At 37.7% G+C, this 52,478-nt stretch overlaps 2 protein-coding genes across 2 annotated transcripts; both read left to right on the forward strand.

Moving 5' to 3' along the window:
- The first annotated feature begins 283 nt into the window (after positions 1-283).
- On the forward strand, positions 284-3,067 carry LOC104542439 (protocadherin Fat 1-like). The gene is made up of 3 exons (XM_010186749.1): positions 284-1,703; positions 2,324-2,520; positions 3,017-3,067. Exons 1-3 carry the CDS (start codon positions 284-286, stop codon positions 3,065-3,067), a joined length of 1,668 nt encoding a protein of 555 aa, XP_010185051.1.
- Positions 3,068-3,953: 886 nt separating this feature from the next.
- LOC104535760 (protocadherin Fat 1-like) lies at positions 3,954-29,666 on the forward strand. The gene is made up of 16 exons (XM_010186750.1): positions 3,954-4,113; positions 5,530-5,763; positions 6,592-6,981; positions 9,145-9,359; positions 9,772-9,909; positions 10,241-10,384; positions 12,542-12,739; positions 17,018-17,819; positions 18,717-18,848; positions 18,955-19,118; positions 20,601-21,063; positions 21,549-21,702; positions 21,942-22,052; positions 22,267-22,898; positions 23,142-23,279; positions 28,881-29,666. The coding sequence occupies exons 1-16, from the start codon at positions 3,954-3,956 to the stop codon at positions 29,504-29,506; spliced, it is 4,701 nt and encodes a 1,566-aa protein (XP_010185052.1). The 3' UTR covers positions 29,507-29,666.
- The last annotated feature ends 22,812 nt before the right edge of the window (positions 29,667-52,478 follow it).

Here is a 52,478-nt window from a genome sequence, read left to right on the forward strand (position 1 = left end):
ATTGCTTTATGAAGCTAAAATTAGTGAACTGGCTCCCCGCGGGCATTTCGTCACATGTGTGCAAGCCTCAGATGCAGATAGTTCGGATGTTGACAAGCTGGAGTACTCCATTCTGACAGGCAATGACCAAAAGAATTTTGTAATTAACGGTAAAACTGGTATTATCACCATCTCAAACCTACGCAGGCAGACGTTGAAGTCGCATTACAATCTTAACGTGTCTGTTTGTGATGGGGTTTTCAGAAGCTCAGCCCAAGTCCATATTACTGTAACCAGTGCCAATATGCATAGTCCTGTTTTCAGCCAGAATGAATATGAGGTTGAACTAGCTGAAAATGCTCCATTGCATACTTTAGTGACCGAAGTCAAAGCAACAGATGAAGATTCCGGTGCTTACGGCCACATCACTTACCTCATTGTGAATGACTTTGCCAAAGACAGATTTTATACAAATGAGAGAGGGCAGATATTCACCTCTGAAAAGCTTGACCGTGAAACACAAGCAGAAAAAGTAATTGCCATCAGTTTCATGGCCAAAGATTCAGGAGGAAAAGTTGCTTTCTGTACTGTTAATGTAATACTTACAGATGACAATGACAATGCTCCCCAATTCCGAGCAACAGAGTATGAAGTAAATATTGGATCTGATGTTCCACGGGGTACTTCTGTCATTAAAGTCTGGGCATCTGATGCTGATGAGGGCACAAATGCAGACATTACATACGCTATTGAAGCGGAGTCTGAAAATGTTAAAGAGAATTTAGAAATTGATTCATTGTCTGGTATAATTACTACGAAAGAAAGCTTAATAGGTTTAGAAAATGAGTTTCTGACCTTCTTTGTTAGAGCAGTCGATGGTGGATCCCCCAAAAAAGAGTCAATTGTTCCCATCTATGCTAGAATACTCCCACCAGAAGTGCCTCTTCCAAAATTTTCAGAGCCGTTTTATTCTTATACTGTTTCTGAGGACATTCCAATTGGGACTGAGATAGATGTTATCAAAGCAGAGCATAATCAGACTTTAGTGTATAGTTTGATTAAAGGGAACACTCCAGAAAGCAATAGAGATGATTTTTTTGTGATTGATCGACAGACTGGAGAATTGAAACTTGAGAAGAACCTGGATCATGAAACAACTAAATGGTACCAGTTCTCAGTTCGAGCACAGTACACAAATAAAGATTATAATGTTGTTTCCTCAGTAGATGTAAGCATTCAGGTAAAAGACGCAAATGATAACACACCGGTTTTGGAGTCCAATCCATATGAAGCATTCATCGTAGAAAACATGCCAGCTGGAACAAGAGTCATCCAGGTTAAAGGAACTGACTTGGATTCAGGACTCAATGGGCAGGTTACTTACAGCTTGGATCCTTCTCAGGAACTAGACATTATAGAGTCTTTTGCCATAAACATGGAAACCGGCTGGATTACCACTCTCAGAGAACTCGATCATGAGAAACGAGACAAATACAAAATCACAGTGGTTGCATCTGATCGGGGTGAAAAAATTCAACTGTCTTCTATGGCTGTGGTTGAAGTTGCTGTTACGGATGTGAATGACAATCCTCCACGCTTCACTGCAGAGATATATAAAGGAACAGTGAGTGAAGATGACCCTCCTGGTGGGGTAATTGCCATTCTGAGTACAACTGATGCTGATACAGAAGAAGCCAATAGAGAAGTCACTTACTACATTACAGGTAAATCTTTTTGAGTCAGAATAATCATTTAAGTCGTCCTAGAATGATGTGAGATATAACTTAATCTTCCATGTTATTGAAAAGTATTAGAAACCACAGTTCTGCAAAGAAAGAATGTATGTGTCCTAATGTGAATATTTAAAACTTCGGGGGTAGGAGGGGGAATTTGGTTTAGAAAATAGGTCTTTTAGCTTTCTGTTTCACGTTTGCCTAGCTTAAAATGCTTTCTGTTTCCTATATATATATTTTATTTTAAAAATATGTATTTACACTGAAATTAGTGAAGTAGTTAAAGAATGAGTGAAAGAAATGTCACAAAATAATAGACTGTTAATTTCCAGTGGAATATTTTATTGTTTTCATTTTGTAGTATATGTCTTGATGCTGTCTATAATGCTACATTAATTTCTATAGGTTCTGTGGACTGCAGTTAAATCTGTTGTATGAGCATCTGCTGACTATTTCTACCTGGAAAATGAAGCCATTTCCCTATAAAGCCGCAGAGAGTGGCTGCTTATTTGCTTCTATATTTTTTCTCTTTAGCTATAACTTAATGTTGGTAAAGCAATAGTAGAAGTCTGTCTCTTGTCTTTAATTCAGTGTTTCTTTTTGTATTTCAGGAGGTGATCCCTTGGGACAGTTTGATACTGAAAATATACAGAATGAATGGAAAGTCTATGTCAAAAAGCCTCTGGACAGGGAAGAAAAGGATAATTACCTTCTAAATATTACAGCTACTGATGGGACCTTTGCAACTAAAGCTGTGGTGGAGGTTAAAGTCCTTGATGCTAATGATAACAGCCCTGTTTGTGAAAAGGTAGGCACAATCTTGTATCTTCCGTGTCCAGCTGTTTCCATATGTAAAATATAAACTTTCTCCAAAATTGCTTCTCAGAAGACTGACAAATAGGCGTTTCTTTTATGCTAGGAATAGAAATTCTGACTATTAAGATAGAATGCTGCCAAAGGAAAGCTATTTCATGGACAGGTTTCTTAAAGAGAAATCCATAAACAATTCATTGTTGGAATTTTAACACTCAGTGGGTATTTGAAGAGTATAAGGAGAATTGTAGTACGTTTCTCCTGTGTTAATGCATACTTCTCCAAAAGGAATTGTTATTACACTGCAGTCATGATAGTTTATATGCTGGTTTCTGAAGGAAGTAAAGTCTCAAAAAAAGGCTGTATACTATCACTTAGTTGATGTATTTGTGTTTTCCGTGATTAGAGTTGAAAAGACTGGAATATTATCCTGCAGTTGCACTCAGCAGCACCAAGAATCTTTAATTCGTTAATGTTTCCTTATTACAAAGCCATCTATGTTACCAGACTTGATGGTCTGCAAAAATGGACAAGAAAAATAAAGAAGGGGAAAAAAATCAGAATTGTAGACTCTGCAAGACATATAATTGTGTTATGATAAACTCCAGGGTTTTCATAGTCAGTTTTTGTTTGGTTGGTTGTTTTTGTTTCGTTGTTTGGGTTTTTTTTTTAACTTTTACCTATCTTGTTGAAAACAGATTTCATGTTACTGGGTAGAAAGGCAAAATCTTTTCTTGTTCTGGGAAGGATCAAGTATATACAGTGAGCATTTGATTCTTTTTCTTAGTCTATGTTTATGTTGGTTACTTTTATGTAAATGATTGCAATTATATGCAGATTGATAAGTCAATGTTTTTAGCTTTTTTCATTTGTTAATATTGGTTTTATATGGCTCAGTCCTTCTAATTTAATTCACATCCCTGACAAGGATGAGCAGTAAGAGTTCTTAGTGCCTTTAGATTCTGGATGTTTTTTTCTTAGTTTTTATTTAAACTGGAAACATTTATTTAATGCCATTAGAAAAAAGGCGAGTATCAATTTCTTCCAGATTGAGTCAGACCTAGAAAAGATGATTTAGCAAAAGAGGAAAAAATAAATTACCAAAAGCTTATAACTCCTGTTTTGGGAATGCATTTAATTATTAGTTAATCAGTTTAAAGAGTTAGAATTCATAGCTCTGCAGTGATACTCAAGAGTCACTGCGGTTGCAGTACTAATTACCTTTCTGAACAATCTAATAAATGTGTGGTAATTAATTAGAAAATTCTAAGTTCTTTTAATTTTCAGGTATTTCACCCTTTAATTCACTTCATGTGTTACTATTAGAAATTCAAACAAAATATTACCTCATATGTCATTCCTTCTTTCCCTTCCCTTGCCAAGTTTTACTTATTTCATATGTTTAGTCTTTCAATGTAATTTTTAATCATGCAGACTTTCTACACTGATTCTGTTCCTGAGGATGCCCTTCCTGGCAAGCTGATAATGCAGGTATCTGCTACAGATGCAGATGTTCGTTCCAATGCAGAAATTGCTTACACACTTCATGGTACAGGAGCAGAAAAATTCAGACTCACTCCAGACACAGGTAATAATGCTTTATACGCTATACGAAATTCCAATCATTACCTCATTTTATAAAATGTTTTACTATTGCATTAAGACATACATAAATGTCAGTACTTTAAGCTTTCCATTATGGATTAGTTTATTATATAACTGTTTAAAATGTGAGTTTCTACTACACAGATTCTAGTAATATGTTGAATAGAAGCCAGGGAAAATGCAAGTAGTTTAATATATGAGGAACTAAAGAGTAAATAGGGTAATTGCCCTGAAGCCAGAAACTTCCGTGCTTAAGTGACTGGGGTAAAAGTGTGCTATAAATTCTGTGCATTTTATATTCATTGTAGTAGTAGCAATAATGGTTTATAAACTGAAATATCTTCATTCAGATTCTCTTTACCATCATTTGGTTTAGCATATTAAATAGGATGAGGTTAGATGGAGCAACAAACTTCCTTTCCATAGTAAACACCAAAAGTTTCTCCAGTTTTATTGGCAGCATTATATAAATGAGATTAACTTTTTTTTGTCCATGGCGTTCGTGTCTTCTGGATTACAATAAAGGTCGAAGCTAATGCCAAAATTCTGTGCTCTGTAGGCTGAAGTAGGAAGGGAACAGTCAACAATATAGAAAAATATAAATAAGAAATACAGATACATAGTGGAAATACAGAGAAGGATATTCGAATACTTCAGGGGCAAAATAAATGAGAAGGATTTAACTTCATGGGGTTTTTTGACTTTAAATGTCACCTCTGTGCTGCGCTAGCGTGTTGTTACATAAATTCAGAATTGGTGGTACTAGAATACTCAAATAGTATCTCAGAATACTTTTTTGAATTGATTAGAGGAGACAGTGGCTACACATTGTGCCTGTCATAGTGTTTTCTTCCACATTGGAAAGAAAGTATGTGTTCGGCTTCTAGGGGTTTGTAGCAGCAATTCATATTTCTTAGTGTCAATAGCTCTGTTTATTCATTGACTGTTACAAAAGTCATCTCGGTAGCTGTGGAAGGAACACAACTAAATAGCCCAGGGAAACCATGTGTACCTTGCATTTTATTAAAGCCAAAGTTCTAACATTTCATTTTCCTTTACACAAAACCACACAGATTTGTGCATGTGTATGCATTCTTTCTGTACCATTAGGTGGTCTTACTTTACTTAATTCTTCTTTCAGAAGCATTTGAAAAAAAAGGCAGAGGATTTTAGTTTAATCTTTTAAAGCTGAAAAGGCAGGCCACTGACATGCTTTGCCCAAAATGGAGTTTGTTAGTGTAGTATAGTTGATGACTTAGCCACTGATTAAATGATCGTCAAAAAGAAAACTACATTTAGTTTTTCTGAATACAGAGACTTGAGTGAAAAACATGTCAGTATACCAGGAACGTTAGGTCTTGCAACTCACATCAACTTATGAATGTTATTCTGTTTATAGGTGAACTGAAAACATTAATGCCACTTGATCATGAGCAGCAAGCAGTTTATTATCTTCTAATGAAAGCCACAGATGGAGGAGGAAGATTCTGCCAAGCTAATATTGTTCTGACTCTGGAAGATGTGAATGATAATGCCCCAGAGTTTACAGCTGATCCTTACTCCATTACAGTATTTGAAAACACAGAGCCTAAAACGCTTCTGACAAGAGTGCAGGCAACAGATGCAGATGCAGGTATGCATCCTTTGACCAGTCATGGTCCTTTTTGTCGTGGTCTCGAAGTTACAGTACTGTTTATTTAGTCTTATCCTGAGAGGTGTTAAGTCTTTCAGTGGAACTGACAGATGTTCAATACCTCTCAGGATTAGACTCCTGAAAAATTATATTTAGGGCTACTAAATGATGTAGCACCTGACTTTCATGTGTGAGTAGCTTGTAAAACACCCCTTTTGTGTCTCTGCAAAAAAGAGAGAGTGCTGTGATAAAACTAGGTTGCTGAATGGAAGATAACAGACAGATGTTTTCACACTTCACTAGTCGTGGAGGAGCAAAATGTTTGGCCCAAAAACCTATGAATTTTTTGTTTGTTTTTATACAAAAATGTTGCCAGAAATTACGTTCCTGCTAATTTTGGGATGTGGTTCTTAAATAAACTTACTGCAATTGAATCTAGTTATTTTATGCAGCCTAATTCTCCCATATTCTCCAGTGTTATTTATAAGTCTACTAAGCAGATACTGTTGTACTAAAGTCATAATTAGATTTATATTACTAATCGTCTCATATTAACTAGTACTGTAACTGAAGCAGAACCATGCTTCATGTTTTTTGTGTGGCATAAAATTGGTGCAATGAAGTGTTAGCTTAATTTTTAAAATCAGATTACATCTTTTTGGAAATCATTCTGCCCTTCACAAGAGTCTTTAACTCTTGCTGAAATTTACATTAACATGAATGATAGTATTTAGCATGCATGTTGAATTTCTGTAGCTATCAGATCAGTTAGTGTGTTGGTGTATTTTAATCTCTGCTGCATTCTCTGCAAATGTTTTCAAAATGCAGGGATGAACCATAAAATCCATTATTCGCTGGTGAGCTCTGCAGAGGGCCAGTTCTCTATTGATGAATTCTCTGGAATCATTCGGTTGGAGAAGCCTTTGGATCGGGAATTACAACCTGTGTACACTCTGACTTTGAAGGCTACAGATGAAGGCTTACCTAGAAGATTGTCTTCAATAAGTACCCTTATAGTTTCTGTTTTGGATATAAATGATAATCCACCAGTATTTGAGCATAGGGAGTATAGTGCAAGCATATCAGAGGACATTTTAGTTGGAACTGAAGTTCTCCAGATCTACGCTGCAAGCAGAGACATTGAAGCCAATGCTGAAATCACATATTCAATAGTCAGTGGGAATGAACATGGAAAATTCAGCATCAATTCAACATCAGGTAACAGATTACAACTATGTATGTACTTCAAGCTAACGAAGCACAGTGCCATACCGTGTTCTACAGTAATTCAACCAAGTAGGTCATCTAGAAGCTACATGCATCATCCTGGTTGTAAAAGCAGTGCTACTGTCTGTTCACCCATTTTGCCAGTGGCTTGCTAGAGGAGTGCAGTAGAATGTAGAATAGGAATTTTATTTGTTGCTGCTATTTATTGTTATTTGGGTTAGATTCATTTAGCTGGCAAAAGTGAGAGTTTCCTAGCTAGAATATTCACCACTGTGGGGGCAGACCGGGTGGAAAGACATAATTCTGTAATGATAGAAGGATAAGAGTCTTTTCACAGCGGCTATATAATCAGACTGAGTGGCCAGACTTGGTAAAAGAAAGATCGGAAATCAAATTGATTGGGAAAACTAGTCCTCAGTCCACTAAGACAGTAATTCTAGAGGATTCTGATACGGCGTTAAAGAGATGTTGGAATATTCTGTTCAGTCATATATCCAGCGTGACAGTGGAGATTTTGGGCTTGCATGTGTGTCAGATTTAGTCTCGGGAAGCATTTAGGTTCTGTCAAGAATTTTTCCCTAATAATGACAATTCTTTGTTAAAAACCAGTACACACCTCAATTCTAGTTTTGTTTTTTTATATATAGTTCTTTTTCTACAGTTAATTTCTGATAAAGTTTGTTGGTTTTTGGTTGGGTCTGTTGTTGTTTTTTTTTTAAATAAGGTTTCTACACAAAAGTTAATAGAAGTTAATCATACCGGTGTAAGGAAATTTTTCCAGTGTGTGCATGGGCACTATGGTATACAAGTACTTTGCCAGTTTAATTTCTTCGCATATTTGAAAGGAGGAAAAAGATTCCAGGGAAACACTTTTTCAGCAGCAAATTGGTGTGTATGTTAGAGACTGGACTATCTTAACTAGTTGGTTAAAAGCTCACACTTTAACTCAGATATTTCATAGAAGACCTCAAATTGGAAGGAACACATAAGGATCATAGCGTCCAACCCCCTGCTTCTCTCAGGACTACCTCATACTAAACCATATGTCTAAGAGCGTCATCCAGCTGCTCTTTGAACTCTGCCAGGTTTGGTGCCATCCCGACTTCCCTGGGGAGCCTCTTCAGTGACCAGCCACCCTCTCAGTGAACAACATTTTCCTAATGTCCCAGTTTGAACTTCCCCTGATGCAGCTTCATTCCATTTCCATGTGTCCTATCACTGGTCACCAGAGAGAGGAGATCAGCACCTCCCTCTCCACTGCTCCCCTTGAGGAAGTTTCAGGCTCCAATACAGTCACCCCTGAACAGACCTGAGTGTCCTCAGCCACTCCTGTGTGCATAACATAGGACAAGTAGGCAAGGTTAAAGCCTATTTACACATTTATGGTTGGCATCAGCTATATCATGTGTTGGGAAAACTACGTCTGCTTTTGTACGTTCCCTAAAGTCATTGGATCAAAGTCTGTCCTTAGATACCGCAGTGTAATATTGGGATGACACCACTAAGGCCAGTTAATCTGCTTCTCTTTACCCAGAAATGCAGTGTAATTCGAGGTTAGGAAGAGAAAAAATTGATCAAAGAGATAAGTGAACTTACTCCAAAGATCCCACCTGGACAACTGAGCATTCAGCCATCTGGGAGTTGACTGACACACAGCTGACCACAGAAGTGAAACATACATCATCCAATTAATAAAAGTTCAAACAGACATTAAAATGACCCCGCCGTTTTACTGACAGCTCTCAGCACGTGCAGTGAAGGTGTATAAAATTCATGGTCGGACACTTCTGTTACTACTTCTGCAACCTTCATGCCTGACCTTATTGCTAGTTGCAAGAAAAGTCAATTTAAAAATTAAGAAAAGGATATTTTATATACACGTTTTTATTTGTCGTCTTTTTTTTTTCATTACAGAATATAAGTCAGGTGGTTTTAAAGTGTGTGAGTCTTTTGTGGTAACAGCAAGAACTTCTCACCTCTTTTATATGTAAAGCCTGATCATTTTGCTGTGTAGTTCCAGCTTTACAGTGACAAATAAAGCCCTGAAGTAGCTGACTTATTTGTCAAACTAAACTCAAAAGTTGCATTATATTATACTACAGTAATAGCAGAGTTTTTATGAGGTTGTTTTGTGGTGGTTTTTTTGTTCCTTAGGAGCCATTTTTATCATTGAGAGTTTGGATTATGAAAGTTCTCACGAGTACTACCTGACAGTGGAAGCCACAGATGGAGGCACACCTTCATTAAGTGATGTTGTAACTGTGAATATTAACATAACAGATATCAATGACAATACTCCAGTGTTTAGCCAAGACACTTACACTGCAGTAATCAGTGAAGATGCTATGCTTGAACAATCAGTCATTACAGTATGTATTGTTTTTTTTCTTTTGAAATAATGTGTCATGACAATCATGCTTTTAAGTCTTGAAGGAATAAATATTGATTGGAAGGTGGACATAAATGAATACATAAATCTGCTACTGAGTGAATTTAAAATTTGTTTTGAAAAAGTTTCAGAATCAAGGACTTGAGATGCTATGGGAAAGCAGATGATATTTTGTGATACATTTGTGTTCTCCTCATGGAAACATAACCTAATTTTCAGAAGAAATTCAGGAAATTAAGTGATGTTGGTATGTTCTAGTCAGATGACATTTCTCCTGAGAACTATGAAATGTGTGAGACCAAAACAGCTGTACTCGTCTTCAGGATGAGTTTATCTGAAATGCGGTACAATGTATTTTGACCCGTTTTAAATGAGACTGTGATGTCCCTTAGGTTATGGCAGATGATGCTGACGGACCTTCAAACAACTGCATTCACTACACAATTGTAGATGGCAATCAGGGAAATCCTTTTACAATTGATCCTGCCAGGGGTGAAATAAAAGTGACTAAACTTCTAGACAGAGAAAAGGTAAGTTTTTGATGCTTTTTGAGCAGTTGGGATTAATTTAGCTGTACGTAATTGATGACCACCATTTTTTCGATTATATCTGTAAATTACCATTTCAAGTGTTCCAAAATTAATACAGCGGTAACAAAGTGAAAGCATCTGCTTAGATTCAAGCTTTTTTTGGGAGGGAGAGGAGGGTGGTGGGCATCTGCCGGGGGAAGAGAAAGGAATTCAATGTATGAAGGCAAGTTTTACTAGGTGGCACTAAAATACTTCTGTGAAAGGAAAGCTAAATTAGTTCCTCTTTGCTCTTTAGTGAATGTTTGATTTTTTTTTTTATATTATTTCTTAGATTTCAGGATATACCTTGACAGTTCAAGCTTCAGACAATGGAAACCCACCTAGACGTAACACAGCCACAGTTAATATTGATGTTTCTGATGTAAATGACAATCCTCCAGTATTCTCAAAAGGAAACTATAGTGTCATTATTCAGGTAAATACAGATAGTGAAGTAATCAAATCAATAATATTATTAGAGTGTTAATTCATGACTTGAAAACTTCTGCAAGATATGATAAACCTAATGCTGCAAATATATTTCTCTGGGTCTTTTTAAGTATTTAAAGTTGTCAGTGAGGCTGCTTACCTGAATAAGTGTTAAGGGTTACAAAATTCATATTGTGCAGTGTATTTGGAAACTTATGTTGCAAGTTGAGTGTCCTTTATTCATGAACTTCATATATGTATATTATATATTGTGTTTATTTTATAATGTTCTTAGCATCGTACCGATAGGTTAAAATACATAATAATTTTGCCATTTCTTTTTAATCTTAGAATTACAGCTTAGAAAAAGATACTTTATGTATCTATTACTGTGAAGCAGATGTGCACTGTGGCACATAGTTCAAGGCTTAATTCCTATTGGCCTCCTCTGGGTTCAGAAGCAGTTAAAACAGGAGTAGCATTTCATATTACTACATACCAATCCTTTGGCTGATTTTGCACCTTAAGATGGTAGTAGTGGGCCAGATTCTCAAATGGCTGGCATGTACTTGCCCAATTCAGATAACTCTTAGCTAAAGCAAAGATAGCAGAGACAGTGTCTGTATTTCTTGTCTTTTCAAATCACACAGAGAATAAATAGAAGGGAAGAAAGGACTTGCATTAAGACCTTTATACTGGTAACCTAAGTGAGCTCAATCCCTTGGGTCCTTTTGCTGTTGCTGGTGCCTGGTCTTGTTCAACAGATAAATGGGGATCAGACAGTGTTATCTTGTGCACTGTGCCATCCTAGCATACCACTTCTGTTTGAGACCATATACATAATTTGTAAAGGTATCTTTCCAAAAGACTGATTCATCACTACCAAACATATACTTACTTATGCTAGTAAGATATCTGGGATCTTGCTTTTTTTTTTGTAGGCAACAGATTTGTATGTTTTCACTGTCGGAGGTATTTTGCTTTCCCCAATTACAATCATTCTTGAAGTGAATGTTAATGTAGCTCCTGAAACTATGGACTATATAGCCAAAGCCTGTAGTGTTTCCCTTACTTAGTTAAAAAGGAAGACCTCATGTTTTATAGTTTGTTCATATCAGCCTGTCCCAGAATGAGGGTAGTGGAGAAAAAGCTGAAGGAGTTGCCCAGGAATGCTGGTATGCATTTCCTGATATATTAGAGATTGACATATTTGAACACAGCTGTAAATGTGCTTAGCTGTTACGGAAACCAAATTACTTTAGATGTCCAAGTGTAAATATTTGTATTTTAAAATGGTGGTCCTTGTCTGTTTTGCTAAAGGGGGAAAATGCTTCAGCTGCAGTAATTAACATGACTTACTCTCTCAAGAGCGAAGATTAAGCTTGTTATTAGGAAGTTTGCAACTGTGGAAGGATAACAGTTATTGTTGGACTTCACAATAATGTTTCTACTTTTTTTTTGCATTTAAGATATGTGTATAAAAATCAGATCGATACGGTATAGCATGGATATTCTGGGAGAGTTGTTACAAGTGTTCAGTGAGATTGTGTGTGTGTATCAGATACACAGTAAACCAAAACTTGTACAGTGTCTGTGAAGCCTCAGGTATCCACACAATGCAAACTTGATGCAAATTTTAAAACCTGGATTTCATAGTTTAACCAGACTGTGGTTGTAGCAGCCACAGCTGCAGTCAGAACACTAATTAGGGACACAAGGGGTCAGACAGAAGAGTGAGTTTTTCTAGTCCTCTCAACAAAGGCATTAGATTATTCCTAACAGGTGTTGTAGCTAAATTTGAAATCTTTGATGACTTGGTAATTAATCTACAGTAATCTTAATTCAGACCAAAAGTGGAAAATGTAAAGTTTCAAGACTGATCTACCTTTAAAAATATAAAACAAAGTTTAAAAATATAAAACAAAGTTTAAAAATATAAAACAAAAGTTTAAAAGTATGCTGCCTTTCTCTTTTTACCATTTTCATTGTTTATTCTCAGAGGATAGTATTTTTCTTTAAACAATATTGTCAGTCTAATTTCTCTTATACCGGTTAAGTGGTTTGACAGTAATTTGATTTTTTTTTCTATTATGAAAAAGAACTCAACATTAGGGTATATGTTCAGTTATAACAAAACCAATGGGATTGTATTATGCATTTCTAGGAAAATAAGCCTGTTGGATTTAGTGTGCTGCAGCTAGTGGTGACAGACAAGGATTCTTCTCACAACGGCCCTCCTTTTCTCTTCACCATCCTGAGTGGAAATGAAGAGAACACTTTTCAGATTAACCAGCAGGGAGTACTGACAACAAATGCTGCACTGAATCGCAAAGTCAGGGATCACTATTTACTTCATGTTAAGGTAGGATGCGCATTACCTCTAGCTGTTTTGCCTTACGGGTATTTAATTAACTTTTCCCACTCATGCCAAATCCACTGCTTTTTCCTGCCTGCCACTTGTCTTCTGTTACAAGATCCTGACATGCCAAGTAGTCATTTGAGGCGTGTCCTTTGTGGTAACATCTTCAGAGACAATGTCTGTTGATTTAAATGGAAATCTACACGGGTGTAACAGTAAGCTGAATTAAACTCATGGTGAGGGTAAGGTGTAAGTGAAATGTTAACTGGGAGAGTGGTCTTGATATAAGCCCTTGCCTTTCATGTGGGATGCTGGAAAAGCCACCTACGATTGGTTGCATGCTTCCTCTTGCCACTGATGCTTTGACTCTTTAAGCTGTGAGCTGGACTACACTGATACAGTGGAAACAGGGATATTGAAAGTTGCACATCATGGCAGTACTGAAATATTTTTTCTGTTACTGCCACATTCTTTTTCTAATGGCAATTGAAAATATCTTTTTTAAAGTTTGGAAGATCAAGTCAGTGGACCTTTGTCGTAGCATTGAAACTTGCAGCACAGTACTTGGAGATCTCAGAATCTTGCAGTGGAAAACATGGCATAAAACTCAAAAATTACCCTGAAATGCTATAATATATGTCTGTGTTGGCCATTGTTGTGCAAAAAGACCAGACCATGTCCAAAAATCCAGGTTCCATTAATATAACTAAGTTTTTTAAAATACTTTTTTGTAATATAATGTAAGAAAAGTTCAAACCATTTTTAAAAATCTTATCCAATCCTTCTTAATTCAGTCATAAATTAAGTAGCTGTGAACAGGACACTTAAAATTGGTAGGCTAAAAATAGCTGGCCTTAATTCCTAAGCTTCATTTCCAGATTTGTGTTTTAAGAAAAATTCTTACCTTTATTTTTATTTTATTTTTACAAGAATTTCTTTCAATCATTCTGCTTCACCCATTTCTTTAGTCTCACTTTCAGTAACTCATCATTAACTCAATCATTCTCATATGTAATGTTTTGGACAATTTCTAAGTAAACATGTACTTGCAAAGTTTGAGCAATACTGTCTGGGTCAGTTTATACTGAATTCTGCCCATACTGGGGTGATAACTGTGGTGTATTTACACAAACTGTCTCTTTTCTATGGATGAGGGAAAAAAATGCCCAAAGGTACTGTCATTTTCTGGTGGAGTCACTAAAGTGTGTTATCAGGATCCATCAGTATAGGAAGCGGCATAGATAAAGGTTCCATTTAAATGCAGTTTAATTTATGGTTGAAGAATTGAGATTAAAAGCAGGGCAGGGAGGTATATCATTCCTCTGTTAGCAATTTTTTTTTCTCAATAGGGTTCTGCTAATTGATGGTGGGACAGATGAGTATTCAGGGTACCTAAGCAATGGCTTTGTTGGCCTTCCTAGGCTGTGTGAGTCTGAAACCACAGAAGAGCTGGGCTTTGTCACACTTGCCTAATAGGCTTTCCATGTTCTATACTGATTACTCAAAGTCATCGTTTTGTTTAGGGAAGAAGAATCAGCAGTGTTTTTCCTGTATGTGCAATCAGTGTAATAAAAAATGCATATATTTTATTTTACATTTTGTCTAAGCAGTAACCAATTTCTCTTTATTTTGCTTCTAAAAATAGTCCAATGCATGCATACACAGGCAATTATGTCTGTTCTGCATAGACTGTTACACTGTGTTTGTCACATTTCATGACTTCAGTGCACCTTTTGCCTGCCTTTTCTGAAGTTTGAGGCACCTCTCTAACACCTTCCTCTGGGTGGAATCATGCAATTTGTTTGCTTCAAAGCCACTTTCTAGGCTGTAGGATGCTTGTAAACAGATTGTCAGTACTTCAGCTATCCTGTCTTTAATAGAACACTTGAAAAGTGCCTCTTTTTTTCTATTTTAATGGCATCCCGTAGCTAAACAAGTGTCTTAAAACAAATGTACCCATTTAGAACAAAGGTTTCTCAGGGACTGTAAATCATTAAAGCAGACTACACTAATGTGCATTTTTTGTGTGCTGTACTACCCAATGTCAGTATTTTGGACCTGTCTAATCCCTTGATTTACAAGTTCTCTGCCTGGATTCTGGAAATATGTCACTGTCTTTTAATTGCCATTTATCATCTTTATACTATGATAGCTTTTTTAAAGTAGAGACAGTGCTATAATTTGCTATTATCTTCTCCTTAGTGAGTCACTGTACATGAGGGTGAAGCCATCTAAGACTAAAACTAGCATTTCCATATCACAAGATTTCAGTTCCAGTCATACACACAAAAATAGATAATAGACATGGAAAAATACTCTTCCCCCATTCATTTAAAGGAAAGCTTTTTCTAAGGCTGTTGGAAGGCATCTTCTCAAGTTCACACTATATTTAATTTCTGCACTTCCATCTTGCAGCTCACAAGTTAATGGCTGTGTTTGATCTCTTGACACTAGTTTTTGGTTTTTTTAACTTACTTCACTGGTGTGCTTTTCAATATTGACAGGTTTCACCTTAGTGGCTTTCTGTATAGATTGCTGAGGCAATCTTCTTATGTTACAGGCATACTTCAGTTAAATAAAAACTAAAAATTAAAAAACCAAATCACAAACAACTCCTCCCATACACACCTCACATACCCACTACCACCAAAATACTTTAGTTAACATGAGCCTTTACTTTACATTTATAGGTTTAATAGAAATAAAGATTTTTTTTTCCCCCAACAGCTACCTACATGTGCATGCCACTGGCATTTGCTTTCCCTCTCTTCAAAGGAAATAGATTATCCATTAACAAATGTCTCGCAGCATTAGTGTGTGAAATCTTTTGCTATGAGTCATACAGTCCTTTGTGCCACACTCTGAAGTCTTTGGTTTAAAACCACAGCGGATTTTTAAATATCTGCACTGTTGAAAAATCATTTCTCCTGGGGCTCTTCTTTCTTTACTTGCTGTCCACTCGTTATAATTTTGCTTGCCTGTTCGTTTTAAACCCTTTCTTGTTTCCCTTGGGCATTTGTGCTGTAGCTAAACTGCCTGCCTTGTCTTGTATCCAGGCAGAAATCTAGGCAAAATAAAACTTTGCCAACTTGAGCGAGCTCTCTCTCTTTTTATTTATGTTTGGGTAACTAGAGGGCAAGTTTCTAGCTATGCCTGTCTCTTGGAGTTAATGGATGAAGACATATTTTTCTATGACACATGCATTACCTTTTTAAAAAGCACATCCACAGATAATCTTGTGCCTGGAGTTTTTCCTCTTTGACTTAAATTTGTATGAAATATCAAAAAGAGCTTATCTGCATAGATTTTTCAAAGCGTACCAACTGCTACTATGTAGTCATTGTAAAACTGCTGTAAAATCTTTTGAGCAATGCAAGATATCTTCTACCTTCTGAGCTCTGTGTATCCCCCCTGTCCTTTTACATCTCTCCAATTCTTCTTCACCCATTTCTTTAGTCTCACTTTCAGTAACTGGAAAAGAGCTCTGGGAAAACGGTGAATGGGAAACAAGAACTGAGAAATAGAAAGAAAGTGAACCCAAGGGAATCCTCTTTTCTCACTTTTACTATTTTTTTTGTTGTTGTTCTCTCTTCATACAGTGACAGCCTGTGCTTTTTGTCAAAAAGGGGTGGAGGACAAGGGATGTGCTGTTCAAAAAGGCTTTAAAATTTAATTAGGCTGATTCTGTTAAAGCTAATTACTTGAATTGTCTGAAGCAAATAGCAGTGCAAGTGGGGTTTTTTTGGCTCTCTGATCACAAATCATGAAAGACAACATAATTAATTGTAACTTTCTACATATATTGTTTTTCTTTTGAAGTAGTGTTTGGCATACTGCATTTAGATTGTCTTCAAGACCACCTCCTATTAACTGTTGTAAAACATGTTGTAAATTTCTAATGCATGACTCATTTCATGTTTGTAATGTGTTTCCATACTTGAAATGAAAAAGCCTCAAGCACCATCTGCTGTCTGAAATCAGCTAATGTGCATTTCCTCTGTGTTTGTTAGAAGTCTAAGTAGCTTCCTGGCATTTCCAGGTATTAAGAGCACTGTAGCCTCTTAGTCTTGGAAGAAGTGAAAACATGTTTGTATGTGCCTGCTTATATAAGTTTTTTTGAATTTTCAGTGTTAACTTTAACCCATGTTAGGAAATTTTCATATAGCATTTTCCTGTAGTAACTTGTTTTGTAGAAAAATATAACTCTACTGTATACAGTACAAATAGCTACAGTAGAATTTGAGAAAACAAAAACCTAACTCTATCCTCATCTTCCTATAGGTGGCAGATAATGGAAAACCACCGTTGTCATCTTTTACTTACATTGACATTAGAGTTATTGAGGAAAGCATTTATTCTCCAGCAATTTTGCCTCTAGAAATCTTTATTACAGCCTTTGGGGAAGAATATTCAGGTGGTGTCATTGGAAAAATTCATGCAACTGATCAAGATGTTTATGATACTTTGACATACAGTCTGGACCCCAAAATGGAATCCTTGTTCTCTGTGTCCAGTACTGGTGGCAAATTAATAGCACATAAAAGGTTAGACATAGGACAGTACCTCCTAAACGTCACTGTAACAGATGGAAAATTTACAACTGCAGCTGATATTACGGTACACATCAGACAAATCACACAAGATTTACTAAATCACAGCATTGCAATACGCTTTGCAAACCTTGCCCCTGAAGAATTCATTGGTGATTACTGGCGCAATTTCCAGAGAGCTTTAAGAAACATCTTGGGCGTGAGGAGAAATGACATCCAGATAGTTAGTTTGCAGCCTTCTGAACCTCCTTCAAACCTCGATGTCCTCCTGAATATTGAAAAGTCTGGTAGCTCTCAGCACCCTATGAGAATTTTGCTTCACAAAATAAACTCTTCTGTGCCTGACCTAGAGGAGATTTTAGGTGTCCGGATAATTGATATTTTCCATAAGCTTTGTGCAGGCCTAGATTGTCCTTTGAAATTTTGTGAAGAAAAAGTAACAGTGGATGAGAATATCATGTCAACCCACAGCACAGCCAGGTTGAGCTTTGTCACTCCTCGTCATCACCGAACAGCAGTTTGTCTTTGTAAAGGTAAGGAAAACAGTATCCTTGAGAAGATTGTTCTGGTTTTGAACAGCCATAATCCGCAGGGGAAAATTTGTATTACAAGACAAGATTAAGAATGTCTTGTAACCCTCACTGCAACATTTGCCTAATTTTATTCAGAGTAAGGTGTGATTCTTTGTTTCATTACCCTGTTTTAAGAGTTTACATAATATAAGCTTATGGGAGGGGATTTTTTTTTTTTATAGTTATGCCTTCGTTTTCCATTTTATGAAAGGAGTTACTTTTTTGTTGCCTGTTTTAAATTGCCAGGTGTTTTCAGTCTTGTACGTACAAAGGTAAGTTCTAGCGAAGTACCAGAATACTTCCTTACTTCCTGGTCTCTGCTTAGAGAAATATCCGACACAGCTTCCAAACTTGGCTGGGAATGGCAGGGTAAACTGGGAAATGAATATTCATTAAGATATATAAGTTTACAGATTTATAGCAGAAGCTTAATTTGTCTTTAGCTTTCAGGGTAACAACATTGCTTTTTTAAAATCGTGACTTTACATTGCTGGGTGAACTTGCACATGTTACATAAATACTTAAAGCCCATTCCTTTTCTGTCTCAAATATAGACACACTCCTCTGCTCTTCCCAGTCCTCTCTGTCCATGTTTAATATCCACATGTTGGGTTTTTTATGGTTTATGATAGTACTGGTAAACTTTAAACCACAACACCAGTTTAATTGTTTGAGTAATCAAGTTAACTGTGAATCGCAGTCACTGTATATGCCATTTATCTAGTCACTGCTACTTCACTTCATTATCAGATAGTTAGGAATATCATTGGGTTGCTTTGAGCTGCTGTACTTAAGTGTCCCTTTTCACAAAATACCCTTACCACCAACAGACGAGAAATAATGTATTTCATTTTACAGAAGGGAAATGCCCCCTGGTGAATAATGTGTGCGAAGGAAACTCATGCCCTGAAGGTACTGAATGTTTAGGAGATCCAAAGGAAGGAAAATACACCTGTGTTTGCCCAGACAGCAAAGCTGGACAGTGTCCTGGTAAGAAATTAGTTCTAAAAATTCCTGCAGAATACCATATTACATTCTAAATAAAAATTTTATTCCAGTCCTGTGTTAACACGTTTTGCTTTTCTGTATTCACAAGCATCAGTTGGCTCTGCTGTGACATTTACTGGGAGCAGCTATGTGAAATACCGTCTTATGGAAAATGAGAACAAAGAAGAAATGAAGCTGACAATGAGACTTAGAACTTACTCTGCTCATGCAGTTGTTATGTATGCTCGAGGAACAGACTACAGTATCCTAGAGGTATATTAAAATCTCCTATTGAATATCTCCTCTTTTCTTCTTACCATCTTCTTAATATTTTTTGTGCCAAATTAAAAGATTGAATCATAACATCTCAGTAGAATTGTTGTAATTGAGAACTGTCTTCAAGGTAGAGTGTCCTATACATCCAGGTGACTTAACTTTTACAGAATTTTTTTAACCTGTAAGTGGAATTAGTTTTATTTAACGTTTTAATGAAAAAAAAAGTCTTGAAATATTTATTTAAAATAGCAGCTTTACATTTACTTACTTATAATACTCATTAAGTCTGTACAGAAAAAGTCACTTAAAGCACAAGATGAAAGGTACATCTTGAGTGTTGCAATCTTTTGATGATGATCTGTGACTTCTTTACTTTTTTATCTGTGATTTGGATGAGGCAATCGACTATGCCCTCAGTAAGTTTGCAGATTACACCAAGCTGGGCAAGTGTGTTGATCTGCTGGAGTGTAGAAAGGCTCTACAGAGGCACCTGGACAGGATGGATTGATGTGTTGAGGCCAATTATATGAAGTTCAATAAGGCCAGGTGCCAGGTCCTGCACTTGGGTCACAGCAACCCTATGCAAGCTTCAGAAGGAGTGGCTGGAAAGCTTCCAGGCAGAAAAGAACCTGGAGTATTGGTTGACAGCATAAGCCAGCAGTGTGCCCAGGTAGCCAAGAAGGCCAACAGCATCCTGGCTTGTATCAGAAATAGTGATGTCAGCAGGAGCAGGGAAGTGATTGTCCCCCTGTATGTGACACTGGTGAGGCTGCACCTTGATTATTGTGTTCACTTTTGGGTCCCTCACTACAAGAAAGATATTGAGGTGCTGAAGAGTATCCAAAGAAGGGCAACAAAGCTGGTGAAGGGTGTAGAGCACAAGTCTTATGAGGAGCAGCTGAGGAAAATAGGGTTGTTTAGCCTGGAGAAAAAGAGGCTGAGGGGAGACCTTATCACTCTCTACAGCTACCTGAAAGGAGGTTGTAGTGAGGTGGGTGTCAGTCTCTTCTCCCAAGTAGCAAGTGACAGGACGAGAGGAAATGGCCAGGGGATACTGGATATCAGGAAAAATTTCTTCACCAGAAGTGTTGTCAAGCATTGGAACAGGCTGCCCAGGGAAGTGATTTGAGTCACGATCCCTGGAGGTATTTAAAAGATGCTTAAATGTGGCACTTTTAGTGGTGGACTCTACTGTGTTAGGTTAACAATTGGAGTCAATGATCTTTAAGGTCTTTGCTACTTAAGTGATTCTATGATTTACTAGAGGAAAGAATGTACTAAGTATACATTTTAATTAAAACAACTATGTAGAATGAATCACTGTCACTGTAACTGTTTGGAATACAATGTTATTAAACTGCCTTTTATGAACACCACCATTATCATGTCTCCTCAGCAAACATAAACTTTTATAGGCATCAATATTTACAATCTTTAAGTGTGCAGACCATTTGCTGATGTTGTGGCTTTCCTCTGTAGATTCACCATGGAAGGCTGCAGTATAAATTTGATTGTGGCAGCGGACCTGGGATTGTCTCCGTTCAGAGCATTCAGATTAACGATGGCCAGTGGCATTCAGTATCCCTTGAAGTGGATGGAAATTACGCACGACTTGTTCTGGATCGGGTGCATACTGCGTCTGGTACTGCTCCTGGTACACTTAGGACACTAAACCTAGATAATCATGTGTTTTTTGGTGGTCATATTCGGCAGCAAGGTACAAGACATGGTAGAAGTCCTCAGGTTAGCAATGGTTTCAGAGGCTGTATGGATTCTGTTGTACTTAATGGACAAGAGCTCCCCCTAAACAGTAAGCCACGAAATTATGCACACATGGAAGAATCTGTAGATGTGACTCCCGGATGCTTACTGACTACCACAGAAGGTTGTTCAAGCAGCCCATGTCAGAATGGAGGCATCTGCAATGCACTGTCAAATGGAGGTAAGATCTGCTATATTCTTAGTCAGTTTTCACAACTGATTTTCTGCTTCCCTGCCTTGAAGGACAAAACAGCTGTAATTCTTGCTTTCCTGGAGAGCTGTAGAGGACTGGTAGGAAAGCTGTGTCTGCCTGTGTTCTGGACTCAGCTCCTTGAGGTGTAAAGTAGACAAAGCCTGGATTTAACCTTCAGTGTCAACTAAAGACAGACCCATAATCCATCCTCTTAACTGCCTACTTCTGTCTTGAGCACCTTAAAAATTCTGAAATCATTGCAACAAGCTTGAGTTTTGTGAGAGAAATGGAAGTTATCCTTCAGTCATACTCAAAAAAAAGCTTACTGTTAGACTTTCCTTCATCTTTCAATAAAAACGTTTCTGTTTCTTTCCATCCTCTCTCTCTCTGAACAGCTAGGTGGGCAGGAAGGATTTTATCTTAAATCCAGTAAAGCCACGTGTGACTTTCAAAAATGCTGTATTTGATTTCAGGTTACTACTGCAAGTGTGCACCTTTGTTTATGGGAACTCACTGCGATGTAAGTGTCAACCCGTGTGCTTCCAACCCTTGTCTTTATGGTGGTACTTGCATCCCAGTCAGTGATGATTTTATCTGCCAGTGCCGAGGACAGTACACAGGCCAAAGGTATGTTTGTGTGGTTTATTGTACCAAACAAACCCTTAGAGAATAGGCTATAAAGGTAACACTTCTTCTGATTTCTTTTATTATCTACTTAAAGCACAGACTCTGAAACCCACTGGAGTTAGTTGAAGTTAATGCCAGCCCCTATGTTACACCCTGAATCCCACCCTATATACTTGACTTGTGGTAAGTTAATGGTTCATTCACGCTTTTTTTTTTACTCTTTTTTATTTTCTTTGCAGGTGCCAGCTGGGTCCATATTGCAAAGACAATCCTTGTAAAAACAGTGGCAAGTGTATTGATAGTTTGGATGGACCTGTTTGTGAGTGCGAAGCAGGCTTTCGTGGAGAAAGGTAGGTAATGTTCCACATATATTGAATTTTTAACAGTATTACTTAACTGTTAACAGTTCAAACTGTTTGACATCTGAAATGTTGAAAACAGCAAAGTACGTGGTAGTGTACAGTATTGTTTATTGGATATATCTGGAATTACTGAGAACAAGGAGACTACAAGAGAGACTACTGACGTAAACTAACCATCATTTATCTGCTTGCTTTCTGGTAGGTGCCTGACTGATGTCGATGAATGCATGGAAAACCCCTGTCTTAATGGTGCCCTTTGTGAGAATACTTATGGTTCATATCACTGCAATTGTAGCCGTGGATTTGGAGGAAAACACTGCACAGACATTGTTCTTAACAAATATGTTTCAACATCTTGGAACATTAGCCTAGCTGAAGTGATTGGGATTATTGTTTTCATTGCAGGAATATTCTTGTTAGTTGTGATTTTTGTTGTTTGCCGCAAAGTGATTAGTAGAAAGAAGAAGCACCAGCCAGAACCTGAAGACAAGCAACTGGGAGCTACAACAGCTTTCTTGCAAAGACCTTATTTTGATGCAAAATTGAATAAGAACATCTATTCTGACATCCCACCACAGGTTCCTGTTCGCCCCATTTCGTACACTCCAAGCATTCCAAGCGACTCCAGGAACAATCTTGACAGGAATTCTTTTGAGGGGTCTGCTATCCCTGAGCACCCAGAGTTTAGTACTTTTAACCCAGATTCTGTACATGGTCACCGGAAAGCTGTAGCTGTTTGTAGTGTAGCGCCAAATTTGCCACCTCCACCTCCTTCCAACTCTCCTTCAGACAGCGACTCAATACAGAAACCCAGCTGGGATTTTGACTATGACAGTAAGAAATGCTCTTATTTTATTACTTTTCTGTTAATGGTGTGTGCTGGTACAATTTTAATGAGTGCAAAGACTCTGTGCCTGTTAGTGTAGAAAATGCATTATACCGTTACTGGGTTTTGAGTCTGATCAGGCTTCATGCTCTATTAAGTTTTGAAAAAAATATGTAGATCTCAGCCTTAAATTGTATTGACTCTTTAATCTAGAATCTATTAATCGTCTCACTTGAAACTTTTTCTTTCAGCTAAAGTTGTAGATCTTGACCCCTGCCTTTCAAAAAAGCCCCTGGATGAAAAGAGCTCCCATCCTTATAGTGCTAGAGAAAGCATGTCTGAGGTCCAGTCTCTCAGCTCCTTCCAGTCTGAATCATGTGATGACAATGGTACGTAAAATATTCTGTATTGCTGCTTATATTCATTTGTTCTGTCTTTGCATCTGTATCTCTTAGCATCAATAGGACTTACATATATTGAATATATATTAAATAATAGCTTATTTAATATATATCTGTATTTACTTATGTTAATACCCAGATAATTTTTTAAAGTATTTTGCATATATTACACCTCATGTTAATTACTTTACCTTGAAATTATATATATTCATTCTGCTGTTAGAGTATGAACAGTGAAAATGCAGCACAAGGTGTTCAGAGCCTTGTGTTTAAAAGATGTTAAAAGCATGTTCAAATTTGAGAAACTCTTCTAGGTAATCATTAGTTATCACCTTATACAGGGAAAAGTGAATTTTAAAAATGGCCTCTGCACAAATATAACTTTCGCTTTGACATTCAGCTCTCAGTGAAAAGCTTTCTGGTGTTACAGTTTCATTTGTTTCCTTCTCTTTTTCTTGCTGCGACCTCAGCTCCCATATGGATCAGATCAGTTCTGAGTGAGAGCAGAGTTTAAGGGACTGCTTGTAAGTTTGATTACTTTAGTAATGAAGGAAGCTGCACAAAAAAGGAATTTTGTTATAGTAGAACAGTATATTTGGCTTTCACCATGATTAAAATGAATTCATAAAAAGAAATCATACATTGAAAAAAGTCAATATAAAAATATTTTTATCACAACTCCAGTCCATCAGAATATAACCACATACATATTTATGGGGTTTCTTCTTATTAATTGGAAGTATTTTACTTTTCCATTGTGACAGCAGATGCTTTTACAGTTTATATGAATGCATCTATGCATTCAGAAACATTTCAGACTGATTGGACAAAGCCATAGTTCTGTCATGACGTAATTCACTAAGTTAAGGCGTTTTGACTCTTTATTCCAATTCCAAATGGTAAAAAGAATTTTAAATTTTTTTAGCTTAGGAATAAAGAACATTCTGCTTCTTAATGAAGTAGAGTGATTTGTTCTTAAAAGCATGAAAAGAAACATATGTGTTAATGATTGGTGAAAGTAAAATGGTACGCCTACAGTACTCATCATTTTATCAGTAGACCTGATACCAACTTTCAGTTTTTTTCTTGTGGTATTAAGTGTTGTGCAGTACATGTTGTTCTCCTCTCCTCTCCATCCTATGTACGTCATACATTCTTACTCGTATTTCCTGTCATGTGTTGATTACTCATTAATACAGAATTTTAAAAGAAATAGCTGTAGCACCATAGATATTGTCCCCTCATTCCTTTTTGGTAGATTCTGAATTTATTAGTTTGAAATGTAATCCCTGAGCCATGCAAACAAATTGCATGTGCTTACCTCATCCTACCCTATAAGAGTAAATCCTCCCTTCCAAAATTATCTTGGGAAAGGGAATACATAAAAACTACATTCATTTTGGATGGTTTCATATGAGAATGTCACAACCTGAATTCGGTATTCTTACTGTGGTACCACTGTTAGCACACAGCCTAACTAGGTGAGCAACAGAAATTCTTAGTTATTTTTCATATTCTAGCATTTCAGTTCATATCAGTGATAATTTCTTTCTCCAGTCTTCTATTGAGGGGAGGAAAAATGTAGTTTGCAGTCTAAAAGGCAAATAATGGAATACTCTTTAATTCATCCAACACAAGCCTTTAAAAAAGCTGAGTTTGTTGCTGTCTAAATGAAGTATTATGCAAATGGTATGTTTAGGCAACATTTCAGAAATTCTAACACAACTAAAGCAGCTTTGTGCTTGTGCTGAATTTGCTTCAGGAATAGTTACCAGTACTTCTCTATTTTATCAAGAATAAAATTCAGGTTTCAAAGATGTATTTTACTTATTATATGCAGCTGCTGTCTAGATAGTATATCTATATGTACACCAATAAAATTGTATCATAAAATGGTAATGAACTGCAATTTTACAGTGTTTTTTTGTATACCTGTATGCTGTTTAAAGTGATCCTAACTATAGGTTTGTTTTAATTTGCTCCTTTTATACCTTTTACAAGCTTCCATAGTGACTGTAATACACCTTGTCAATGCTGTTGTTGACTCGGTGGAAAAAGAAGGTATATACATGTTTTAATATTTATTTACTGCTTTGACAGAATAATGCACGTTTGTCTTCTACTAATGTAGTCCTAGCAGATGGGAGTTACATTATTTACTTGGATTCCATGATAAGTTTTAGCAAATAATATATTTATATTGTATATCTGTTCATATTTTATGTGTACGCTGTAGCTACCCTGTGGACAGGTTTCGAAGTATAATTTCTAGGAAAAATGTATTGGCATAAAAAGATCTTGGTGCTTGCTCTCTTCTGAAACTATTCACACTAAAACTCCCAGCAGAACTGAGACAACATCAAAAACACACAGTACTGTAGGTGAAAAAGGAGCAGCCTCACTTCCTTTTCTTCTCCCACCTACATCTGTTGGTGCCTTGTCCAGCTGAGTAGAATGGCAGTAGAGTGATACCAGTACTCACTTCCCCAGTCTTCAGATCAATCTGTCTCTTTAGCAGAAAAAAAAAGTATTTTCAGCATGCAGCTTTTTGAGGTATATAGGCATATGCATCCTTATCAGTTTAAGTAGTTAGTTACTACCCAGCCTTACATCAGTATCTAAAAGTATATTTGGGTGTATATATGTATACACACACGTATTTGTGTGTGTGTGTGTGTGTGTGTGTGTGCCTGCATAGTATGTATTTGGATGTTGGAGGCAAAGTAGACATTTTCAGTGGAATTTTATTTATTTTCTTCTAATGTTTAACTGACCACTCTGGAAAACACAAACTCTTTACAAAATAGTAGTAGTAATAAAGCTGCCCGTGAGTCTATACAAATGCTAACTATGGTTTTAATTGACTTAAAAATCCTTAAAGTTCTAGCAATATGCAAGTAAGTCACTCCATGACCATGAGTCTGCAGAGTTTACTTCTGAAATAACGTCCACAGTATATGTTTCCTATTTCTTAATACATACAGACTAGGAACTTGTAGTATTTTATTAAGTCCTACTTAAAAGGAAGCCATTTGAAGAACATAAAATTAATTATAAAGATTCTCTTTGGTTTGTTATTTGAAGTACATCCTGTCCAATGTATGCAGTCACACAAAAAAGTAGACAAATGTGAAGACTTGTAATTAACGTGATAGTATTTCATTAATGTGTACCTATAGACCATACTCCTCAGTGCTAAAAACTTGTAGTGTGCAGTACGTATGAAGGGACCATTTTAAGGCTAAAAGAGGCAAAATCTATCAGTGGGAATATTTAATAACTCAAGTTTTCTCTGAGATGTTAATTGGTAGAAACTAAAAGTGAGGGATGTAGTTCTTGAGTCAAAGTTGGAAGTATTGTTTGGTGGTTTGGTATCACTGTAAGATAAATACAAATATTTTATGTGTTGCAGAATATTTGTAGAGAGATAAAGATGTCCTGCTCAGCTACCTCTTAACACTCAAAAGTTTCTACTCTTAATAAGCATTCCTTCTTCCAAAGTATCTTAGGTAAAGAATTCTGCTTTTGAGCACCCCCCAGGAGGGTGCCAGTTTGAGCAGCAGAGATCCTTGATCAAGCCTTCAGCACGGTCAAGTTTTGGGATAGGTCTGAGAAGGTCTTTTCCCTTAGTCTCTCCAAGTGGTTCTGTTCAACAGGTATCCTGGAAGCCCTAGTCTCATCCTAGGACAGTTGTAGATCTGTGTTCTCTGCACTGCTGCTCAGAGAAGGTTGAAGCTATGTGCGCATTGACAGTGCTGAGTGCAAGAGGAAATAGAGCTGCTGTCTAGCAGATTGTCACCTAGAAAGATGGGCACATCAGGTTCTAGTTTGTGTTTCTGTATTTTATGTTAAAGGGTCTTTGTCTCAGAAGAAAAGGACAGGACTGAGATCTCCTCATTCCTTGGTATAAGTGCTCTAAACCATAAGGTCACAGTCTGCCTGCAGGCTTTAGTTTTGCACCCAGTTTCCCAAGAAAAAATGAAGAATGTCATCTTCTAAGTAGACTAGTGGTCAGAACCTTCTCCTGGAGAAGAAGCCAGAGATGTCTTGGATCATAGATAATAACAGACTGATATCTCCTTTAGTGTGTACAGTATTTTTCTTGTCTAGGCTAGACAAGCTTAAAAAAATAATAAGGAAACCCTCTTTAGGGTTCCTTTTAGGAAGCTAAAGGGAGAGTTCCCATCTTTGCATGAGATACTTGAAAGTCTAAGTCCTTAATAGACACAGCCCTCTATCAAAAACAAGATACAGGGAAAGAATAAAATCAGACCAATTCTTGTTACCTTTTTTAGCATAAGTCCTTATTCCACTGATAGGAGGATTTCAGCAAACTACAGACTCCAGATTTTGCCACTACACAGCCATGTCCCAGGTGGGCTGTACATCAATCTCAGTAGCTGTTTTACAGTTCAAGACTAACAAAGAAGGTGCCCAGGAGAAAAAAAAAAAAAAAGCCAACTTTAGTACTGCTAAGTAAACTGGCATATTTTGCCCACTAAAAATGGACAAAGCGGCATGATCATCATAGTGACAGTCATTGTTTGTCTTCACATTGGTTCTACTATTTGATTCCTAACTACAGATGTTTTCTCCTTTCTCTTCTCATTCTGCCACCTAAAGAATCTTTTGCTGTTCCTGACCTCAGCAGTTCAAGAGGTGACTTCTGCATGCAGTTCATTGATGTTCACCAAAGTATTTCTGTTAATACTTGGTTTTAACACAGACTTACTATCAGTTGCTTGCTGTGCATTTGTCTGCAGTGATTACTCTTTACTAGATTTGCACCTTACTACAAATCTATATATTTTTTTTGGTGTTTAGATGAGAAAAACTTATTTTTTTAATGGGATTAGGTTTACATCTAGTTTTCAGCAGACCAGTACGAACTTACTCAAGAAGAGTTTGAACGAGAGGATCAAGTTCAGTCATTTATGCAAGATTAAGCTTGATTTTCCTGTTTTGTTCTTGTATTTGAATGTGGAATGTCTTTACTAATAGTCAAAGATGTTTCTTAGAGGTGTGGCAGTTACTGTAGATCTAACAGCATTTTGTGAGATTAACTTTACAATTTAGTTTAGGGGTAAAGTAGCTTTAAGTGGTTTGGATACTTTTCCAATAAGAAATTAACTTTTTTTATGTAAGAAAAGCATGGCTTATATATGCAAATATATTCATAAGAAAAACAGGCACCCTAACTGTTATTACTCAGCAACAATTGATGAAGAGTTTAGCTGCACCAGGGAGGCTGTTGGTTCTTTGCTATTCAGTGAACAATTCTATACTATTGTGTATTGTGACAGCACATTCCATAGGTGACCTACAGTTCTTCCCATGTTAGGTGAGAAGTCTGAGAAAACATTAAAGTTCAAGTGTGGATGACGCAATATCTAATGCATGGCATAATGTAAAGTTGTGTTGTGTTGAATGTCTTTTGTGGAACCAGGGCAAACTGCTCTCTAATTAACAAGTAGTGTCCTAATCACAGTGATTGCATCGTCTTAATTACACGTGTGACTTCTCAGTTCAGACTGACTTGAAGACAAGATACTAATACTGCTTTAAAAACAAAAAAAATTAACTTTTCAGGTTATCACTGGGATACATCAGACTGGATGCCAAGCGTTCAGTTGCCAGGTATCCAAGAATATCCAAATTACGAAGTGGTTGAGGAATCAGCTCCCCTCTACACGGATCCAAATGCCATCGATACAGACTACTACCCTGGCGGTTATGACATAGAAAGTGATTTTCCACCTCCACCTGATGACTTCCCTGCACCCGATGAGCTTCAACCATTACAACCAGAATACAGTGACCAGTTTGAGTCAATACAGCCACCCAGAGACATGCCAGCTATAGGTAGCTTGGGCTCTTCTGCAAGAAGCAGGCAGAGATTTAATCTTAATCAGTACCTTCCCCATCACTATCCTGCAGACATGGCAGAACCTCAGACCACAACCAGTGGTGTCAATGGCAGTTGCAGAGAACCTTATGTTCCTTACTCATTAGGGTACAGTAGAGACTTTGAAGCACCCGCGGTAGACAACATGTCCATGTCTGTGTATGCTTCCACAGCTTCATGCTCTGATGTGTCAGCATGCTGTGAAATGGAGTCTGAAGTCATGATGAGTGACTATGAGAGTGGAGACGATGGCCATTTTGAAGATGTGAAAATTCCTCCACTTGATTCCCAGCAACATACAGAAGTCTGACACACTCAACAAAAGTGCCTGGACTCTAACAAACTATCAATTCTAGAACAACTTTCAAGAGCTTTTTTAATTTCTTTTTTTCCCAGTCACAGTGAATGCTTTTGTTTCGGTGAGCTAGACTGGCATGGGGGCATTGGATCATGCAGTTCATTTCACTAAATCAGCCTATTTCCATTTCCTGACCTACTGTAATTGGACAGTTTCAAGATTTCCATTGGCTGTGTCATAGCTGAACATCCTTTTTGTACTTACATTGTCTATGTTAAAAAAAAAAATCATGTACCACTTCTCTCCATGTTAGCATGATGCATATATTTATATAGTTCTAATGCAATTAATTTCCTCCTACTTCTTGTAAATTTTATGTACAGTTTTGATTTTAATAGTTTTAACTAGATTTTGTAGATATTTTGTGCATTTGTTTTCCACTGAAACTAGTGGTGTTAGTGTGCCATTAAAAACTAGCACCCTGACTTGTAATCAGGGCAATCACTGTATGTATTCCCCCACAACCTAAGGTTTGACATTTCATTATTAAAAATTCAACATATTCACACAATTCCAATTGTACATAGGGTTAGGTCTGATATTTTTCTGGTTCAGCTACATGGAAATGTCTTAAATGGGTTGCTGTATTTTAGAACTGTAAACATTTTTTTCCCTTCTTGGAAAGTGTGTTGGGGAACCCTCTACATACCAGTTTAGAACCAAAAGCACCATGACACAGTTTTTTTTATAGTGTCTGTATATTTGTGATCCTATGGTCTTGTAAAGGTTTTTACTGAAAATTACCATTAGCCAGTCTTTCTTACTGACAATAAATTATTAATAAAATACTTTAGCTTTGCTCTGTGTATCTCTATTATATAATATACAATTGACAAAGCATTCAGTGCAGCATTTTTAAAGTCTGTCTATGTTTTGTACTGTATTAAGTTACTTGCTCCAAGCAACACGTTTTCTTCTCCTCAGAAATCAAACTGCAGCTATGTTAGAGATGCTCACTAGATGGCAGTGTGTGTCTACTTAATGGTGTTTTAAAAATAATCGGGCCAGTATGAATAAAGATTGATGGGTATCAAACTTCAGTAGCCTTCTCAGTAGTTTGCATTTTTCTTTAAACATATAATATCTGATATCTAAATTACTATTTTTCCCAAACTCTCAAAAATATATACTGAAAAAAACCCAAGCTCTTTAAAGCAGCTTCTTCCTTTCTTAATCACCTGAGTACTACTTTTCATTAATAGCTGCCCCTTGTTTGTGCACATGCATGCTGAAATTTCTGTGCAAATTTCTGAGTTTATGATAAATACATGGGGCTTTTTATGCAATTATATTTAAATTGCAGTTTCTTGCATTAAGTAAGTTCACACTAGAAGCTTACCTTGAAGCAGTCAAGACAGGATATAATTTGCCTGTATAATATCCAGCTGCTTTTCTGACTAGAAAAGAACAAAGCCTCTAACAAAGTTCTCTAGCATAAATTTGCCCTGATGGCAAGCTAAAGGAATAAGATAACTGTCTTTTGCCTCTTGCAGGAGAGATACTTTTTAAGTTCACAACAGATTTCCTAGCACATTAGTGAATTTTTAATGTAGCCTGGAATCATTAGAGTTCCACCTCCATTTTTTCCCTGCTGTCTCAACATTCTGTAGTCTGGAAATGTACAATATCGATTCTCTTAGCTCTTGAGCCTGAGTCTAGGCCTTCCACCAGCTGGGGGATCAGGGCACAAGATTTGTGTTTACAGTGTTATTTACACACAAAATGAAACAAATCCCAGCCTGCCAGCTGTATAATGGAAATAGATGCATTGCCGCACAGACCAAGCACAGACATTCCTCAATGTTAACTCACCCATATGCTGGTGAGAATCAGATGATGTATGTAAAAAGGCTAAACTCAGTGAGTTTAAAACCATGTTCTGGCTCTAAGCTGCAATATTCACCCTGATAATAATGAGCTTGTTTGCACATTGGGCCCAATGTTAGCATTTTTCTTATTTAGTAGCTGTAAAAGTGTGTTACAGAACTGTGAGTAAAGGGTATCATTCACTCTACAGTAGTTAGAATCACTGCTTAAGGTCCATCTTGAGCTCTGGGCGTTAAGCCAATGTCTCAATACTCTGCAAGGAGTCAGCTTAAGAAAACCTCATGTTGAAAGTATCAGAATATCCCTCCTTTCCCCCCCTTTTCACAAGAACTGTGCTGCTAGGCAACATGAAACACCCAGGTTACACTTCACAGCAGAAGACAGGGCATCATAACAGTCACTTAGGGAAATAACAGGCAGTTTCAACTCCAGCAGTTGCAGTTGGGGAGTAAAGCAAGACTCTTTAACAAATACTCCCTTTGTAGAGCTACCAGGAGCAATTATCACCTTATTCAAGTCCAGTAAGTGTGATTAAACCTGTTTTCCTACAGAGCTACAACAATACACAAGATGAGCTGGTAGCATTTTTAACGCAATTAAAACACTGATACAGCAGAGCATTGCTATTTGAGTCAATAGTCCAACGCATTCAAAAGCGTTGGCCAGATGATTTATTTTGAGAGCCAAACATTTTAAAATAGGCAATTTAAGTGAAGTCATACATTCAAGTCATCATAGTTAATGTGTTCTACCTAACTCCTTATACATAATGTGACTAAAGATAAATACCAGCTTCATCTCAGCTTTTGAGTAGTAGGCATATCCATATTAGAAATTCTTAAAGAAATACCCTGAATCACAGCACAGTTGAGGTTGGTAGGCATCTCTTGACTATCTCCAAAGATGAAGACTAAAATATCTTTAGGCAACCTATTCCGGTGTTCATCCTTCCTCACAGTAAGAATTTTTATGTTTAGATGCAGTTTCCTGTGTTTGAGTTTGTGCCCATTCCTTCTTGTCCTGCCATAGAGCACCACTGAGAAGAGCCTGGCTTTGTCATCTTAACATCTTCACATTAGTTATTTTAAACATTAATAAATTCCTCCTTGAGCCTGTTCTTTCCAGACTGAACAATCCCAGCTCTCTCAGCCTCTCCTCATATGAAAGAGGCTCTAGTCCCATAATCATCATACAGGCCCTTTGGTGGACTCACTTCTGGTTAGCTCCCTGTCTTGTACAGGTGGATCTATTTTTTTTTTTCTATTTTAAAATACTTATGAGCTACTGGAATTTAAAGTTCTACTGAGCAGATTTGAGTCAAGCTCATTGCTGTTCAATCTACATTTTATTTTGAGTGTATTAAATGTCATCATTTTGCCCTAGAGCAGGACAAACTGCAATTCTACCTAATTCGTAGCATCTGAGTTAGAAACAACAGACAATCCTGTAAAACTTCTTTCAGTCGCATACCTAATCTGAGAACTCCAGGAGAGGCATACACTTACAAGAAGGCATCAGGTTTTGGCTCCTCCTCCTTCTCCAAGGATATTTACTGATTGATTGTCCACTGTCCCCTGCCCTACCCATTGTCTCCATGAAACAAGTACTATCTCAAGCAACCAAGTCAGGAGAGATCCTGCACTGCCCAAGGGATAAAAATCTGAATCCATTCAAGCCAAAGAAGTTATTAAATCAGTCTCTAGCTGCAAGACACCGCACATAAGCTCCACCTCTGCCTTGACCCCTGTCTGCAGACAAAGACCAGTACTGAATAGCTGCAGTTCACCAGAGTGCCTAGGATGACTCCAGTCAGCCAGCCAAGAGGTGAGTGCCTCAGTTTCTTTCCACAGCTCCTGTGAATTTTAAGCATCAAATGGCTTTCAAGCCCACACGGGCCTTTGTAAAAATATTAAAGAGATGAAGTCCTCATTAAACGAAGCACACTGAAGTAGACATAATTAGTGGCAGCATTACTCATTCTCCCACAGCTGGGGTGGGGGAGTAAAGTCAGAAGAGCACAGTGCAATATCCAGTACAGCTGCAAAACAGGAAAATGAGCTCTTTGCTTTGATCTTAGACACAAAAGTTTAAGAGAAAACTTATTAGAATTCTTTTCCCTTCATGTAAGGTAAATAAATTTGTGAGCTTGCTGATAATCAAAAGCTTATTGATTACAAATGCCCAACATCCATTGCTAAATCTCATACAGTAAGCACTCCGATCATAACACAAATTTAGTAAAACTTCACACACACAAGAGTTACACCTTTGCAGCAGTCACACAGGAGTTGAGGCTAACAGTAAAAGCGTGACATTATGACTATTATAACAAGAGTTACCAAAACTGAGCCATATGACTTTCTAAACTTTTTGCTGCAGATGATCATTTCTCAGTTTCTTATTTTCTTACATGTTTGGAGTAGAAACCTCCAGTGTGAGGAAAAGCACTGAAAAGCCCAATTAATCTCAGTATGACTCATTCACATAATCCCCAGAGTACCAACTGGAAAATACTAAGCAGGATGAATTGCTTTCTGAGCTTGCATTTAACTTTGAAGAAATACATAGGGGAAAAAATGTGCTGGTGTATCAAAGTTTCCATTTTCTAACCTCTAATCTTTTCTAGAGAACTTGAAGTGCTGACAGTAATTTATAGCATATGAGTTCAAATGCCTCCCTTTGAAACAATGATTACCTTGTGATGGCCATACAGATAATGGGAACTTCTGCTTTGAGTTTCACTGGGTGGGAGGAGAAGACCAACTCACAGAGAAAAAGCCTACAAATATAATTAGCCAATTATCAGAGCTTGATTGTACGTATTGAGCTTTTTTGTTTTAAAGCCAAACACTGTTGTGTCCCACTGAAATTTCACAGAACTTGCCTCCAAAAAGTGCAGTATAACTGATAAGAAATGCTTAGTAAGCAGCACAAAGGTTACTTTGCCCGAGTTAGAGACTTAAAAGTGCTTAAACCCACATCTTCCACTGAGTGCCCACCTTGAGCTCCTGCTGAGGAAGCCAGAAAGCCATCTACAAGCTGGGCAACAGGAAAAGATAAAGAAAAAAGATGCACCTTGTGCCCCAGGAAAACAAAAGCAACCAAACAACAGTGAAAGAAAAAAACCCAAACACAAACAAAAAACAACCTCATACACAACCCACAACAACAACAAACCGTGCCAGCTCGAGCCAGGCAGGCAGAGAAGCAAACCATGAGGAATTTTGAAAATCAGAGGAAGGCACATACTAAAAATAGAGAGCAGTTGAGGCAGAGAGAGGTTTTATTTTAAGTCCAAGAAGTGTATTCTAACAACAGTTTCAAAATCTTTTAGTAGATCATGGCCTTAAATATTTTAGACACCTAAATTTGTAGCCTAGAGGCTTCCTCCAATTCAGCATAGGGTATTCTTGCTCAGTGTGCAAGTTTTTCTGAGCACTAGATGCGGAGCAGTGCTCCTTAAGTCAAAGTACCATCTGATTTTGGAGACGGGAAACCTTTCTGGGCTGCCCTTCACAAGAAGGAAAATAATTTCCTCTTAACAGGGCTACTAGAATACATGTGTGACTGTCTTGCTGCCCTGACTTTCCTATCTGTCACCATATAAATCCCACAATCAGTACTTTAACATTATGAGAAAGCAAGACAGACTCCAGTTTAAGCCTCCTTGGTCTCACAAGGGCAGCAGTTCATTTCCTCTACACTTCCTCAGTTCTATCTGAGGTTAATAAATCCTATTTCCAAACCCCTGCTGACCCAAACCCCGGCTGAACAGTCCACAGCCACTTTGCAGATTAGCAGAAGGGCCTCCCCTCTTAACCCCGCAGTGCAAGCACACAGAAGGCAGGGCTGAATTTGTCTTCCCAGAAGGCAGCGGTGTTCACACTCTCTGTTAAAACAAGTGGAGAAAAGGTCTCGCATTAAGGGGCTGACATTCAGCTCGGACTGTACCTGGATTCAGACTCTACTGAGTCACTCCTCAAACAAGGAAAACATACCAGTTATGCTGTACTTTAAATGCCAGAGATTATTTCCCTGTGTCTGGAATGAAGTGTGTTATTTAAGCAGTCCTGATCTTTAGGGGCTTTTCTCCTTTTACCTATAACTAGTCAAGTTCCTTGGGAAAAGGCAGATATATCTTTCCCCATATTCATATTTGGTTTATCCACTGCCAGAAAATTGTTTCAATCAATCAATTTTAGGGCCTTATGCAGAAAAGAATGGTTTTCAGTTTAAAAACAAAACAAAAAACAACAAAACCCCTAAAACACCACCAAAAACAATACATGACTATCCACCTTGGCTGATCTCTCACAACAAGCTTAGTTAGAATCTTAAGGAAAGCTAAGAACAAACAAGTTTTACAAACTCTACAGAGAGTAAATTGAATAGTCCAGTCTATGTCTGGGGACTAGCATACAGGATTGAAAACATCTCATTTCTGTACTGGGCTTAGGTAGGCTTGGTCATTAAGAAAAACTAAAAATGTCAACATTCATTAATAGTCAAACATCTACAGATTCTCAAAGATTATGAGAAAATATGAGTCCCTTGTCATTAAAAAAATACAACAAACAAACAAAACACCAAATAAACCACACAAAAAACCCCACAGAGATTAACATGATCTTTTTCTCTATCAGTCTGACCACAAGAACAATCATGCTTCACTCCTTTTGGAGCATTTTTGTTAGTCTTCTTCCCATTAAATCGGAAAGAAAATGCCTTTTGCTTTACTGAATCAAATGAAGTCTATTTACATATAAACAGAAGCAAGAGGAGATTCGTGGAGACTGAGGAAAGCAGGGTTCCTGGCACTGGCAAAGTATGAAGAAGAACAGAGATTGACAAAATCTGATCCTAATCACTTCAAGAAGAAATTCTCTGGCGATCAGAGCATTTCAGAGTAATTCACAATTAATATCTCCATTGCTCTGTGTTTCAAACATATCATTCACTTACCACAAGGTTAACTCTATAGTACTTTACCTCAAGACAGGTAGGGTACCTGTCCTCTCCATAATTCCCATTTATGTTGGTATTTCATGAACATCCTCATTATGAGCAACCTCTTCCAACCTTGTCCCTGTCAGTGACTCTTCCCCGGCACAAAACATCCCATGAGCCCCTAAGAACAAAAGCAGCTCTTGAACTTGTCCTTTGCGGTACACAGTACCCAGTGAGCAATAATATTGCTGAAGACAGTCTTTAACAAAGAGAAGTTTTAAAATTAAACTTTGTAGGAGCATCAAAAGCCAAAACTTTTTACTGCCATGATCAAAAACATCCAAACAACACAAAAGTGAGCAAGCTTTTTAAAGAGCCAAGAGAGGCAGCTAAAAGGCAATTCTGAGCATGGAGCACAGATTGTACTAAGATGTCATCTTGGCAAGCTTGGACTATTTATTTCAACAAGACTTGAAAGACAAAAAGGAGACTGGCATGGCACAACAGTAAAGCAAGAAAGGCTATGAACAACTAGAAGAAACCCTCCAGGAGGTTGAAGTTGTACAAAAATGAGGAAAACAAGAAGAAACAAACTCTGGCAACTACAGCACAGAGTAAAATTATCCAGAAATGTTTGAGGAACAATTTGCAGACATCAGAAATTAAAGTTTATTTTTAAACACATGAAAAGCAGAAAGTTCTGCCAGAGTCTATAAATATAAAACTAGTGGGAGATCAGAGTGTAATAGAAACCTTGGAGAATTCAAGACTAGCAGACATTTTCCTCACTGCATCTGTGCACACTGTGGGAAAAGTTGAGGTGTTTCACTGCTTTCCAACGTTTTAACGTGAAAATCACACAATAAAAGGATATTAATTAATGAGAGTAAATAGTATAAAAGACAACACAACACTGACTCAACACTTCTAAAGGATCAGAGGCCCATGTTATCTGCCAAAACTGCCTCAGGACCAGGAGACTGACAAAGGCAGGATACTGAGCAAGATGAACCAAGGACAGAGTTCCCATGGATGCAGCATTTAAGAACGAACGCAAACACCAATGCCAGCAGCACCAGCAAACAGGTGCATTGAGACTGTCAAACCAGACAATCTGGTCCACTGCTTGTACAATGAGAACTGAATCAAATCACATAGTGCCAGTCTGGGCATTTGTGGATTCTCTGTACAACCCTTTCATGTTCTCTTTGTTCCTACACATAAGAGACAAAAGACCACCTGCCAACATGGCCATTATCAAAAGCGTTCACCCAAACAGCTCAGTCTTATCTAACATAAAAGCAGATCTCATTCGGGCACCATAACATAGGAGTGCAGTCAGCATCAAGGGACAAAAGCTTCACATTTCTGCTTTCATTCAGATAGTTGCAGAACAGAGACAGAAATTCAGGTTCAGGTGAGAATAGTAGGTTAGAATTACTACCTAAAGATAACCAGAGGAGTATTTCCTGAAAAGCAGATCTGTACAGCAGCCAGTTCTGAGTTTGAAAGTGAAAAATGGAGGTGGGGGAAAGAGAAAGGAAAAAAAAAAAGACCAAAAATACAAGAGTCCTTTAGAGCATGCAAAGTTTTCACCAAGATTTCCCACAGAATGGACAACTGTTTCAGCAGTTTAGAGTACTGAATAAAGGTGTAGAAGAGTTGCACTAGTGCCTTCTCCTGGGTTTTATGCTTTCCCTTCACTGTTTTGTTAAATAAAAGAAATTAGGTGCTTTCCTTTTAAGATAAACTAAAGGTTCACTTGACCCAAGGGGCGTTTTGGGGTTTTTTATTGGGTTGCATTTCTTTTTTTGTTTTGGTTTTGGATTTTTTAGTATCCATTTCAGCAAGATACAGGAGCTTTCATGCAGCTGTACTGAATAAAGTTTTCAGTTTGGTGTCTGAACCAGGGAGAAGTTATTTTTACTGCCCTGTTTCTGAAATTGCTTTTCATCTCTGTTACTATATGGCAATACTGTTGGCTATGTCCTACAGTGAAGTTCCTCCTGTGCTTTTCTAGGTTAACACAACACTGAAGAAATGTTATCTCCTCCACTAGAAACAAAGCTTTGCAGAAACTACAGCTACAGGAACAATCTTGGATAGTTCTGTCAATATCTTAATATGTAGTTTAAAGTCTTAAAAGGTTAAGAGTGGGCAGAAAAATATTGGTTGTAATTTAAAACCTCTGTTGTTACTTCAGGCATTAACTCAGTTTTTCATGGGTTCAGTCACTTCTTTCCCAACTATTTCTCTTTATGATACTAGGTAATACCTCTGCTCACATCTCTCCCTTCTAAAAATCCCGTTCTGTCTCTCATTAAGGTGCTTCACCTTCTCTACCTCAAGGCTTTTTTTCCAGGGTACATCCCAGCAGGAGTTCAGCACACAGGAAAGAAGTCAGTGGCCTGGCATTGCAGATTTCTGACATTCCCTCGATCTCTTTCCTTCTTTCTGCCCTTCGTTCTGGTTAATGCTCCTGCTCCTAATACAGTTGTAGACCTTGCAGGTAGCAAGCTGAGCCACTTCTCAGAGCTCATACTGAATGGAAGGAGTAGGGTGGTCACTGCTTCAACCTCACTGATGCCTTATTCTCTTGATTCTCAAAAGCAGGAGGAGGGCCTCCTCTCTGCAGGTGCACCACCACTTTATTGGTATGTGAATAGAAACGTGCACTGAAGCTCAAACAGAAAAATGTTCCTTAATTTTACCTCTTGTGAGCAGTAGCAGCTTGGGAGTCTGCTTAACCAGGGCTGCTCATATAAAAACCCTGAATGCCAAAAGCTTTTCTTGAGATCACTAGGGGCCGCTGTTAGGTGTAGTAAGCTAGACAAGAGGATTTGCAAAGCACTGCATGCATTATCAAGCAAAATTCATGAGATCAAAGCAATGAAACTGAGTGTTCAGAAATGCAGTAGCAGCTCCTGAGCTAGACAACATATAAATTTGTTCCAGGTGAGAGATGGTTTTCTTTTTTGTACAGGATTTGAATTACTGCTACTGTTATCAGGGAAGCAAAAAAAATCAGTGCACCACTACTATGCTGCTTATTAAGAAGCCACAGAATTACAAGTAACACTTGAACTGACCTTTAAATAGTGCAGATGGCATGCCAGCCTGAATTAGTGAAACTGGATGTTATACAGCAAGATTGCCATGGTTGTCTGGTATACAAATTAGCAAGGAAAACTCTTCCCTGGAGAAAACAAGTACATGAATACTTAAAACAAAAGTGATGCGAGAGATGCAGTCATAGCTAAAGAAACCCTAGATCTGACACTGAATGACACTGGACAGATGAAAGACACCCACGGGACTGCTGTGTTTCAGATCCTAGGATGACATCAGGCTGCACAGCTGAGAGCTCATCACCCAGCACTGCATATATCTGGTCTGACACACCTTGAGCAATACTACCTTTATGGTTATTTATGCTACCAAAGGAGGATGAGAGCAAGGGAACTGCAGTCTGAAGCCAATCTGTAAACTTTCTCTGAAGGACCTAAAAAGATTTCAGAACGACCGCCATTTCTCCTTCAACTTGTGATCACACCAACAGACTGTTTCCTTGTGCTTAAAATATCAGTCCAAAGAGTTCTCTACCATTCTGTTTTTACTCCCAGCCTGTCAGGAGGGAAGTTGAAGGAGTCACAACTGGCCTTTCTGTCTACATACCTTAGCAGTTCTTACTGTTGCTTGGGTAGCAGAAATAGGTACCATTTAAAGGACACATTACTCACAAGAGGTAGAATTATGGAACATTTTTCTGTTTGAACTTCAGTGCACATTTCTGTTCACATACAAATAAAATAGTGATGCAGCTGCAGAGAGGAGGCCCTCCTCCCACTTTAGAGAATCAAGAGAATAAGGCATCAGTGAGGATGAAACAGTGACCACCCCACCCCTCCAAAGTAACAAGGAGTTAAATAGGAAAGCAAATTAATAAAGGCTTGTCATAAAATTGCCACAGGCAGTCCTGACTGTTGCACAAACTGATTGGAGCTGGGCATTAGAAGGAACACTAGCCAGTTTAGACTCTGCTTCATTAAACACTATAGAAAAACATTATGACTTATCTTCTCCAAGACAGTAATAAGACTGATAGAAGCAAATCACAATGAGACCTATACTGATATCCATGCATTTATCACACTTAAACACACACCTCCTTCTCCACCTCTTTTTCAGAAAACTCAATTAGAAAATAGATTTTTACCCCTTGGACAGGCTGGCCTCAAATACTGCCATGTAGCTGCTGGTTCACCTCCTTTCAAGTCAGCCCCTGAAGCAGGTCAGTTCCTTGCAGTATTCCCACTTACCACACAAATCCAGCAAGATAAGAAGCCCTTTTGCAGCACACCTCTGCTGGAGGAGTACCCCCAGCAAATCTCCTCTCCTCTGCCCATTTCCAAATGTAGGCTGCCAACCTACCCCACACTGGTCTCTCATAGCCTTAATCCTACCCAACCCTCAGGTGCAGCCCAGAGCACTGAGGACACCCACTCTTATTAACACCTTCATACCAACATGCAGCTTTTAATGCTTCATGAAAGTGGTAAGTTCTCAGCTGGGACCTGAAGAAAGTCCACATGACAATGGGGACTGAAGAGTGGGGAGACAAAAAAGCAAGCAGGATTTCAGGGTTTTGTGGCTCTGATTACAAATGTTTAAAAGGCAAGATGTGCACAAGGAGCTCAGAAGCAACTGTAAGCTGAAGGTGTGGTCCTCTGCTTTAGTAGTCATCTAAACATATAGAAGTTGATGTGAGAATGGGGTGGATTATTTCCTTTCCAAACATATTTACTGCACTTTGCCTAAAAACTCTATGTGCTTCCTTCAACCATGATCCCATTGTTTGAATTCTCACTCTGGCTAATCTCCAGGTTGAAAACACATCCTTCTTGCCACTGTGTATTTGCAGGCTTCACAGAACAGTAAGCAACACCACAGTATCCTTGAAGAACTATTCTTTCCCTCCGGGTAAATCCCCTTGTAAGGCTCATCTAGCTTGTTAAAGAAATTCTCCTCCTACAAGTACTTCATATGAATTTAGGTCAACAACAACAACATTTTTTCAGTGTACACGTGTTTGCTTAGAGTTTCCTTTCTTAAAGCATTCACCTTTGTCCTTGTTTACTCATCACCATATATACTGACTTTTAGAATTAGGTTGAAAGTTCACCATTTTTCAGTTCTGTCAGCCAGTAAATCAACCTCAGAAATCTTATCAACTCTCTTGTGACTGATTCAGCTTCTAAAGCATACAGTTCATTGGTTTTAACACACATTTTCTTTCACACCAGATATGTTTTACAGTTCCACATGACACCAGATGCAGAACAGTTTTCCTGATAAAGCAATTTAATAGTTATTATACAAATACTATGTTGTTTACATGTTTTCGAAGTGGTTGCTTCATTTAGAACACAAAATATTATATGAAATATCTCTGGGGGTTTAGTACACATTTTTTATGTATGATGCCATTTCTTTTGTCTGCAACAGCTTCTTTGTCCACTTCAGTTTTTAAACATGCTGCATTTCTCAGTGAGAGGTGAAAAGCATCTCAGGGTTTCTTTGGCTCTTTGTTGTATTGCCAATACTCTGAGGCATCACAAAGGATATATGTTTACTGTATTGCAATAGCACCCTTAAGGGTGCACAGAGTATATTTAGAGAGAGAAAATTACCTTGAAAAGCAAATACAAAGATAGAGGTGGAAGAAAGGCTACAGTCATAAGAGACAGTCCACTAAGAAGAAAGTTAAGTCAATAAAGACAGAAAGCTGGGGCAATATTTCTAGAGGACCAGCTCTTGAGAAAATGTAGTTGCAAGAGACAACTACATCAAATAGGGGGAAAAAAAACCCCTTTTCTTAAACTTGTCTATTACGCAACTTCTTTACAGTTAAATTGTCCCCAACAGGCTTCATCTATAAGCAAGGATACAGAGCTATGCTAGGAGAGCATCTTGAGACAGTCTTGCAAGATGGACGGGTGCTACAGTTTCAGGGATGCCTCAAAGCCACTAAGAAAAATCCCATAACTGACAAAAAAAACGAAAGACTGATACAGATCTGGATGTAGCCAGAAGACAAAAATCAAGGACACGTGGGACCTCCTGCCACCAAACATACTCAGTGCATTATGGAAGAGTACCACAATCAGTCCCAGCCAGCACAAACTGGCTCTGCTGGCCCTCCCCTCGCTGCTAAATCAAATTCCTCACCTCTCCACTACCTTGTGCTTCTGCAGCCTTCAGCATTGCAACAAACCAAACCGAGGAGTTCATGTGAGGCAGCAGCTGAACTTACCAGCAAAAAGCAAGTACATTGTTTCCCAAGCCAGTTTGCTACATACCTGCAGAGGAATAGAAAGGGCTAAGAACAAGGGTGTCTAGAGTGCAAGAAATTAATTCCCATTTTTCCTTAACAACATCATTGTCTTTGGCACTCTCTAAACCAGTGTGGCATTGCTATAATCTCATAAGCCACAAAGATTTTGGAAGTGTTTTCCTACCTTTCATAGGTATCTGATCAGAAAAGATGCATTCTCTTCTCTACCCTACATCACCTACCTTATTTAAAGCACTACTTCCTCCATCTAACTTGTAATTACAAAAAGGTCTTTGTCGCATTCTACTACCGTAGAAGAAGATACCCTCTTCCTCTTTGAGCATAATATCTGCAAATCACTAGTTGCTTCACCATAGTAAAACCTGACTTTACCTGCACTCTCTTTGCAAGCTAAAAGAGCTGTGACATGAGGCCCCACTAATGCAGAACTTCAACTACAGTACTGCACTCTACACAAATTGCCTGGATGCCTCCCACAGGCTTCATTCCTTCCAGCACACAGTGATGTCCCTCCACACCTCTTCCTTCCTCACCAGGCTCCCACTGCTACTGCTGCTACCTGCTTAGCCCATCTTTTGGACCTGAAGATCCTCCACCTGGGCAGCAGCTATAATAACAACATGGACCCCGTAAGATTCAGGTGCATATTTGCTGCATTTGACACTTCTCACAGAGGAGCACCTGACCTGGATACCCTTCCCTCCTAAGTGTCACTGCCAGTCCGCTGTCTGGTCATTAATACCTCTCATTGCAAATTCACATTGGTTATGTCTGCTTTGCAGAGAGCTACAAATTCTGGAAGGTATCAGAAGAAACTCTGTGTCTTACAAGACAAATTAAAATAGTACAGTGTTCTATGAATATTTATAATTATTTTCTTTCCAAGAGCTAACTCTTACGTGTCAAGTGTATTCACCAGAAGACAAAACCTTATTTCCTTGATAAGAGGATTGAAGAAAAATAGTGATACAAGTTACTTGTCTTCTTATAACTATCATAGCTGCCATTCATAAATCTTAATACTGCATTTGTTCTGCAAGCAGACTGAAAATAGAAGTGTACTGGTGTAGTGCATTTAATAATATACCTATGACCTCAAAGTATTAATGTTAACAGGTAGCCTGTAACAGCATACACCATATTACACAAAAAGCAATTTAAGGGAAACATACAAACAACCTTTCCAACAGAAACAGTGTTTCTTCTAGTACATGTCACAATAAGATTAAGGCTTAGTTTAAAGATTTTTCTTAAGCATTCTGTTGTGCATATTGATCTAAGCTTTAAGGTTCACCTGGTGTACTTCAAAGTTTCCTCCAGAGCCCTGGAGGATAATACAAAGCTAATAACATACAGAGTAATAAGAAATGGAAAAAGCCCATCTTATTGATTAAAAACATATTTATACTGGGTTCATCTCCCTGATTTTGCTGTTAACTTGAGCTTAAGCAGCTATTTTATTCACCTTTTATTCATCCACTTATTTTTCTTCCCTCTGCCCCTCCCTCCAGACTTAAGTAATGTCTAAATACAATAGCTGTCTGGAGTTAGATGCATAAATGTATTTCATATTTAAACCGTCTCTCACACAGCACAGAATTTTCTTTTCCAACTCAGCTATCTACCTCTTTGTTTTTCATTTCCCAGTGAGCATGAGGGACTTTAGCAGAGAGGATTGCAAGATGCACGTTCCCAGTTTGTCCATACATCTGAATTCCATTTGAAAAATCCTTCATTCCAGTTAAAACCAGGACATAGCTAGCCTACTGAGGAGGAGTCATAACAAGGCTCCAACACTGGTAACAAGAACATTTTATCGTTATTAAAGCCATGAATATCCACACAGAGATTAACTATTAACTGTATCATTTCTTCATTTGCTATTGGCAAAAGCAACAGGAGAGGTGATAGGAATAATATGACAGAAAAGGCAGAAAGATCAAAGAGGACATGACACCTATCCAGGGCTTATCCCTCCTCTTCTTCCTCAGTACACTACTTCCTTTGCAATACTGATCTCAGTACAATCAACCTCCTGATGAACCTGTGTCTGAGACCTCTTTCACCCAGTGCACATTTCTGAGAGCAGACCTGCTGCCTTCCCTTCCAGAGTAGGTCCTCCCAGCAGTAGGGTTCACCGAAAAGTCACCTTAAATTCCAGTCATCTAAATCATCTTACTTTTTAGGACTTTTTTTGTATCTTCTTTTATTGAGCATAGCTTTACACATGTACATAGAGTTCATTCAAACATGGCAAGAACACACATCACAGTTGGCAAGTCTGAAGATGCTACAGTAATCAGAAATGAGTAAAAGAAAAAAGGAAGAAAGAGCTGGATCTTGTGCAGTGGTCGGTGACTGCTGCCTGACCTCTTTTGAGAGGCTTGAGTACCCTGTGAGGTAAAGGCCAACAGCCCCAGCAGACTCCAAGATGCAGAAGGAAGTAATTCCCTGCATCCCATGTCAAACTTTTCCTTGAGACAATAAATTTGAGACAAAGATTATTTGCTTTGACATCCCCAGCCTCTCTGCTTCAGAGATAGTGGCACCATCAACTGTAGGACACAGAGGGTCATTGAAAGGATGAACACATCACCAGAGAAAGGGGGCCGACACTAGTAAGTTTTCTAGCACAACAGTTACCAGTGAGACCTCTCTGACTTAACATAGACCAAGTTCACCATTATTCTGGTAACACTTATTACTGGGTTAATAATATTCTTCTTGTATTTTGACTAGATTGTTAAGATTTTGATCAGGAGAGCAATAAGTTCTTGGCTCCATCCATATGCAATGTTCCCTTTTTCTCCATAATAGGATTAGAGTCTAAAATTCAAAATGTGTTTTCAAATCTCATTTACTATTCCCTATGCACTATATTACACTTGGTATACTGTACTCACTTCTCACCTCCAATGTCACAGTCAAAGAAGATATTGTGAATCTGTGTTGCTCAATCTCCAAAAGGACAGTTCTGAAGGTATGACTGCCTTTTGAGGATTATACAGAAAAAAACATGAGTCACTCTTGAAAAGTGTCTCCATAACAACATTTTCGAGAACTTGGAAAGGGTAGGAAGGGTGATCAGTTTCCAGTTTTGGAAGTAAGGAGCAATACAGTAGTAAATAAAAAAGTGGGAAAATTCACCTGTTGTAGAGAAGAAATGTGTAAATCCTAAAAAAGAGGATATATTCAAGAAATAAAAAAGAAAAAAAAATCAGTCTTTTCAAACCAAATTAAATTATCATGAGAACAACAATGACAAGAAGCAGAAGAGGAGGGGAATAGGAGGGAGGGGGGAAATAAATAGGAAAGCCTCAGGAATCAAACAGACTACATAGAGTAGGGAGAAGAGAAGAACAGGTTCAGAAGTCAGTGGCAGAAAACAAGATAGTATATGCATGGTGGGATTAAACGTACTCTAAGACTGACAGTATAGGAAAAATAGCAGTAGGTGCCACCCTTTGCTTTGAAAAACTAGTCCCTATATTGTTTAATCCACTTCTAGTGCACCAAGTAAGAAGCTCGGCCTGCACAATCTTTCCTTTTCTCACCGCCTTTTCCACAATAACTCATTTTACCCAGGTCTGCAACAAATGCTAGACTCCACACCCTGCTCTGCACAACTCCACAGTTCCTTTCTGCTTGCTAGTCTATATATGTGTCCCAAGCTTGGCTGCATGTTGTATTCTTTTTGCTTAAATTCAGAGTGGAATTTGGAGAAAACAAACATACACAAAACAATACAACTCCCTTCCTCCCCCCAGCCTTCTGCATTATCCATTGCAGACAGTATGTTATAGAGTTTTTTTGGTTTTGGTTTGGTTTTGGTTTGGTGGTTTTTTGGTGTTTTTTTTTAATTTTATTTTGTGTTGGGTTTTTTGTTGTTGTTGTTGTTTTTAAACAGACTGGAAATACGTATTATCATCTTCATTATAAGTTTTGATTTCACTATGCTCAAGTTCACCTTGCGCTTCAGTGACAACATATTTTCTGGGCTGCTTCCTCCAACTTGTCTCTGAAACATGCCAGTTGTAAAGCACACAATGCTTTGCTTATTAAAGGCAACGACATACGGTCATGCAAACACAGGTTAATCTGAACAAAACCACACAGAGAAGCAACATTAAACAGCTGGTGACTCAATGAGAAAAATTTACTTTTTTTTAAAGTGTGGAATTTCATCAACAAGTATTAGAACTTGCTGAACAATTTTGGAAAAACATGCCCGTGACATTCCTAGGCAGTCATCTAAATCTGGGTTCTTTCTTATGGGTACAGAGAAAATTAAGGCATAGATACTCTTTGGACCCATCAGTAATGGGTATGTGTATGAGGAATATACAGCAGTTTTGCCCTGACTGTCCTCTCTTCATTTGCTTTTTCTGTGCTGCACAGGAGGAGTCTACCTTACATTTAGTGATTGCCACTGCTGCAAAAACCATGTGGGGAAGAAGGTGGTGGGAAAAAAAGTCACAGAATCACAGAATGTTAGGAGTTGGAAGGGACCTTGAAAGACCATCCAGTCCAACCCTCCTGCCAGAGCAGGATCACTTAGACCAGGTCACATAGGAACGTGTCCAGGCAGGTTTTGAATGTCTCCAGAGAAGGAGACTCCACAACCTCTCTGGGCAGCCTGTTCCAGTGCTCTGTCACCCTCACAGTAAAGTTTTTCCTTATGTTTAGATTCAACAAAAGGGAGAGTCACTGCACTCTCCCTTAAAAGCTACTCATATTTTAGCCCCAGTTTTGTGATGCAGTCATCAATTTCATCCAGTTTCTTGTATTTTACGCACAACTTCACTAGATTGGAAACAGAGATTATACTTACCCCAGGCTTCCAGATTCAAGAATATTTAAATTAAAAAAAAATTCTCCTTTCTTCCACAACTGACCATAGTTTTATCTGCCTGAAGTAAAAGTATAACAACGGGACAGCCAAATCAGAAAATTATTCCAGCAATCAATCACTGAAAGGGTGACAGCAAAATTTGAAAGGCATTTTCTTTTGAAAAAATTGCATTCTAGATGATGGAAACCACTGAAATAAGAATGAACACCAACTGCACTTAATTTTCTGCTACTCTCAATATACTTGTAATCATGCAAAAAGTATGCATTGACTAAATAAAGGTATCCATAACTGTGCCAAGGATGTTATGAGTCACTCATTAAATTTACAACTTTGTTTCCATTGTTTCTTCATTCTCCTCCTTAAAAATTCCAAAATATCAAAAGATCTGGTATTCCCTAATAAGGTGGCTTGGTGCTACATAGTAGACTTTATTAGTGATTCCTAAGGCATTCATAGTACTGACAAAAAGATTACTAACAGTGCAGAAGACAAATGCACAGTGAACTAAGTCTGACATGTGTTTTAGCAGGAAACCACTGAGCTATACCAAATTAAGGTATATTTTAAAATAATTTAAGAAATCTCAGTCCCTAACTTAGTGAATATTATTGTATTTTAGCAAGAATATATATGGAAAAAATGGGTACCTTCAATTAGTAATAACTTATTTCAGTAGGTCAATCAAAAGAAAAAAAAGAATATTTTTACTAACTATGGATCTTCTCTCTATACTGACAGTTACATTTTTCTGTACTGACAGTTACAGGTAGTTATAACAGATTACTTTTTTATTTTCTTATCTGGGATACTTTGTGACAGCCAAACAAGACTCATCATAAAGCATATGCTGATCCCAAGTAACTACCCTGAGACCAGGGCCTGAATGACCAAGTTTGAAAAGAATCAAAGCAGAAGACACAAAAAAATAACTCAACTTGTATGCTAGGAGAGCAAGTTCTTCCTAAGTAATAGATCTGTATGTCAGGCACAACAATGGGTATATTTCTGTATAGTAGGCCAACCTGTCAAACCATTTTCTCATATAAGAAATAACCCATAGCACCTGAAACCTGCCAGATGAAACCACTGAAAGAACTTCATAGATATTATATGCAAATATATATGGAAATATCATGAAAGACTTTAAAATTGTGATTCAAACAGAATAACCTTTCTCAAACTGCTGTCAGGAAAACAAGGAAACAAATAAAACCCAAAAACAAAACCACACAAATCTCCAAGCCTTGTACTGGCAAGCTTTGTAATATTTATTTTACTTAATTTTGCCTTATTCAGCAACCAGCTTTTTACCTTCTGTATTTTGGGCAATCTCCTCAAGATACGTCAACAAAAAACGTAATCTATTTGACTAAAACCAGCCAATAAAACTAAGAAATTTAGCCAAAAAAATAGGTAATGTGCTAAAATTATTCCACATAATTGAAGAGTGAAAACTTTGGGTTTTGCTTTTAGATGACTTCTTCTCCCATAAAATCACAAAGTTCTTTAGCTATCATGAAATAGCTGCAAATTCAATTGTCTCAATTAAAAGATTTTAAGTAGTATTACATCTGACTTCTTTATTAGTCAGATAGTTGTTCACAAAAAAAAAAAAATATTTTAAACAGATTCAGTCCACAAGAAAATTGCTAGGTCACTAGATATATAGAGGAAAAAACCCTCTACAGATCAATTAAAAAGAGTAATAACTCTACCGCTCACACATGCTAGCTGTAACCTTGAATTACACTCAAAGATGAAAGGGCAAGCTATTTTCCACCTTCATTAGTTTCTTATTGAGTCAGCTGAATTTGCTTCAAAACGATAATTAAAGAGGGTTTTCTTATCTTTGAACATTGCTTTGCATTAACTAGATGAAAAGCACTAGTTTATTTCATATAAAACACTGAATGGTGAACACTTATCAAATAACATAGATGGAATATATATAATGAAAATAGGTCTTTTTAGAGGATATGTTTATATGTCACAGCTACTGGAGTTTAAAATAAACGTCACTGTTTAGTACCACCGAAGTGTTATTATGTATTTGTCCCTTTTGTTTGATTATATATTATTTAAAAATATGTAGCAAGAAGGAAGGTTTCCAAGTTTGCATTAACAGCTCCATGGTTTCATCAACTATTACAAAAATAATAAATATAGCTTCCAATCATGCAGTGTTACAGACCAGCTCCTCACAAATAAGTAATTGGATATCACAGGAATCAGAGTCAAATGTTGGTAACCCATTTTCTCCAATGAAATTGGAAATTTGTTCAGAAAATAGGACGTGTGCACCTGTCTAAGAAATCACAATGATATAAATATAGCTAAACTTGCTATGAAATTCTAAAGGAAAAAAAAAAGTCTCTGAAACCAGTCACAACACCAACTTCAGTACTAATTCAGTTAAGTTCTATAAAGTCAATGTGCAGAGTGTACAATATCATAGCCACAGCATTTATTCAACATCCTAGACGATGTAAAAAGTATGTAACAATTTTACATTATATTTTATTATCTCTAGATATGAAAATAAGCCTAAAAGCAACACATCCCTTCATAAAGAAGGTGGAAGTTATATAGAAAGTTGTACAAATCTTACATATGGCAGAAAATGTCAACTTCAGAGAACAACATACCTTCAGCAGACCTTGTAGTAAATCACTGCTGAAATTAATCAGTCATGTCAACAAACTATAGATATAATCAACATAATTGAAATTGATGGTACTAAAAATTGCTGGCAAACGTATAACTTTAACTCACACATATGACTTCTGAATGCAGCCTCTACATTTTTATATTTAGGTTATTGCTACAGAGTTTTTCATAGCTGAAGTTCCAGAAAGTAAAAATTTAGATACGCTGAAACTGCTAACACAAAGCTGATCAAACACTCCATCCAGTATATATTCTGCACACAAACTGCTGTAATAATCTTCAGCCTACAAGTCACATTAGTTTCCTTGAAAAGATGATAACTATTAAGTACAATAAGCCTTTGATTAGTTTGGCCACATAAAAAGAGATACATTACAACAAACGTAACCTAATGAAGATGTCAACACACACTGTGACTACACAAAAATATGTAACTATACACAGAATACTCTGACACCTTCATTTGGTGGTTTATAGCTGTTGGGAACCTGCATATATGCAAAACTCAGCTGTGACTAATGTACCCTAATGAGCAAACTAGGTGGGCCTCCTTAACTTCAGCTAACAGGCTGGTTGACAAACATCTTAACAAAATGGGGTAGAAAGAACAACAGGCTTTTGAAAATGGAAAGCTTTAAGATGATCTGGTATCAACCAGTTCTAAGTGCTTGCTGGGTAATGGAGATGATGTTAGTGATGCTGATTAATTAGTAAGGAAAATCTCTGTCTGATTCACTCCCTCTCACACATGGTACCAGAAGTAGAATAAGCATTAGAATATAGTGTCAGTAGAAGAAAAGCATAATCAAAAGCCCCAACATAACTTAATTTTTTGAGGAAGGTGAAGATCACCACAGAACTTTCAAACTGTTGCACTGTCTTTGAGAGCAGCCAATGTCAAGGAAAAAAGCTCAGGTAAACAGAAGCTTTATTGCTTATCACTTTTACGGCACTTGATGTGTTGAATATTGTGTTCAATAAACATCAGGACTTTCCAGAAAGACTGATTACCTGATATTGTCTGCATAGCAGTAAGCAAAGGCATTGTGAAATACAATACAGCTGCTACTGTGCTTGAAGCAGACAGGGTGTCATAAGAATTGCCACGTAATGGACAATGGATTTGTCATACACGTGTGCTTATTTTGGTTCTTCTAAATGTCATAGAAGAAGCTGAATTCAGGAGCTCCATTGTGAATATAGTACACATGTGCTAAATGAGTCAACTGAGGCAAAAGGAAAATTACTAAAAGAAGAAAATAAGATAGAAATGGAGTTAGAATTAGGATGGAGATATTTATTTGCAGATCCTTGTTGCTCCTTTGACTGGAGCTGCTAAGAGTTGACTAAGATTCTGTATCTGTAGCAAATTCTTCTAGGGTGGAAAACAGAGGGTGTTGTGGACTCCTCTGCCAAAGCGGTTTTGACCAGAAGTTTTTTTCTAGAAGGTTTGGCTTCTATGGAATTGACTCATTTTCTGGGTATGAGAAATGCAGACAAATTTGCTGACAAATCTCCACTTACATAAGACCAATGTGCAGGACTTTTCCTTTTCATGGTTATATCAGAACTGTACCACAGGTTTCATCCTGGACACCATCTTCTTAAATAATTTAAATGTACTGGTTTTGTTCGCCACTCTAAGAATAATGAAGAGTCTCAAAATCTGGCAATGATGAAGAAGAGTGTTCATAGGGCCTTACTTATCAGGTTAAGTTCTGACACTAGACAATGTGTCAGCAGTACAGTTTCCTTTCAGAAACACATGACCTTTGAGGCTGTGACAATCTTCTCAGACTGTGTAGCTTAGCAGACTTTCCTGCTGCTGCTGTGGTTTGATAATATTCAAAACAAATACAATGCATATATTGGGAACTAATCTGATTCTTCTGATGTCAGTAGGTATAATCAATAGTCTTACTATATTCTCCTTAAGGACTCGAACTTTCAAAGCTGCTTATGATTGGCTCACTAATTATTTAATAAACATGCAAATGAATTACTTAAAAGAGTGGCAATGTGCAAGACGGCCACAGGACTCCGAGACGACTCTATAAGAGTTATAAATCGAAGACTTTTATTTTATCAGAAGCTGCACTTTTATAGTCCAAAATCCCTTAGTCACACTACATAAGCATTTCTATTGGTTACATATATGTGTCTATATTATCTAAGCTAATACATGATTGGTTACTATCTTACGTGTCACTGCCCACATCCGGGTCAGGTTGGTTTACTTGCACTTCCTGTTGGTTTACTTCCGGGCCGTTCTC

This window comes from Mesitornis unicolor, unplaced genomic scaffold (genome assembly GCF_000695765.1).
Source record: "Mesitornis unicolor isolate BGI_N332 unplaced genomic scaffold, ASM69576v1 scaffold2936, whole genome shotgun sequence".
Lineage (NCBI taxonomy): Eukaryota > Metazoa > Chordata > Aves > Mesitornithiformes > Mesitornithidae > Mesitornis > Mesitornis unicolor.

Excerpts from the sequence above, each read along its gene's own strand:
- LOC104535760 (XM_010186750.1), top strand. The coding sequence starts at position 3,954 with ATGCAGACTTTCTACACTGATTCTGTTCCTGAGGATGCCCTTCCTGGC. Across the intron at positions 6,982-9,144 it reads CAGCATCAATTCAACATCAG|GAGCCATTTTTATCATTGAG; the intron begins GTAACAGATTAC and ends TTTGTTCCTTAG. Across the intron at positions 22,053-22,266 it reads GCAGGCTTTCGTGGAGAAAG|GTGCCTGACTGATGTCGATG; the intron begins GTAGGTAATGTT and ends GCTTTCTGGTAG.
- LOC104542439 (XM_010186749.1), top strand. The coding sequence starts at position 284 with ATGCATAGTCCTGTTTTCAGCCAGAATGAATATGAGGTTGAACTAGCT. Across the intron at positions 1,704-2,323 it reads AGTCACTTACTACATTACAG|GAGGTGATCCCTTGGGACAG; the intron begins GTAAATCTTTTT and ends TTTGTATTTCAG. Across the intron at positions 2,521-3,016 it reads ACAGCCCTGTTTGTGAAAAG|CCATCTATGTTACCAGACTT; the intron begins GTAGGCACAATC and ends CTTATTACAAAG.